The following is a 72,089-nucleotide window of genomic DNA, read 5'->3' on the forward strand; positions in this document are numbered from 1 at the left end:
GGGGGGGCATGCATTCATTTCTTTGGATTCCCTTCATGCCGACATGAGGGAGGGGTGGCTGCTAGCTACTTCGCACTTTGCTAGGGTGAACCTCGGTTGGGGGGGCATGCATTCATTGCTTAGGATTCCCTTCGTGCCAATGCGAGAGAGGGGGCTGCTAGCTACTTCACACTTTGCTAGGTGAACCTCGGTTGGGGGAGCATGCATTCATAGCTTAGGAATCCCTTCGTGCCGACACGAGGCGGGCTGCTAGCTACTTCACACTTTGCTAGGTGAACCTCGGTTAGGGGGGCATGCATTCATAGCTTAGGATTCCCTTCATGCCGACACGAGGGAGGGGGGCTGTTAGCTACTTCGCACTTTGCTAGGGTGAACCTCGGTTGGGGCTGCATGCATTCATAGCTTAGGATTCCCTTCATGCTGACACGAGGGAGGGGGGCTGCTAGCTACTTCGCACTTTGCTATTTGAATGAACCTCGGTTGGGGGATGCATTAATAGCTTAGGATTCCCTTCGTGCCGACATGAGGAAGGAGGAGGGCTGCTAGCTACTCCGCACTTTGCTAGGGTGAACCTCGGTTGGGGGGGAGGAGGGGGCATGCATTCATAGCTTAGGATTCCCTTCGTGCTGACACGAGGGGGTGGGGGCATGCAATACAGTGCGCTTTGCGACACAGGTGCCACATTGAAGTTGCATTTGGTATTTGAAAATCAAACTGCCCTTTTGATACATAAATTTGGTCCACATGAAAGTGTGTTCATGTTCTGACCCTCTCCCGCGTCATTGTTTGCCAAATTTATGAACATTAGATAAGTCAGATGACGCAACAGACAGGGTTCACTCAAACTAACCGTGTGCCATGCCGATGCACCTATCACGCACACATCCGCATAGTACATTGGGCTCCACGAGGCTCCTCCTCTCAAAAATATCTGCCTGCCTCGAGGATTTTTCTGTTTCATAACACACGGTTGTTATCTACGGACCGTGTGCGATGTTTCTTGTTCCCAATCCCGCTTGCATCCCTAGAAAATATCTGCCCACCTCGAGGGTTTTTCTGTTTCATAACACACGGTTGTTATCTCCGGACCATGTGCGATGCACTATAATCAAAATTTTCAATAGCCCGGCATTTCAATCCCGCATTTGACTCCCGCGTAGTAAAATTTTCAGTACCCACGTCATTTCCTCAAACACCCCGTGCCCCCTCCACACACACACACACACACACACCCTCCCTCGCAAGAAACCCTAGAACGTCCCCGCTGCCGCTGATGCCGCCGGTGCCACAAGGCCTCCATTGTTAACATCTGCCGGTTTGCCCGTGCAGCTTACCCACCGATCTCCATACCCAGGCCGCCTAAGTTTCTTAGATGATGCCTGCCAAATGCCCCCTTTCCCACAGATCCCCATCCCGATCCCCACTCTAGAGCGTCGCAGCCTACGCCCGGTTATGCTTCCCATGGAGCTCGAGGAGCGACTGACCCAAAAGAGGTGTATAGCGGTCCCTTCGCCCGACGTCGCCGAGGAAGCTGACGATCATTACTAGCGTCAGGAACTCAAGCAGCGGGCTAGAGTATGCGGGCATGTCTCGTCCGCCGGCTACAACATCGAGGTCATCGACAGTGACCGCCTGAGGCCGACTATGTCACAGGTTAAGTGGCCCACACCCAACCCCTTGGGTTCAACTGCCGTCGATCTCATCCATGGCCCTGCCGCTGATCTCCTCTCGCTCACTGTCAACAATTTGCCATTCTGCATTGCCATCGAGCCCCTTTTTCATTTCTGAAGGACACATTCTACGATGCTGGCTTAGGATCCACAGCTTCCAAGTCAGACCTCATCGACGGCAACCACGAGGAGGGCACCCTCTCTGGCTCTTCCAAGGGGAAAAAGCCCATCTTCTCTTCCAAGGGGAAAGCACCCGTCTGCGACATCAGGGAGGGCACCCTACAGTCGTGCTCTTCCAAGGGGAAGGAGCCCATCTGCGACAATATGGAGCGCATCCAGGGTCCGTGCTCTTCCCACGGGAACGAGCCCATCTGTGACAAGTGAGGAAACCCATGATTTGTTTTGTCGTGCCTCTTCACAGGGGGAAACCCATGATTTGTTTTGTCGAGTCCCTTTTGTAGTGTAGTGAGAATATGTCCAGTTTTAATTGCTATATTTGGTTGTTTGTAGTATGCCTTGGTTATTTCAGTTGTTCACAATGTGATGCTCTATATGTGCAATTATTTACCGGGCAGTACATTTCATCAATCCAGTTTTAAACATACCGATAGGTATGCATATATTTGCTTATTGTTAAGCCTGTTATAGCTAGAATATGCCTCTTTTAAAGTTTTTTGATTGTTCAGTTGTTTGTAGTTAGCAGATGTCCTGTTTCAAATGCTATATTTGGTTGTTCATAGTATGCCTTGTTTATTCCAGTTATTCACAACGTGATGTTCTATATGTGCAAGTACGACCTGTTGTGCTTAACATGCTTCTTGATGTACCTACACAGGATAATTTTGGGATGACTGTTGTTTTCCATCGAGGTTAGTTTCATCCCATGGCTTATATCCGCTGACTATTAGGATATCGGTAGCTGGTACCATATAGGCCGGCAGCTGATAAGGGACTAATTGGTGAATCGGACTTTATCTGAATATATCTGCAACCCATTTATCGTTAGGTTAACTTGGGCCATATGTAATATATCTGAGGCTACAGATAAACATACACTATACTTAATGTCTAAATATGCAATCCTATGCTACATAGAAACAAGAAAGAGTGTTACATTAATGTTCTAATGATGTCTAGATATACGTAGAAGAGCAGCCGCAGCAACAACAACAACACAACCCTGTTTGGATATTCAACTTAGCTAGAGGTTACAGTTAGTTTCTAGCTCATCACTAACCCTGAACTAACTCCATACAAAGATTTGTTTGGATGGCAGGGTTAGATTGACAATAAATGCACTAGGAGAACTAGCCCCAATTAGCACCTCTTAGGTTGGATAATTTTTTGGGTGGGTTATAGATGCAACTAGCTCAAACTAGCCCTCATGTTTAGATATAATTTAGGGCTATTTGAGCCCGAACTAGCTCAAACTAACTGTAACCCCTGGATATAGCAACAGTTAATCAGCCGATAATTTGTAAGAAGGCACTAAACTCCTTCTGGCCCATAATATAAGATGGTAATTCATCTAATATGTGAGTATATTGGATGTTATAAGATACTCCCTCCATTCCTAAATATTTGTATTTTTAGAGATTTCAAATGGACTACCACATACAGATGTATATAGACATATTATAAAACAGTGTTGTGCTACATCATTGTGCAATTGCTGTTTAGTTTTTAATATTAACTTGGTGCTTTTAGGTACATATGTCATTGGTAAAGATCCGCGCTTCGACCCTTTCTGCGTATGGGGCAAAGAGATATCGATGAACCAACATCAAGTGAGGACGCTGATAAAGATTGTTAGTAAAATGGGTCCAAAGATGGCAATTAAACTATTTGTTTACACTTTATCCAAGACAATGGTGAACTGCAGGATGGTAAGTAAGAACTCTGCAGCCTTGTTTTTACTACCCATAATGAGTTGTGTTAGATGACAATGTCTGAATTTTTTTCCGTTGAAGTGGTTGCCAGAGCATTTTACTCAAGATTACATCTCAAACTACATGATTTGTGGGCATGCAAAGGTTAAAGTATTTCTACCAGAACACGATGATTATCTAGATGTTTTCATGAAGATCGTGAAGGATGAGCGGTCGACCATCACAAGGGGTTGGACTATAGTCGTGCGTGCCTTCTGCATGGAGGAGGGCACAATATGGGCATTCCGCACCACCTTGTTCAGCAACCAGAATATATTTCGCCTCTTTCTTTACCGTCTTTAATAGTACAAGTATATAACTGTGGTTCATCATTCTTTATCTATACCTACTTTTAAAGGGAGGTGATATTCTTGGTTTCGTCCTGTTTTTTTGGTCCCCCTTCAATTAATTTCATGTATGCTATTTTGGTTTTGCTATTTTCCACCCATTTAGGCCCAATAGAGGAAGCTTATCTGGCGGCACACTGTGGCCTTGGTCCGGAGAAAAATAAAATAATCAATGGGAGGGTCCGATCTCATAACCTGTCAACCGGACACGCTCGGTTTGTCCAACTGACCCATCTAGAGATATGAGTAGATTTTTCTTCTCCCGTTGCAACGCACGGGCCTTTTTGCTAGTTTGGTTCTTATGTAATTCTTGAACATATGTACCTATGAATCGAATAATGCATTGGTTGTTTGAACCTGATGGATATGAATAAAGCTGTAGCATACATTCAAATTCAAATCCAAATCCGGTACAATTTGGAAAAGCAGCAATTAAATTACGGTGAAATTACGCTCTCCAGGTTGTTATGGCACACACGGTTGGTAAAACACAAACGTCTACGATATGCACCATAATCTAAGACGGTTCACAGAGAGGAAACGTGTGCAAGCATGCACACAGTTGCTGTTTGCAAACCGTGTGCGATGTCAGATAATATTACAAACGGTGTGGGCAAACTAAACGTTTGTGTTAGTTGCCTTATCGTACACGATTTGCAACCATACACTATTTCTAATGAAGTATGCATCATAAACGTTGCACCATAGCATAGCGTGTGCGATAGTTGTTGTGTACGACGATATTACGATGGTCCGACGTCTCGTAATCCTGTCTCGTACTCGTATGACGATTAGCTAATCTTCTTAACGGTGAACCATTTGTGATGGGTCGTGCATCATACATGTTCTATAATAGTGAACCGTTTGTGATGGGCCGCGCATCATAACCGTAGCACCACAGAATACCGACTGCGATGGCAATGAGAGCAGAAATGACTAGGAGTACTGTAGGGGCCCTATCCCCGACGGTTTCTCGGTCGTGTGGGAAGGACCCCCCTATCGCCCACACTCACTTGGCGACTATTCCAAATGCCCTTGTAGAAAGGGGTTAAAAACTATTTGTTTAGGACGGACGTGCACCAGTGACGTACTCACGCTTTGTGCCCAGCCACACCCGCGTGGGGAGCTCATTTCTATATGAAATGGCAGCCCACGTGCTAATTTGAGCGTGTGTAGCGGTTGTTTACCTACGGAGGTCGTGTACCACACGTGCACGAAACAAAGTTCGACTTGATGCATTGGCACGTTATTTTTAAATAAATTTATATCACTCAATGGCACGTACACAGAATATAAAACGATTTTTATGGAGAAAAAGGTTGTTCGCTCCACTATATACAATGGAGCCTGCCTGCCGGGGTTCATCTCTCTTCAGAGTATCTCACACAAGGTGGCAATGGCCCCTCTCTCACTCACCATTAGTCACTGATCTGGCTGCATCCCGTCCGCCGGCGGAAAGGGAGGACGTGCATCGTTTCTCCGTTCGATGGCACCGAGGTAGCACGTCCCGATCTACGGTACCCTCTGTTCTCTCTGACCAAGCTCTGGCACGGTAGGGCCTACGCCACTTGCTCGCTGCTGTAGTATGGTCAGATCCCGCCCGCCGCCCCTCTCCTAGTTACATCCCGACGAACCTCAGGTATCCCCTCTGGCCTTGCTCCACTTCCCGTCTTCCCACATCGCTGCATGTGGAAAATCTTGCATGTGGATCTTCCATAGTTCTTTGCCAAAACGTAGCTCATCCGGCATACTTTCCATATTGCAATCTCGTCCTCACACCGTTTTAGACAAACACAACCGTGTTGTTATCTTCCCTTAGGATAAGGAATATGCTTCTTTTTTGTCGTCCTATGTGTCATCTACTGTTATTGGCCAGTAATTGTTTCCTTTCTACCTCTTTTTTGCAAACAGGCCTATCCATTTCACCTCATTGCTATCGTCACCTTTTGGTGAACTACACAAATCACTTTTTTCTTAAGAGTGTTTTGTGCAGTTGTACTAAAATTTCACAAATGCATCGTCTCTACATTTCAGTGCGACTGCACAAAGGGAGATTGGTTTTGCTCTGTCCTCCTCATCCAACTCCGAGCCTAATCTTCTCCAACTATTTTCCTAATATTCTCCAACTAGTTAGTCTTAAGAGATACTGCAAAGGTGACCGGCTTCTATTTGTGTGTTTATTGTTTCATCAACAATCATCTATTATGGTAATCAGACTTAATATCTTTGGAACAGGGACGCTTAGCTCTATTTTACTAGAACTGCACAAAATGATCGGAATGTTACATGCTCCAGACATCTAATTTTTTTCCCAACATGCCTTGTTGATTTAGACTAAGCTGGGGGGAAGTTGCTACCGATGAAAGCATGGATCAATTTCACCATCTGACAACTTTGTCTTTAGTTGTGATGTAAATATTAGCTCTGATCTGCTAATCATTGAGTTGCATTAGCAAGGAAGTTACTTTTTAATTTTTTCCGAAAGAGCATGGATGGCAAGACACACGAAACAAAAGCTGAAAGCTCAGAGCATTGTACAATTTCATGTCGCTGGAAAATTATTTGTATAGTACGTCAATTATGTAAACAAGTGCTGGAAGCTTGATAGCATTGCCATAAGCCTCTTCAGCATCCGGGTCCATGTGCCATTCACAAAATTATACTCCCTCCATTCCTAAATATTTATATTTTTAGAAATTTCAAATGGACATATTTTAGAGTGTAGATTCACTCATTTTGCTTCATATGTAGTCACTCATTGAAATCTCTAGAAAGACAAATACTCCATAGTATTTAAGAACGGAGGGAGTAGTGCACAACCGCATGGGAGACTCAGCTCGGTCGTTGCACCGCACTAATAGTGAGTAATGAGCAGTCAAATCATAAGCCCCACCTTTCCCACTGTAAGTTACTCGGAAGTAGCAACCATCAATACACTCTTCTTTGAATCCGCTCATACTACTCCCTCCGTCACTGTTTATAGAGCACACTTCAACAATCTCTGGGACCAAGGCGACTAGCGATCGACCTGAAAATAGCATTGGTAGTTATAGCACGACGTCTATTACTAGAGGAAATAATATGTACACACATGCATACAGTGCTTCCACCCCAGGTACACACATGCATGCACTTACTCCATTCTGCATACACACCTAGTACATCGAGAGGAAATTGTGAACTTGATTGTGGTTACCCCGCCCTAATTAATTGAGCATTAAATCAAACGCGGCTAAAGTCTCTCTCGTGGTGGAAATGCATGAGAATGAGGTGCGCCCTGTAAGCTGTGAGGGAGGGAGGAGTAGTATGAAGGTGCAAAACCAAGTACGCGTATGGCCAGTCGGTCAACGCACTTCCTCTTGGCATATCACTAACATGTGGGACCGGAGTGTGAGAAAACGATCTCAATTGATAGCAAAATGGCCAACCCGATGTTCCTTCGGAGAGATGAGGAGCGAGAACACACAGACGGGCTCGCACGGAGGCCAAGATATATTCGAGCATGGTTGATCGATATCATCATAACATGTTTGTTTTTTAATAATACTATTGGGCTGCTGTTTTCCACACTTCTCCTGAATAAATGTGTACTTTATCAAAGATTAAAATAAAATAAGAGTACAGACGCTCCATCATGCGGTTCAAGTAGTAGTACTACTTGTACTACTAAACCTTGCACTTGGCTCTTTGCCTCTTCATGAAGTCAAACAATGATGGTACTACAGTGTATTCCTCTAGAAATCTAACACCGAATGAACTGATGCATGTCCACCGCCTGGGCGAGGGTAGGTTGCATTAGTCAAAAGATTCTCCTCGTCCTGCGGGCCACTAGGCTTGAGGTAGACAGAGTGGGCGTAAGGGAGCTTCACCTTGTCCTGCAAGCTTGTCCTTGTTCTGCAAGTTGACGGGACACACCAAAAGTAGTGCTAGTCCATACTCCCTCCTTTCCGGTTAATATGGCTTAATCTTTTTTGCGGGTAAATGAGAGAGCTTTATTCATATATAAGCATTCTTAGGATGATCATCCAAGAGCCAGGTCACTAGGAAGCGAGGTACCCCGCAAAAAAAGAAGAAGGAAGCGAGGTGTTTCATCCAGCCAGCTCTCGGTCACATTCAAAGTGCAGCAAGCACGATTCACACAAAGATGCGCCGCAAGGTTTGCTGACTTGTTTACATGCTGAATAACAAAAAAAGAGAAAATATTACCGAGCGCTCCTATTTGTAACAAGATATGAGCCAGAATTAATCAAGAATTGTGGCAAGTGTTCCATGCAATCAACTTCCGTTATCACATGCGAGAACCCTCGAAGAGAAGCAAATGTGTTGAAGATTGCTTTATCACATTTTAAGATAAAATAGGAGTGTTGACGCTCCTCCCTCCGGTTCCTATTAGTAGTAGTACTTGTAAACTTTGCGCTTGGTTGTTCACCTCTTTGGGAAGTCAAACAATAATGGTACTAGTATAGTGTATGCTTCTGGCAATCTGACGCCGAATTAGCTGTTGCACGTCCACCTCCTGAGCGAGGGAGAGCTTGCATTAGTGAATAGTTTCTCCTTGTCCTGCGAGCCACCGTGCGCAAGCTTCTCCCGTCCTGCAAGCTTCTCCTTGTTCGGCAAGTTGACGGGACACATCAAAGTAATGCTAGTCCATACTGCCTCCTTTCCGGTTAATATGCCTTAATTTCAAATGAGATAAATACACTGTTTGTCACTATATATTTGTAAAAAATATGGTCAGTGGACTTCATAATATGCTCATTGCGCTCAATATATACATTTCCTGGTGTTTATACGGTCACTAGCTCACCTTGGTTGAGTATGTGTGTGCATGCACATGTAGGTTGAGCACTTGAGCGTGACCGTGTGTGTTCCGTTGTGTTCTCGGGCATGCATGCATTAGGGCGTCGCGCGTGTTTTTGCGCCCATGTGTACGTGTGACTGTTGCATGCATGCATGAGGTTGTAGTCCCTCACATTCACATGTTCATAACTCAATGCTTTGTCAAAACGTTGAATGCAAGGTTTAATCATTCGTTGTTCACGCATGCATTCCCTATATTAATACGTTGGTAAAGACAATTCCTTGAGGAAAACGAGCCCATGAATTGAGTACAAAGGGGACCAATAAGCCAGGACAGAGGGAGTACTACTAGTGAATCGGAAGGAGGGAGTAGGTACTAGTAGCACTACGTAACAACGTGCAGTAACGAAAGTCCACTATGTGCATCCTGTCTACATGTCATGCAAGAAAATAGAGATAAGTACAAGTGAGACTCTGGAACGGTAATACACATAGGGGGAGTACATGTAGGGGCCACTAAGGGGCAGTCAAATCACACAGTTAGTCAGAAGAAGCAACCATCATTTCACTCTTCAGTGAGACGTACACAATATAAAATGGTTGATATGGAGAGAAAAAGAAAACCACTATATATACACGAGCAGGAGCCTAAGCTATAAGCCTGCTTGCTTGGGTTGCTCTCTTCACAAGCATAGAACGATGGTGGCCACACCGCTTGTCACAGATTCGGCCTGATCCCGCTGTTGGGGGAAGGGGACGATGTTCTATGCAGACGCGGTCGACATCGGCGAGGGAGAAAACCCACTATCAGTGCGTCCCAAACGGGGCTCCCCGTGGTATGGGCTGATACCGCCTCCCAACTGCCCTTATAGCTACAGCCCGACGTCCCAGGTACAACTTCCTTTTCGAGCCGGCTTGCTCCACTGCCGCAGCTCCCCACGTAGCTCCATCTCTATGTGGATCTTTCTCTACTTCTACCTGCTTCTATTTGTGATGAGTTTATGTCTCATGAACTAGTGCCCGTACTATTATTCTAATCACACTTGTTCAATATCTTTGCCTATAGGGATGCTCAGCTCGATTTTAGTGGAACTGCACAAAAGCATCGTATGATCCGAGGGTGCCAGCCGTCTTTCCTTCGACAGGTTCTACCTAGCCAGGAAATTAAATCATGTTTAGGGTTTAGGGTTTAAGTCGTAGTGACCCCATTAGTAATTTTTCTTTTGCACACACTCTCACAACTTTTATCTTTAGTTGTGAAGTAAATATTGGCTATGATCTGTGAATCATTGTGATGCATCAGCATTGTGCTAGTTTTCCTTTCTATTTGATGGAATGTTGTAATAGGGCAACCTTGGAGTAGGACTGAAAATGGAGTGGAAAGTTTCCATTTTTCCAGATGCAAATGGAAACAAGGAGAAACCAATGTTTTGTTTTGTTGGATCGCTCCATCGAGAAAAAACCAGCGTTTAAATCACGTCTGCCGTGTTCCTGTCTCACCCTCCTCCACGGCTCCACACCACACGGTCACTCGGCATGCCACTCACTGCAAACCGAGTATACGATAACTTTCCCGCCTGCTTATCGATGGATTGCGCCATGGAGTACTAGCACTACTGGAAGAGATAGACGAGGAGGGGGAGGACTGCTAGCTGTAGCGCGAACTCCCAAGAACTTTTTACATGCATGTTCTGGCCGGCTATTGCGACCTTTGAACGTCGAGCAGTCGAGTGCACCGGGAAGCGGCGCGTGCGACGCTCTCTCGGCCGGCGCGTCGCTTCAATGTCGGCGCCAGTGAGAGGTCATGTCCGCTCTGGCCTGGCATGAATGCGCCACTGACCGTTTTGGGAAGGAATCACACGCGAGTGACGAAGTGGGTTTGGGTTGGTCACGAGCGGGCGTGGCAGTGGTCTAGAACCCCGCAAACAAGAGATGGTGTACGTTCATATTGCTGCGTATATAATTAATTATGTAAATAATGTGCCAGTTGGACAAATTTGATTGGAGATGGAGATGTAGATGGAATTTTACATAAACACGGATATGGATGTCTATGTCTATGTGTGCATGCGCGACGACTCTCGCGACCTGGAAGCAGGGGCGTGTTTTTGTTTGAGTTTTCTTTCTTGGTACATTAAAAAAATTGTCCACCAGTTTTCGTTTCTTTTTTCCGGGAACGCACGTATTCTATCTAAAACCACTGCTATGGAGAGATTTTTTACTCAATTGTATATATATAGCCTCTTGTTTGATAGGGTTTCTCGCATCTCGCTCTCTCACCCTCTCCATATCTAAACAAGATGACAGTGTCTACTCTATCCCTCTCCTCACCGATGGTCACAGATCCGGCCGAATCTCGTCCGCTGCGGGAGGTGAGGAGGTGCGGCGTTGACGTTGTCACTGTCGGTGATGGAGGAAGCCGATGCACACCGTCCTCTAGGAGCCGGCGCTGGCACGGACGAAGGTCCTCCACGCCCTTGTTCGCTGCCGTCATGTGGGAAGATCCCACTGAGGTAGTCCTGGACTAAGGGGTCCTCGGGCGTCCGACCTGTTACACATGGACCGGGCTGATGGGCTGTGAAGATACAAAGACCGAAGACTCTACCCGTGTCCAGATGGGACTCTCCTTGACATGGAAGGCAAGCTTGGCGTCCGAATATGAAGATTCCTTTCTCTATAACCGACCTTATGTAACCCTAGATCCCTTCGGTGTCTATATAAACCGGAGGGCTAGGTCCGTAGACATATATCCTCATAATCATAGTCAGACAGGCTAGACTTTTAGGGTTTAGCCATTGCGATCTCGTGGTAGATCAACTCTTGTAATAATCATATTCATCAAGATCAATCAAGCGGGAAGTAGGGCATTACCTCCATAGAGAGGGCCCGAACCTGGGTAAACATTGTGTCCCTTGTCTCCTATTATCATCGACCTTAGACGCACAGTTCGGGACCCCCTACCAGAGATCCGCCGGTTTTGACACTGACATTGGTGCTTTCATTGAGAGTTCCACTGTGCTGTCATCAAAAGGTTTGATGGCTCCTTCAATCATCTACAACGACGCTTTCCAAGGGGAAGTCTTCCTCCGCAGACAGATCTTCGTGTTCGGCGGCTTCACACTATGGGCCAACTCGCTTGGCCATCTGGAGCAGATCAAAAGCTACGCCCCTGGCCATCCATATGAACTTGTCAAATGATCGACTACAACCCATATCGAGTCATAGCCTGAACGTGTTCTGGGCAATCCTATAATAAAATCCATGCCTAACTTATCCCACTTCCATTCGGGTATCGGCAATGGTTGTAGCAATCCGGCTGGCTTCTGATGCTCTGCCTTTACTCTCTAACATACATCACAAACTGCTACATATTCCGTAATATCCTTCTTCATTCCGGTCCACCAGAAAATATCCTTCAATTCCAAATACATCTTTGTATTTCCTGGGTGAATCGAATACGGTGAATCATGGGCCTCTTGTAAAATTAACTTCCTGATCTCCGGATCATTTGGTACATAGACACGGTCTTCAAACCATAAGGTATCGTGCTCATCCTCACGAAATCCCTTAGCTTTTCCTTTTCTAATTTTCTCTTTAATAGAAGCAATCCTCTTGTCAGTCTTTTGGGCTTCTCTGATTTTATCCATCAACGTAGACTGAATCTCCAATGCTGCTACATAGCCTCTTGGAACTATTTCCACACATAGCTCTCGAAGATTTTCGGCTAACTCACTTGGTAAATCTCCCATCATTAGGGTGTTGACATGGCTCTTACGGCTCAATGCGTCAGCTACTACGTTAGCCTTTCCGGGGTGATAATGCAATTTCATATCATAATCTTTGATGAGCTCCAACCATCTCCTTTGTCTGAGGTTCAACTCCTTCTATGTGAAAATATACTTCAAAATCTTGTGGTCCATGTACACCTCGCAATGGTTTCAAATCAGAAAATGTCTCCAAGTCTTCAATGCATGCACTACGACTGCTAACTCCAAATCATGCGTAGCATAATTCACCTCATGAGGCTTAAGCTGTCGTGAGGCATACGAAACAACTCTCCCTTCCTGCATCAGCACTGCTCCAAGTCCTCGACGTGAAGCGTCACAATACACCTCATAATCCTTGGTCTGATCCGGTAAAATCAACACTGGTGAGGTAACCAAACGTTTCTTCAACTCCTAAAAACTAGCCTCACATTCCTCCATCCATATGAACTTGGTATCCTTCTTCAACAACTCCGTCATAGGCTTCGTAATCTTTGAGAAATTCTCAATAAACCTCCGGTAGTATCCTGCGAGTCCAAGAAAACTCCGGATCTCTCCCAGGGTGGTTGGTGCTTCCCACTTGGTCACAGTATCAACTTTAGTGGGATCTACTGCTATACCTTCTCCGGATAGAACGTGTCCGATAAATCCAACTTCCTTCAACCAAAACTCACATTTGCTAAACTTGGCATATAATTGATGTTCTCTGAGCTTTCCAAGAGCCAAACGCAAATGTTCCTTATGATCCTCTTCATTCTTCGAGTAAACCAGGATATCATCAATGAACACTACGACGAACTTATCCAAGAACTCCATAAACACTTTGTTCATCATGTTCATAAAATATGCAGGTGCGTTAGTCAGACCAAATGACATAATGGTATACTCGTACAACCCATACTTGGTGGTGAAAGCCGTCTTGGGTATATCCTGTTCCCGAATCTTCAACTGGTGGTATCCTGACCGCAGATCGATCTTGGAAAATACCTTAGCTCCTTGCAATCGATCAAACAGATCATTGATCATCAGTAGTGGGTACTTGTTCTTGATGGTTACTTCATTCAATCCTCGATAATCGACAACCATCCTTAACGATCCATCCTTATTTTCTACTAGAAGTACTGGCGATCCCCAAGGTGAAGAACTTGGGCGAATATAACCTTTATCCAGTAACTCCTTAATTTGCTTCTTAATTTCCACCAAATCCTTTGTAGGCATCCTATATGGTCTCTTTGATATTGGCCCTGTGCCTGGCAAAAGCTCAATCAAAAACTCAATATCTCTATCCGGTGGCATGCCTGGCAACTCTTCTGGAAATACATCAGGGAAATCCTTCACTACTGGTACTTCCTCCTGCACAACTCCTGTTAAGCAATTTACTTGAGTCCTCTTTGGCACATGTTGGGATACATACTTGATCCTTCTCCCTTCTGGGGTGGTAAGCAAAATTGACATACTAGCACATTCAATACTCCCTTCATACTTGGACAACCAATCCATGCCTAATATCACATCCAATCCTTGGGATTCCAACACTATTAGGTCTGATGGAAAAACATAGTTACCAATTCTTAATGGTAACCGATCACACCATAGACTAGCCATATATTCTGCTCCAGGCGAGGTTACTAACATGGGTGACCTAAGGGCTTGGGTTGGCAGTTTATACTTATCCACAAATCCCCTTGATATGTATGAATGCGATGCACCAGTATCGAAAAGAACGAGTGCAGTAAATGACTTAACCAAAAACTTACCGATTACTGCATCCGGCTGCTCTTCAACCTCCTCCACGTTAACGTGGTTCACCTATCCCCTGTTGAAAGGGTTCGGCTTCTTCCCAGAGATTCCATTGCCATTTCCATTCTGGGATTAAGGACATTCATTGGCATAATGTCCTGTCTTCTGGCACTTAAAGCAAGTGACTTGGCTCAGGTCTTTCTTGGCTGGGGCTGATGGGTTGGTACGGTTCTGGCCGTTGCTTCCTCCATTCCCATTACCATTCCTGGGGCCATTGTGATTGTGCGAGCTACCTCCTCCTTGGGTATGCTGAAAATGTCCTCCCAGCCTAGGGGTAAATCGTGGCTTCTGCTGAGCTCCTGAATTGTACTTTCCTTGAGCATACTTCCTCTTGCGATTCTCAATTTGCTGCTGCTTCCCTTCAATCATGAGAGCATGATCTACCAACTCCTGGTAGTTGTTGAAGGTTGCTACCATCAACTGCGTGCTCAACTCAGCATTCAGTCCTTCTAGAAATTTCTCCTGCTTTGCTGCATCCGCAGCAACGTCATCTGGGGCATAACTTGCTAATTTACTAAAGTCTTCCACATACTGGCCAACTATCCGTCCTCCCTGGCGCAAGTTGCGAAACTCTCGCTTCTTCATGGCCATAGCTCCTGCTGAAACATGGGCAGTACGAAAAGCCTGCTAAAACTGGTCCCATGTGATAGTATCGACAGGGAAAGTGGCTGTGAAATTCTCCCACCATGATGCTACAGGTCCTTCAAGCTGATGTGTGGCAAACTTCACCTTCTCTGCATCCGTGCATCCTGCTGTGGTCAACTCTCTAGCTGTCTTGCGGAGCCAATCATCTGCTACTATCGGCTCGGTGCTACTAGAAAACACCGGCGGATTCAGCCTAAGAAAACGGGCTAAGTGATCAACAGGTGGTGGTGGTAGTGGGTTGTTGTTGTTGTTTTTCCCCTGGTTCTGATTCTGGACTAGCAACTGCATCAATGTGTTCTGCTGCTGGATCAACTGAGTGAGCTCCGGTGGAAAGGTAAATCTGGGGTCACGTCTCGGAGGCATCTAAGGGTTTAGAAAAGATGAGATTTAAGAATAGAGAGGCTCTAAAGAGAAAACACTACCCATATGCACATGAGGCAAAAGCAAACAATTCACTCAATCAAACAAGGGCATACAATCGATCTAACTATCGCAAAAGTGCTCGGTCTATAATATTTACATGGTGGACTACTACTACTGATGAGGTGGTCTACTAGAAATATTCTTCGGTTGCAGACTCCATGATATCTGCTCCGGCTTCATCAACATAGTCATCATCGCCATCGTCGGGATCCGAGTCGGTGACGTCGATGATGATGTAGTCTTCTGGGCGAATCTCCTTGGGTTCTTCGTCTTCTTCTACCGGTGTAGGGCCTCCCATAAATATTCTGATCTTCATTGTTAGGTCGGCATTCTTATCCACTAATACTTCAATTTCTTCTTCATAATCTTCACGAGTAGCCTTGAGTTCTTCCTCCAGTTCCTTGATTCTTCTCTTTGCCTTCTTCAGGTCTATCATATCGGCGCACATCTGATTCTCCTGATGTCTAATGTGCTGGTTTAACTCCTGGATGAAAGATGCAATTGATTTATCCTTTCTGGTGTTGATCATCCCCCAGTTCTCATCTCGGCGCCCACAAATCTGGTAGATAGCATCCTTGAAATCATTGCGGTAAACTTCTCCAATGCGTCCCATGGTGATGTGAGCTGCTATGCTCTTTCCTAGATTCCACGTTGGTGCATCAAAAGAAAACTCTATGGGCTCAGTGACTGGCATGAACGTCCTTCCTGGAACTTGAACTTGAATCATCCAGCGCTCTTCTTCAGCTAAAGTGGCGTTGTAGGTTCCGGTGAAGCTTGGTACTCCTATGTTTAGGTATCTAGTGACTTCCTTCAAGTGACGTCCAAAGGGTGTGTCTTCATCCGATTGAGTGAACTTGTTCCTTGCATCCGCCATCCTAAAAGAGTAGAAAAGATGAGGAATCAGAAAGGGAAGAGAGTGAGTAGTGATCTAGGTCTTAAGCTTAGTGGTCGTGTCCTACAGTCAACCTGGCTCTAATACCATCTTGTAGCGACCAGTCCTCAAATGATCCAATCTCTGTGCTCCGGTGTCATCCCTGGATCAGTAATGCTGACACCACACAGTATTTGAAGGATTTATAATAGAGTATCAATCACACACTTATTACATTGAGGGTCTCAAAAGAGAACTTATTACAATAAATATGGCTTAAGGCCATCTAATAACGATAACAGCGGAAGGCTTGGAAGATAAGTGAGTCCATCAACTCCAACGGCATCACTGAGTATAGAACCACGACCTAAAACTCCTTTATCGTCGTCTGAAAAGTCTGCAACATTAATGTTGCATCCCGAAAACGGGTCAGCACATGGAATATGCTGGCAATGTAATACATAGAGAATAATGGAATGAAACAGCTATTCTATATGCATATTTGGCTGGTGGAAAGCTCTATGGTTACAGTTTTGCGTAAAGTCAATTTTGCCCTACAGCAAAGGAATAAATTTATTTAACTACCATGGTGGTTGTTAAACATTAAGAATGGTTGACAGCATTCTCAATCCCAATTAAGCATCATCATTAAACAAAACCCAACAAAATTAATTTTTGAGTAACATGTTGAGATTCACATCATAATCCAGGTACTAGATACTCAAGATGTCCATAACCGGGGACTCGGCTAACCATGATTAGTTTATACACTCTACAGAGGTTTGCGCACTTTTCCCCACAAGACTCGATCGCCTCCGTTTGGTTTCTCGCACTAAACAGTGTTTGAGAAACGGATGATCGAGACATAGTCTTTCAGAAGCGCTAGCACCTTACGATGGGTAGACCGTACCACCTACATCCCCTACATGTGCTAGTCTACCACTGTAAAAGTTCGCACGTCTTAGTCAACTATGCTAGAGCCCATAATAGCTTGTGGCTGCACACGGAAGTTTCTAGCAAGAATAATCTCATGATCCCTTTGAGCCTGGGTGGCGGTCCATAAAGAAAAACAGGCAATCCTGGAATACCCAGGTACCTCAATCCTCCCAGATGTGTGTTTAAGTTGCCACCTTAAATAAACCATGAATTAACAATCTCACATCTGTCATGGATTCACTCACCCAATCCACGTCTACTAGCATAGCATGGCAATAAGCGACGTAGAAGTAACTCCCAAAGGTTTGATAATTAAACATGTAATAGGTACTACCTCAAATACTTCCCAAACCCACAATTTAATTAGATCCTAATCATGAAATGTGTAAGGATTGATCTAATGCAATAAAACTGGGTAGTAGGAGGTATGATCAAAGTGTTACTTGCCTTGCTGATGATCCGGGAAACCTAGCGATTCGAAGTAACAAGCGGCACACTTCGGGTACTCTATCGCAAACAAACAAGCACACAAATAAGTACTCATCTAATGCACATGTAAAACTCGAATAAGAGATCTAAACAGAAGGTTCAACTTAAGAACTCCAGTTGGCAAAAAGAATCAAAACGAACGAAGCAACGAAAGACAAACGGCAAAAGAAACATGCTTCGTTTACTATTATGGACCTAAGGCAATTTTTACAGTGGGAAAAACTTGTTTGAGTTGGTTAATCGGAAAGTGGGTTTCGAGACGAAACTCCAGGCGCTTGAATCGCCTGATTCCGATAAACGAGCGAAAAGTTATACTAAAACGAAAATCGGATCAGAAATCGCGATCAGAAAAATCGCGGATTTAATCCAAGAAAAAGGAAAAATGACGAACGTTCATTGAAATGAACGAATGGACGAACGCTCACTATTTAAATAAACCGGAGAACCGATCTATTTAAAAAACCGAAACTAAAAAAACAAGCAAAACCGTCAGAAAACCGAACAGTTTTTTTTTCGAGAAAAACCGGCGGCGGCGAGATCTACCTCCGGCGAGAAATCCGGCAGGCGGCGACGGGCGGCGGCGGCGCTCCGGCGGCGGCGGCGAGGCGGCCGTGGCGCGGCCGGGTGGCGGCACAGCACAGCGGCGACAGCGGCAGCGGCGACGGGGCTAGGCGGCGCGGGGCGGCGGCTAGGGTTTGGGGGGGCTTCCGGCTGAGCCTCCCCGGCTTTTAAAGCCGGACGGGCCTTAGTGTCCGGGTCGGACACGGCCCGTAGGTCGGTTGCGTTTTTTTAAATAGTTACGCTCAGAAAAAAAAGGACTACTAAACGGACTCCAAAAATCCCGAAATAAATTTTCGCCGGCTTCTAAAATCAAGCCGCACATGATGAACATTTATTTGGGGCCCAAATGCAATTTTGAAAAATGCGCATTTTTCCTAAATTCAAATAAAATAGCAAATAAAACCAAATAAAATCTTGTTTGATTTTTTTATTAAATCCTCAATATTTCTTTATTTTGGGAAAGTCATTTTATTCCCTCTCTCATAATTTTTCTAATAGAAATAATTTAAGATAAAATAAATAAAATCAAAAGATCCTATTTTCAAAATTTGAGACAACTCAAATATGAAACTGACGAAATTCCCAACTCTCTTCGAGGGTCCTTGAGTTGCGAAAAAATTCTAGGATCAACCAAAATGCAATAAATATGATGTGCAATGATGATCTAGTGTATAACATTCCAAATTAAAAATTTGGGATGTTACAGTATCCTGGTTTAGTTTCCATCAAGATAACCATGATGCTTCTGTTTGTTGGTGTACTTTTCATTAATTATTATTGACAATTGAGATGTCGTTGTAAATCTTGTACCACTGCCAAAACAAAGTAACAACACTATATCCCTTTTTTATATTTTTGCAAACAACGATGCGTATCTCCATACCCTGGCATGTCTTCCTCAATTTTAGTGGAACCACACAAAATTGGATGGCCATTGTTGTTCCGCCTCACTATCCTCTGCCACGTGGTTCTTCCTTCCTCGAGATTGATTACCGAGAAGAAACAGACCACAGTGAGGATTTGTCAAACTTCATTGGTGCCTCACCCAAACTTGATGCCAAATGGATGATGCATCACCACGATGACCTATCGATGCTCGTGGTTGTGCCTGATGGTTGCATCGGCTGGTGAAGCTGATCGATTTTCAACGAAAAACAAGTTTTCTTCCATCAGTGTTCTTTGCTTGTTACCCACAAAGATGATATTCTTCATCAATTCACCCTCGTTGCATTGGAGACGCAGTCGTCTTTCACGTTGGTGCAATTTTATCACACAATTGGCTATGAACCAAATGTTTCCTCGAAGAAGGATCGACGTTGGTACTAAGAGCATAGGTTTTATATTGATTTCTAAGCCTTCTCACAGCTTTGTCTTCAGCTCCCCTATAATTTTATTTGTCCAACTATTAACTAAATATGTGGTTAGACTTTGATTAAAAAATGGAGTGGACTAAAAACCAGGATGGACGTGGTAGCCCTGCATTTTTATTTACTCTACATATTAGATTTGACTGAAGTCAAACTTTGTAAAGTTTGACCAAGTTTAGGCCAAACACAACAAACCATAATTATTGAGAGAGGGCAAACTGTACATACTCTCAAACCTTGCTGATAATTGAAATTAAAATTCTTTATTTGCACACACTCTCACACATTTTCGATAATTTGGCGCATGTGTGGTTGTTGACTTAACGAAGGGTAGTGTACTGCATGTGAAGGACAAGAAGTGCGACCAGGACACGTGGATCGTTAGTTCATCGTAAGTAGCTTTCTTCATTGGTACGTTAAATAAAGAGTTTCATTTCGTACTTACACAATTTAAAACGATTGTTATGGAGAGAAAAAGAAAACCACTCCACTATATATTAGTAGTATACACGAGTACTATATAAGTACTATATAAGCTAGAGCGTCAACGCTTGTTCGCTAGGGTTTGCACTCTCCACACTCTCACTATATATATATATATACACGCTGGAGGCTCAGCGCTCCTTTGCTAGGGTTTGCTATATTCACAGTCTGTCACCCTCTTCACCAGATGTAAACAAGACTATGTTGGCTTGTGTCTCTCTCTCCCCCCTCACAGCTGGTGAAGGAGTCGTCCGGATCCAATCGCACTGGGAAGGGGAGGAAGTGCAGCATTCACTCTATCGCCTTCGACGAGGGAGGAAATCCACTGCCGAATGCGCTATTCTCTTTCACCCAGCACCTGTGCGAGAGGGCCACCGTCCCCTTCTTCCTCGTTGCCGTACGTAGTGTGGGCAGATTCGGCCTCCCGCTGGACGCCTAGCCACATCCCGATGACCCTAAGGTATAACTTTCTTTGAATCCATCATTGCTTTAGCAGCATGTGGATCTTTTTCAATTATGTAATCGAATCTAGTTCTTGGTTCAAAGTGGAAAGAAGGGTGCGGTGGGGTAGAGCATAAATCTAGGGCATGGTTTAATAAGGAAATGAGTGAGGGAAAGTAGTATAGATTGGCTATCCATTCGCTTTGTTGGTCGAAAAGGGAAATGGGGGTAACCCAATACACACATCTGTAAGGAACCGATCTCTTTGTTGAAAAAGGAAAGAAAATTGGGGGTCGGGTAGTTTGTGTAGGACTAGATTTGCTGCCCTCACATTGGAAAAAGGTTCAAAGAGAACAAATATGGGACCAACGCAAATATGTTGCTTGGCAACATATTCTGCATCACCCATTTATACGTGTGGACGCACATGCCGCTGGCATGTCCCATGTCCCATACAACTATTTTGCTGTTGTTAATCTAAGAATGCCACTGGAAAATTGAAGCAATGCCACTGTAAAAAGTAAATTACATTTTTAACGAATGTTGTTTAAGAGAATGTCTCTATTAATATGAATTAATGCAACCATTTTAGAAATGCTACTGTCCTACATTGTTTTCCATCAAGATAAGTTAGATGCTTCTTTTTGTCGCCGTATGTTTCATCCTCCTTTATTGCCCAGTAATTGTTTCCTTTTTTCCTCTGTTAAAACAAGGATATCTATTCAACCTGTTGCTATAGCGAACTTAAATGTCACACTGACGACTTTGCTTGATTTCAGTGCAACTGCACAAAACGAGATTGGATTTCCTATTCATGTTGGCAGATTCGTACATGATCGTGTGTGTGTCATGAAAGGTTGGTACCTGCCTTCATCCACATGATCATGAAGTGTGCTTTGAGATGCTGTGCAACTTGTATTGGTACCGTTTTAAATAAATGTTGAATTGAAGCTATTGAATTGATGTCTTTTCCCATTAAGTAGTGAACAAAAATGGGACCAACCTACACATGATGCTTGTTGCTTTGTTACAACAAACTTTGCATCACCCCCTTTATAAGTAGATGGAAGCACATCGTGTTGTTGCACCCACTCTCCCCTAGAATTGTTTATACTTTTTGTTAGTCTAATGCCGCTAGTAAAATTAAGCAATGCTACTCTCAGAATTAACTACAGAATCTTAGTTCAAAACTGCAACACTTGTTAGGGATCGGCGAGAGTACGATTTCTGTTAGGGATCGGCTGGAGTACATGTTTAAGAAATGTATTGTTGAGATAATGTCTCTGTTATTATTATCAGTTATAGTGTTTTACAAATGGTACTATCCTGCTTTGTAGTTATTTCTACATGTTTAACCAATGTATTGTTAAGATAATGTCACTGTTAATAAGAATCACTCGCATTGTTTTAGGAATGGTACTTTTCTGCTTTGTCGTTCTTTATACATGTTGAAACAAGGCATTGTTAAGCTAATGTCTCAGTTAACATGAATGAGTCACACTGATTGATAATTGCTACTCTTCTACTTTGTTTCACATTAAGATAAGGTAGATGAGTAGATGTTTTTTCTTCTATGAGTATAAGTCATCAACTGTTATTTCTCAGTAATTGTTTCCCTTATACCTATTGTCGCATAGGAAAAAGGTTCAAAGAGAACAAATATGGGACCAAAACAGATATGTTGCTTGGCAACATACTCTGCATCACCCATTTATATGTGTGGAGGCACATGTTGCTGGCATGTCACATCTTCCATACAACTATTTTGCTGTTGTAAATCTAAGAATGTCATTGGAAAATTGAAGCAATGCCACTATTGAAAGTAAATTACATTTTTAACGAATGTTATTTACAGAGAATTTCTCTATTAATATGAATCAATGTAACCATTTTAGAAATGATATTGTCCTATACTTTGTTTTCCATCAAGATAAGGTAGATGCTTCTTTTTGTGACTGCATGTTTCATCCTCCTTTATTGGCCAGTAATTGATTCCTTTTTGCCTCTGTTAAAACAGGGATATCTATTCAAGTTGTTGCTATTGCGAAATTTTGCTTCGTTATGCAAAACACTTTTGTTTTAGGAGTGTTTTGTGTAGTTGAACTTGAATGTCACACCGGCGACTTTGCTTAATTTTGGTGGAACTGCACAAAAGGAGAACGGATTTCCATATATGTGTTGAGATTTCTTTGAAGACCTCCTCACGAGTTTTTTCAAATCTTTGTCAAGAAAGGTCAGTACCGACTTTCATCCACATGATGCTGCAGTGTGCTTTGAGATATTGTGCCACTTGTATTGGTACTGTTTTTGATAAATGTTGAATTGAAGCTATTGAACTACTGTATTTTACCATTAAGTGAGCAAAAAATGTTCCAACCCAGACATGATGCTTGTTTCTTTGTTACAACAAAACTCTATATCACCCCCTTTATAAGTAGATGGAAGTACATGGTGTTGTTGCGCCCACTCTCCCCTGGAACCGTTTATGCTTCTTGTTAATCTAATGCCGCTGGTAAAATTAAGCAATGCCACTCTCAGAATTAATTACTGAATCTTAGTTCAAAACTTCAACACTTGTTAGGGATCGGCAGGAGTACCATTTTTGTTAGGGATCGCCCTGAGTACATGTTTAAGAAATGTATTGTGGAGATACTGTCTCTGTTATTATATATCAGTTACAGTGTTTTACAAATGGTACTATCCTGCTTTGTAGTTACTTTTACATGTTTAACCAAGGTATTGTTAAGATAATGTCGCTGTTAATATGAATCCGTCGCATTGTTTTAGGAATGGTACTTTTCTTCTTTGTCATTCTTTATACATGTTGAAACAAGGCATTGTTACGATAATGTCTCAGTTAATATGAATGAATCACACTGATTGAGAATTGCTACTCTCCTGCTTTATTTGCCATTAAGATAAGGTAGATTAGTAGATGTTTTTCTTCTGGGAGTATAAGTCATCAACCGTTATTTCTCAGTAATTGTTTCCCTTATACCTATTGTTGCATACAGGGATATCAAAATTTCAGCTCGATTTTATTTCGACTTTGATTTTATTTGAACTTCACAAAAGGAGCCAATGTGTCTAAGGCAAACTGCTGCATTAGTGGTTCCAGCTATTCTTACCACTTTGCAGAAAGATGTAGTCAATGTCTGCGCTACATTACACAAATAATGATCGAGAAGATTTACAAAGTATTAGTACACGCTAGTGACATGACTAGACTATAGAGAGCATGGGCAACTCAACAACACGTGGAGTGCAAAATTCACTCCACAAGGAAAGGTATGACCAAGTCAGTTGTTGATGCATCTGTAATAAACGAGGTCAGTATCAGCCTTCATCCACATGATTGTCCTTTGTTATGTTGTGCTACTTATATTGTTTTATTGTTTTGAATAAATGTTTAATTCAAGCTATTGTATTGCTATCTTTTCCTGTTAAGATAATGAAGATGATTATAGTTGTAAGCATATGTTTAATCAACTAGTACCACTATTATATTCATCACACTCTTTCTGTATTTATGCAGATAGGGATGCTCAGCTTGATTTTAGTGGAACTGCACAAAACGTTCAGATGGTTCGTGTCCTCCATAATACTTCATCATGCACAATACATTGAATGGTTCTCTAATCATTCATCGTCACATTGAGCCACTGGACTATCTGTTTGAATGGAGCTGCCAACATGTTCAATGCCTTGCAACATATAAATACAAAATCCACCATGCTACTCAAGACATTGTTTGATTTCAGTGGAATCTACACAAAAAGATATGCTGGTTAATCCGACTCCATGTGCCATTTCAATGTGCAAACTGATGACAAACCATGCCCGTCTGAATGAAGCTACCAACATCTTCAAGGCAGAATACTACCTTTAAGAAGGGTAAGTAGAAAGACATAGAGAGATATGCTTTACTTGTGGTTCGGAGGAACACTAGGAAAACAAGTGCCCAAACAAGTACAAGAAGCCAGGACGAGACTCCAACTCTGTCAATGTCACTCTAAGCAACAATGATGGGGCATCTGGGTATGGTAATCTGTTTACCATACTTTTAGTTTGTCAGTCCACTGATTGGTGGGTTGACACTAGGGCCAATATTCATGTGTGTGCTGATGTGTCTTTGTTTTCTTGTAGAATATAAATACGAAATCCACCGGGATGCTCAACTTTTTAGTGGAACTACACAAAATGTTCAGATGGTTCGTGTCCTCGATAATACTTCATCATGCACAATACATTGAATGGTTCTCCAATCATTCGTCTTCACCTTGAGCCACCGGACTATCAGATGACAAACCCTGCCCGTTCCACAATCATAGGCATTACATATTTTGAACTGGAAAAGCTTGTCAAATTTTAATCATTGATGTTAGCAAGAAGACATTAGTTTAATATATTGGAATTGGAAAACCTTGTCAAATTTTGCTCATTGATGTTAGCCAGAAGACATGCATTTGATATTTTTGAGTGGGACGCCCTTCGCTGTGAGCAATGTCGATCGTTTTTTCCTATTCATGTCTTCAGTTCAGAAGTAAATATTTACTCTGCTGAGATGCATAGTCACATGAATGTTGACTTATGTAAGGTATTTTAAGAGTTTGTTCAAAATGTTGTCTATGTAATGCCAGGCCTTGTGAGTTTGATTGCAAAGTTGAGCTTGGAATGTTGTGGCATGCGGCATCATGAGCTGTTCACCGTGCCTCCTAAGAATAATGTTTCATATTGTTTTGCATGTTGATCTAATGCCTGTGATTTGCATGTTAAGAAGATCATCCTCTTCTGTTGTTTCTGTGCTTAAGAAGTTCATTGTCTTATGTTTCGTTCATAGCCTATACGACACCTCGGGTAGGTTAGAGGTGAAACCATATGATCTTTTGAGAAACTCATCATCTTAGCCGTTAATGGATCGTCGTTTTCCAACCAAAACCGCTTGTAAAACTAATGCTTGTAAATAAAAGCAGATGGTATTGGGTGAAACTCTTGGTTGGTCGATTTCGACTAGTAAAATATACACTAGTCTCTCAATTTACATGCGTAACTCGCCGGTTTTCGTTACAGACCTCGGGCCCTCGGTTCCATTACGCGTGTATTTTACGCGTTGTTTCTGATGACGAGTAAATTACACTTGTATCTTAATAAAGGTGTGAAACAATCCAGAGCTCCCAAGCACGGCCTTACTGTTTCATGCCGTCTCAGTCTCTCGAAGGTGCTCATAGGTGGCCTATGATGTTGGCTTCCTGAGTGAGCAGCGAGCGCTGTATCAGACCATCTATAGGGCCTGCGATGCCCTATCTATCGTCCTTCGAGTTGGTGTGCTCGACGTGGCGCCGAGCATTGTCAACATGGTCAACGAACATGAGGAATTAGGAGATGAATTTATTTGGATAGGATGACAGTAGGGACCCACTAGGGCCATAGCCATACGTACACAAGTTCCTCCTTATTATATACAACTATATTTTTTTTCTTCCTCCTGGTTTCCTGACATCATGGTCCCACACCATCGTCAACCTATATAGTCAATATATGAGATAATTGCACAAGGAGCGACCGACAGTTGGGACCCAGCAGCTCGAGCAGTATTTGTTTTTTAGGTGTAAGCGGAGTTTTTCTTGAGCGATGTTTTTGTTGTTGTTCAGAGGAGCAGGGTATCAACTGGGCGGGTTGTGGCCCGTCTAGCCCAAGCGATTATTTTATGTCGACCAAATATCCAGCCCAGATATTATTTTTCAAGGTGAAAATGGCTAGCCCAGCTATACTTTTTTTGTGAAATACCCATCCCAGGTCAACTTGTTATTCTCCACCCCGCTGGGCTGTAAATCTTCTATGAGGGATGCATTAGGCCTAACAAGAAAATGGGATTTAAGAAATAATAAATGGGATGTAATTATAAAAACTGGGCTGTAAATATAAAAAATGCACCAAACAGGTAATTAGTTTCAAAAATATTATTGTTTGAATTTGGAAATTTTAATTTCATTACTTATTGCACGCACAGTATTTCTTTAGATTTTTACCCAATACAATTTCATTTTGAAATCATATTTAATCTGACTCGAAATTTTGGGATAATTTTTTTTCGGAACCCATCAAAATGTGGGATTTTTGGTTGAATTCTGTTTTGAGAGGTTGGTTGAAATTATTAATCATTGTCCTGGCTAGAAAATGGGCTGTAATTCTAACAAACTATAAATGGGTTGTAGTAAATTCCATTAGAATTCAAAAATGGGTTGTACACTATTACAAATCGTGAATGGGCAATATGTTCTCTACCGCAGATGTGATGCTCACTTGTGGGCCTACTATTTTTTGAGAATTATAGTCAGTGACACGTACCGAAGGCTTGTGGGCCTACTAAGGCGTACGAAGGCTTTGTAAACATATAGTCAAGACACGATTCTAAAAGCAGTGGTCGTTGGATGTCCATCCAATGGCTGTAGTGCTTCTTCAATCTCGGATATTCTTGCTTCAGCCGCCCCAACCATTGCCGGCGGTACCGCCTCCCGTGGCCGGTTGTGCTGCCGCGCAGGCTTCACCGGCCCACTATACTCCCAAACGCCGTACAGGCCATTCCTCTACTCACCAACACCTCCTATTATTCACCGGTGATGGCAGCCTCACACCACAGCCGAACCAGTGAACCCTTGTACTCCCCTCCGCGTGGGCATCCACTACTGTGTCTTCACCGGCTCCGGGTCGTTCCCTTCGTAATAATCGCCATCATTTACTGCGTTGGTTCTCTCAGCGCGGCGTGGTCAACTTTGTCAACAAACGACAGCCATCGGATGAGGCATGTACGTGGATTGGCTGATAGTAGGGACCCACATGGCCCATGGCCGCATGCAGCAAGTGCCCTGTATTATGCGAAAACAAATAATGTCTCCCCTAACAGGTTTGACCCACTAGCTACATCTTCATACGCAAGGAAGTGTTTCCTTTATTATGCGGAAATACAAAGTTTCCTCTCCCTGACATCTGGGACCCACCAGCTTTATTATGATTCTTTTCGTGAAAATATAGATTGTCCCGAAGATGCAAAATTGTTTTCCTTTTATTCTAACTCAAAAAGGTAGAAATAAAAAACCCAGAAAAAATCTTCGCACGCACGTAAAAGTGCCACCTTATTACGCAAATTTTTTTGATTCCCCCTGCTCGCTGGAACCCACTAGATTTGGAGGCTGACTTATGGGCCTACTAAGTTAACGCGTATGTAGGGCTTTGTCAAGTTAGTCAATAAACGATTCTAGCTGCTCTGACCGTTCGATCTTAATCCAATGGCTAAGCTGTGTCTTCAACCTCTGGTCTTGTTTCTCTAGCCGCTCAAACCTGCGCCCACCGCACCGCCTGCTCCAGCTTTCCGTGGCCCGCTGTGCTACCACGTAGGCCTCATGGATCGACCATACTACTACTGGCCAAGCCTTCCTTCTACTCACCCACACCCCCTGTTATTCTCCGGAGATGGCAGCCTCAAACCGCAGCCAAAGCAGTCAACCCTCGTACCCCCTCCGCGTGGGCATCCACTGCTGCGTATTCCCCAGCTTCGGGTGATTCCCTTCCTAGGTTGCGCCGTCGCCCACCACCTTGGTGCTCTCGGGCGGTACGATGTTGTCAACGTGGTCAACGAATGACAGCAATCAGATGAGGACTGTAAGTGGAGAGGATGACAGCTGGGTCTATGGCCGCACGCAAAGAAGTGCCTCCTTATTACGCACAAAATAATGATTCCTCCACCTGACACCTCGGACCTACTTGAAGAGCCTCTGTATTTCACGAAAAAACATTCCCCTGACAGCTGGGACCCGCCGGCTTTATCGTCGCACAGAAGGAACTGCCTTCTTACCCCATGAGAGCTGGGACCTGCCAGGTTGAAGCGAAGGTAGCCTAATCTGTCCGGCCGCGAACGTGTACGTACATAGCGGTCGATTGGTGTCTCTTCAGCGACATATAGTGGCCGAGTAAGGAGTGGCACGTGTTGAAGTAGAGGCGCCGATGTAGCGTGTCACGCAGTCCCGTCTATATCATATACACGTACATACGGCCACGCTGCAAGATAGTAAATACGGCTACGTACGTACATACGGGCGGGGTCTCTAACGCGTACAGCGACTAATCCTGTTCATTGGAAGCCAACCGGATGGGTCAGAATGGAGAAGTTGCCTCGTATTCATGGGGAGGCAACGTAAAATGTCGTGTTCATCGCAAGCCAAAACAGGGTCTGGCATACCAAAGAATGGAGGAAACGGGCCATCTATTCGATCGCGTACGGTTGAAGCAGGGACATGTTCATCGGGAGGGGTATGGCATACTGCAAAACGGAGGAAACAGACTAGTGTTGGAGCGCCTACGGTCGAAACGAGGTCCTGTTGATCGGGAGGGGTGTGGCGTACTTCAAAAGGGGACTCCACGGGCTACTGTTCATCCACCGTCGACTTCCTACAACCTCCACCTGCTACTATTCATCCGCTGTCGACTTCCTCTAGCCTCCACCAGATACTGTTCATCCACGGGGTCCTGCTCATACAGCCTCACTGGCTACTATTCATCTAGCCCTCCATGGGGTCCTGTTCATCCAGCCTCCACCGGCTACTATTCAACCACCCTCCACAGTGTCCTGTTCAACCAGCCCCTCCATGGGGTCTTGGTCAACCAGCCCTCCACGTACGGGTCCCTCCACCGGCTACTGTTCATCCACCCCCACGCCTCCTCGATTGGGGTCCTGTTCATACAGCGGAAACAGCCTCTACTACCACGGGATCCTGTTCATCCAAACCCCACCGGGAACTGTCCATCCAACCCCCGCCGGGAACTGTTCATCAATAGGCAGCTTCAATCGGCTTCAGTTAGCAGCAATAGCTAAGGAATCACTCGGGTTTAGTTAACAGCAAGGGACCGATCGGGGTTCAGTAATGTAGCTAGTGCAATCGCTCGGGTTCAGTTAGAGCCCAACGCCTCGCTCGTGATCAGTCAGAGCGCAACGCCTCGAACACACGCGCGTACGTGTATGAGAGAAACGCGCAAACCTCCATGCATTGCTCAGCCCCGACCACCCACCGTAGCTGGGAACTCCCCGATATTTTCCTTGCCCTCGCTTCTACCATGATTTTTTCCGTCATGGACGGCCCAAAGAATGTCATGCATGTGTGTCTCCGGCCCGCCCAGGACGAAAAGCCCATTTTCTGTCATGATTTTTGTCATAGAATTAGGAGCCCACCACATCTATGATGATACCACATTTTGTCACAATTATCGTCATATAAGTGTCATAAGCATGACAGAAAAAAATTCATTCAGCCCAAAATGTCACAGATGTGTCTTTTTTGTAGTGAAAGGAATGTCTGCATGCAAGTCGCATCACTTTTGTCATTTGGGTAAATCAACCCTTTCAGGTGGTTGGATGAAGATCCTAGTCTCCTAACCCTTCTTCTTCCTCGTCTCTAATTCTTCCCATACAGAACACCGCACGGGCCACCGGGCAAACCACCGGCCCCGACCCCCCTGCCCTCCCCTGAACCGCTCCCATCACCTGTGTTCCTCCGCCACCCCCACCCCCTCCCCCACCCACGTCTAGTTTTCTTCATTTGGTGAGGCCCCACCACCACCAGGCCACTGATGACCCACAAGTATAGGGGATCTATCGTAGTCCTTTCAATAAGTAAGAGTGTCGAACCCAACGACGAGCAGAAGGAAATGATAAGCGGTTTCCAGCTAGGTATTCTCTGTAAGTACTGAAATAAGTGGTAACAGATAGTTTTGTGATAGGATAATTTGTAACAAGCAACAAGTAACAAAAGTAAATAAAGTGCAGCAAGGTGGTCCAATCCTTTTTGTAGCAAAGGACAAGCCTGGACAAACTCTTATATAGAGAAAAGCGCTCCCGAGGACACATGGGAATATCGTCAAGCTAGTTTTTATCACGTTCATATGATTCACGTTCGGTACTTTGATAATTTGGTATGTGGGAGGACCGGTGCTTGGGTACTATCCTTACTTGGACAAGCATCCGCAACTACAACAAAAGTATTAAGGTAAACCTAACCATAGCATGAAACATATGGATCCAAGTCAGCCCCTTACGAAGCAAGGCATAAACTAGGGTTTAAGCTTCTGTCACTCTAGCAACCCATCACCTATTTATTACTTCCCAATGCCTTCCTCTAGGCCCAAATAATGGTGAAGTGTCATGTAGTCGACGTTCACATAACACCACTAGAGGAGAGACAACATACATCTCGTCAAAATATCGAACGAATACCAAATTCACATGACTACTAATAGCAAGACTTCTCCCATGTCCTCAGGAACAAACGTAACTACTCACAAAGCATATTTATGTTCATAATCAGATGGGTATTAATATGCATATAGGATCTGAACATATGATCTTCCACCAAATAAACCAACTAGCATCAACTACAAGGAGTAATTAACACTACTAGCAACCCACAGGTACCAATCCCAGACTTGGAGACAAGAATTGGATACAAGAGATGAAGTAGGGTTTTGAGAAGAGATGGTGCTGGTGAAGATGTTGATGGAGATTTCCCTCTCCTGATGAGAGGAGCGTTGGTGATGACGATGGCGATGATTTCCCCCTCCCAGAGGGAAGTTTCCCCGGCAGAACAGCTCCGCCAGAGCCCTAGATTGGTTCCGCCAAGGTTCTGCCTCATGGTGGCGGTGTTTCGTCCGAGAAGATGGCTTATCATTTTTTCCTCATCGAAAGACTCCATATAGCAGAAGATGGCCATTGGAGGGCCACCAGGGGGCCCACGAGGTAGGGGGCGCGCCTAGGGGGGTAGGGCGCGCCCCCCACCCTCATGGGCAGGGTGTGGCCCCCCTGTTGAACTTCTTGCGCTCAGTATTTTTTATATATTCTGAAAACGTCTTCCGTGAAGTTTCGGGACTTTTGGAGCTGTGCAGAATAGGTCTCTAATATTTGCTCCTTTTCCATCCCAGAATCCTAGCTGCCGACATTCTCACTCTTTATGTAAACCTTGTAAAATAAGAGAGAATAGGCATAAGTATTGTGACATAATGTGTAATAACAGCCCATAATGCAATACATATCGATATAAAAGCATGATGCAAAATGTACGTATCAACTCCCCCAAGCTTAGACCTCGCTTGTCCTCAAGCGAAAGACGAAATCAAAAAATATGTCCACATGTTCAGAGATAGAGGTGTCGATAAAAGTAATATACGAACATGATGGCATCGTGATCATTCTTAGAACATCAACTTATATAATTCTTGTCATATGATCTCTTATGCTAGGGTAATAATTCAATCACAATTTCAAGTATGTATCATAAACTTCATTGAAAACTAACAAACTGTAATCTCGGTCATTGGAGTAATTGCAATTTATCACAGCATAGGAAAGAGTCAATATAAGAGCTTTTCAGCAAGTCCACATACTCAACTATCATATAGTATTTCACAATTGCTAACACTCACGCAATACTTACGGGTATGGAGTTTTAATCGGACACAGAGAAAGATAGGGGCTTATAGTTTTTCCTCCCAACGTTTTACCTCAAGGGTAATGTCAACAATAATAGTCCATGAAAACTCACATCCAATTAGCCATATATACGAGGAACTTTCCAACATACTGTGCTTGCCAAAGGATAAAATGTAAAAAGGAAGTGTGAAGGTCACCATGACTCTTATGCAAGGTAGGAGATAAAAGTAAAAGATAGGCCCTTCGTAGAGGGAAGGAGAGGTTGTCATGTGCTTTTATGGTTGGATGCACAAAATCTTAATGCGAAAGAATGTCACTTTATATTTCCACTTGTGATATGGACCTTTATTATGCAGTTTGTCGCTTTTATTTCTTCCATATCACACGATCGTATAAAGTGTACTTTCTCCCACACTAATAAGTCATACATATTTGGAGAGCAATTTTTATTGCTTGCACCGATGACAACTTACTTGGAGGATCTTACTCAATCCATAGGTAGGTATGGTGGACTCTCATGGCAAAACTGGTTTAAGGATATTTGGAAGCACAAGTAGTATCTCTACTTGGTGCGATGAATTTGGCTAGCATGAGGGGGAAAGTCAAGCTCAACCATGTTGGATGATCCATGAGAATATAATTTATTTCAGATGTAAGAAAACATAACCCATTACGTTGTCTTCCTTGTCCAACATCAACTTTTTATCATGTCATATTTTAATGAGTGCTCACAATCATGAAAGATGTCCAAGATAGTATATTTATATGTGAAGACCTCTCTTTCTTTAATACTTCCTATTAGTTGCAACGATGACCAAAACTATGTTTGTCAACTCTCAACAACTTCTATTCATCATACTTTTTCTATGTGAGCTCATTACTCTCCATAAGATCCATATGATCTCTTTGTTTCCTTTTTTATTTGTTTCCCTTTTCTTTTATTCACTTATGATCATGGCAAAATAATCAAGCCCTTGACTCAACACTAATCTTTATTATATATAGCTCACGGACTCAATTACATATAGGGATCATAAAGCAAAACTCAAAACTAGATCATACTAAGAACTCTTATTCTACTAGATCAAGATATTACCAAAAAGGATCGAACTAAGAAAAACGGTAAAGATAAAAGTGATGGTGATACGATACCGGGGCACTCCCCCAAGCTTGGCAGCTGCCAAGGGAGTGCCCGTACCCATCTGATTATGTATCCTTTGTTGGTGAAGAAGGTGGAGTTGTTGATGATGGATAGTCACACATCGAGCGTAGGAGGTCTTCTAACTTGCGGATAATGCCTTTGAGTGCGATGATATGCTCCTTCAACAAAATATTTTCACGTGTGAGATACTTATTTTGTATACGAGCTAACTCAATCATCTTGAAAGCTTCGATCTCCATTGGGGTAAGAAGATTGTGATCAAGTTGAAGGGTGTCTTCTATTGCCGGAACTTGGTCCTCCATGGCCTTCGTGATCCCTTCATCCTTGTTGATCTCCATGGGTTCTTCTCTCTTCAGCTCTATCTTCATTAGCCAAGCATCGTTTCCCTCATGGTTGGAGGAGGAGGGAGACGACATAGTGCCTGGCCTTGACAACCCTGGCAGAAAACAGCTCGAAACAAAGACAGGAGATTTTTGCGTGATACGGGAGTCAAAACCTCCGGGAGATTATATAATGAATTTTTACCGACCAAAATATGTGTCGTGTAAGAAAACGGAGTCCGGAGAGCGCACGAGGTGCCCACGATGTAGGGGGCGCGCCTAGGTGGGTAGGGCGTGCCCTCCACCCTTGTGGAGCCCTCGTGTCCTTCCCGAACTGCTTCTTATTTTTCTATTTTTCTAAATATTCCAAAACGGAGAAATATTTCCTTAAAAATTGTTTTGGAGTTGGTTTACTTACCGTACCACATACCTATTCCTTTTCGGAGTCTGAAACGTTCCAGAAAGTGTCCCTTATGTATTCCTCTGGGGTTACGATTTCAGTAACATTGGTTTCAACATTTATGGGATTACCTGAGATATAATGTTTGATTCTTTGACCGTTCACCACCTTCGGATTTGTGCCTTCGAAGTTGTTCATTTTTATGGCACCAAAACGATAGACCTCCTCGATAACGTAAGGACCTTCCCATTTAGAGAGAAGTTTTCCTGCAAAAAATCTTAAACGGGAGTTGTATAGCAATACATAATCACCTATATTAAACTCACGCTTTTGTATCCTTTTATCATGCCATCTTTTAACCTTTTCTTTAAACAACTTGGCATTTTCGTAGGCTTGGGTTCTCCATTCATCGAGTGAGCTAATATCAGATAACCTCTTCTCACCGGCAAGTTTAAAATCATAATTCAGCTCTTTAATAGCCCAATATGCCTTGTGTTCTAGTTCGAGAGGTAAGTGACATGCTTTTCCATAAACCATTTTATACGCAGACATACCCATAGGATTTTTATATGCAGTTCTATAGGACCATAATGCATCATCAAGTTTCTTGGACCAATTCTTTCTAGATCTATTAACAGTCTTTTGCAAAATTAATTTGAGCTCTCTATTACTCAATTCTACTTGACCACTGGACTGAGGGTGATAAGGAGATGCAATTCTATGATTAACATCATACTTAGCAAGCATTTTACGGAAAGCACCATGAATAAAATGTGAACCACCATTAGTCATTAAATATCTAGGGACTCCAAATCTTGGAAAAATAACTTCTTTAAGCATTTTAATAGAAGTGTTATGATCAGCACTACTAGTTGGAATAGCTTCTACCCACTTAGTAATGTAATTAACAACAACTAAAATATGTGTATATCCATTAGAGGCGGGAAAATGTCCCATATAGTCAAAGCCCTAAACATCAAATGGTTCAATAATGAGTGAATAGTTCATAGGCATTTCTTGACGTCTACTAATATTACCAATTCTTTGACATTCATCACAAGATAAGACAAACTTACGGGCATCCTTGAAGAGAGTAGGCCAATAAAAACCAAATTGCAATACCCTATGTGCAGTTCTATCTCCAGCATGGTGTCCTCCATATGCTTTGGAGTGACACCTGCGTAGGATCTTTTCCTGTTCATGCTCAGGTACACAACATCTAATAACACCATCTACTCCTTTATAAAGATGTGGGTCATCCCAAAAGTAATGTCTCAAATCATAGAAGAAAATTTTCTTTTGCTGGTATGTGAAACTAGGTGGTATGAATTTGGCAACAATGTAACTAGCATAATCAGCATACCATGGAGCAGTATGAGAAGCATTTATGACATTTAATTGCTCATCAGGAAAGCTATCATCAATAGGTAGTGGGTCATCAAGCACATTTTCTAACTTAGACAAGTTGTCTGCAACGGGGTTCTCAGCTCCCTTTCTATCAACAATATGTATGTCAAATTCTTGTAGCAAGAGAACCCATATAATAAGTCTAGGTTTAGCATCTTTCTTTTCCATAAGATATTTAATAGCAGCATGATCAGTGTGAATAGTTACTTTAGAATCAACAATATAAGGTCTGAACTTATCACAAGCAAATACAACTGCTAAGAATTCTTTTTCAGTAGTAGCATAATTTCTTTGAGCATTGTCTAGGGTTTTACTAGCATATTGAATAACATTTAATTTCTTATCAACTCTTTGCCCTAGAACAACACCTATAGCATAATCACTAGCATCACACATAATTTCAAAGCGTAAATTCCAATCGGGTGGCTGAACAATAGGTGCAGAGATCAATGCTTTCTTAAGTATTTCAGATGCTTCAACTCAATCATCATCAAAGACAAATGGTATATCTTTTTGTAATAAATTAGTCAGAGGTCGAGTGATTTTTGAGAAGTCCTTAATGAACCTCCTATAAAATCCGGCGTGACCAAGGAAACTTCTGATACCTTTGATGTCCTTAGCGCATATCATCATTTCGATAGCATCAACCTTGGCTTTATCAACTTCAATACCTCTTTCAGAAACTTTATGCCCCAAGACAATACCTTCATTAACCATAAAGTGGCACTTTTCCCAATTCAAGACAAGATTAGTTTCTTCACATCTCCGCAAAACTCGATCAATGTTGCTCAAGCAATCATCAAAAGAAGATCCATAGACGGAGAAATCGTCCATGAAAACTTCACAAATCTTTTCACAAAAGTCAGAGAATATAGCCATCATGCATCTTTGAAAGGTAGCAGGTGCATTACATAAACCAAAAGGCATACGTCTATAAGCAAAAGTACCAAAAGGGCAAGTAAAAGTAGTCTTTGATTGACCCTTGCCTGACACAGGTATTTGAGAGAAACCAGAATAACCATCTAGAAAGCAAAAATGTGTATATTTCGATAATCTTTCTAGCATTTGATCGGTAAAAGGTAAGGGGTAATGATCCTTTTTAGTGGCCTTATTTAATTGCGGAAATCAATTACCATCCTATAACTTGTAATAATTCTTTGAGGAATCAATTCATCTTTATCATTAGGAACGACAGTAATACATCCCTTCTTCGGGACACAATGGACATGACTTACCCACTGACTATCAGCAACGGGATAGATTATACCTGCCTCAAGGAGCTTTAGTATTTTATTTCTTACCACTTCTTTCATTTTAGGATTCAGCCGTCGTTGATGATCACGAACTGGTTTAGCATCCTCTTCCAAATTTATTTTATGTTGACATAGAGTGGGACTAATGCCCTTAAGATCATCAAGAGTATACCAAATAGCAGCATGGTGCTTCTTCAGAGTTTTCAATAATCTCTCTTCCTCATGCTCTGAAAGGTTAGCACTAATAATAACAGGATATATCTTTTTCTCATCAAGATAAGCATATTTAAGAGTATTAGGCAACGGTTTAAGCTCAAACATGGGATCACCCGTGGGTGGAGGAGGATCCCCTAGGATTTCAACAGGTAAATTGTGTTTCAGAATAGGTTCCTGTTTAAAGAATACTTCATCTATTTCCCTTATTTCATTCATAAACATATCATTTTCATGGTCTAGCAAATATTGTTCTAAAGGATCACTAGGAGGTACGACAATAGAAGCAAGACCAATATTCTTCTTCACGGTGTTGTCTACTAAATTTAGAGAAATTAAATTCATGAGACATATCATCTAAACCGATAGTAACAACATCCTTTTTGCAATCTATCTTAGCATTAACAGTGTTTAAGAAGGGTCTACCAAATATAATGGGACAAAAGCTATCTTGTGGGGAACCAAGAACAAAAAATCAGCAGGATATTTAGTTTTCCCACACAAGACTTCAACATCTCTAACAATTCCCATTGGTGAAATAATATCTCTATTGGCAAGCTTAATTGTGACATCAATATCTTCTATCTCAGAAGCTGCAATATCATGCATAATTTCTTTGTATAAGTCATAAGGTATTGCACTAGCACTAGCACCCATATCACATAAGCCAGGATAACAATGATCTCCTATTTTAACGGAAATAACAGGCATGCCTACCATAGGTATGTTTTTATCTTTAGCATAAGGTTTTGTAATTCTAGCAGTCTCATCAAGGAAATGAATAACATGCCCATCAATATTATCAGACAAGAAATCTTTAACAATAGCAATATCAGGTTCAACTTTAATTTGCTCAGGAGGTGTATAAGTTTTAATATTGCTTTTCCGAACCACAGTTGAAGCTTTAGCATGATCCTTTATCCTAACAGGGAAAGGTGGTTTCTCAACATAAGAAGTAGGAACAATAGGATCATTATAAGTGATAATCTTTTCTTCAACTTTAATAGGTGCAGCTACTTTTACTTCTATGGGAGGATGATATTTAAACCACTTCTCCTTGGGGAGATCAACATAAGTAGCAAAAGATTCACAGAAAGAAGCTACTATCTCAGAGTCAAGTCCATATTTAGTGCTAAATTTACATAAAACATCGGTATCAATAAAAGATTTAACACAATCAAACTTAGATGTCATACCTGACTCCTTACCTTTGTCGAGGTCCCAATCTTCAGAGTTGCGTTTAATTCTTTCCAATAAATCCCATTTGAATTCAATAGTCTTCATCATAAAAGAGCCAGCACAAGAAGTATCGAGCATGGTGCAATTGTTATCAGAAAGCCGAGCATATAAATTTTGAATAATCATTTCTCTTGAGAGCTCATGATTGGGGAATGAATATAACATTGATTTAAGCCTCCCCCAAGCTTGAGCGATGCTTTCTCCTTCGCGAGGCCAAAAATTATATATATATATATATATATGTATATATATATATAATTGCGATCACCATGAACAAGATGCATAGGATAAAACTTCTGATGAAATTCCAATTTCAATCGTTTGTAGTTCCATGACCCCGTATCATCACATAGCCTATACCATGTCAATGCATCTTCCTTCAAAGATAAAGGGAAGACCTTCTTCTTAACAACATCTCCGGGTACACCTCCATGCTTAAATAATCCACAAACTTCATCCACATATATTAGGTGCTCATTAGGATGAGTTGTTCCCTCTCCTGCAAAAGGATTAGCTAGCAGTTTTTCTATCATACCCGAAGGAATTTCAAAGAAGACATTTTCATTTTCAGTTGGTTCAGTAGGCTGAGGAGAAACTCTTTGCTCTACTGGTCGGGGTGAAGATACCCCGAACAAGCCCCTCAGAGGATTACTTTCCATAGTAACAAGTGACAGTAAATTTCAGCACACTATATAAATTTTTCCTTACCAAATTCCACCTACCAAAGGCCCTTCACTCCTCGGCAACGGTGCTAGAAAAGAGTCTTGATGACCCACAAGTATAGGGGATCTATCGTAGTCCTTTTGATAAGTAAGAGTGTCGAACCCAACGAGGAGCGGAAGGAAATGATAAGCGGTTTCCAGCAAGGTATTCTCTGTAAGTACTGAAATAAGTGGTAACAGATAGTTTTGTGATAGGATAATTTGTAACGAGCAACAAGTAACAAAAGTAAATAAAGTGAATCAAGGTGGTCCAATCCTTTCTGTAGCAAAGGACAAGCCTGGACAAACTCTTATATAGAGAAAAGCGCTCCTGAGGACACATGGGAATATCGCCAAGCTAGTTTTCATCACGTTCATATGATTCGCGTTTGGTACTTTGATAATTTGGTATGTGGGTGGACCAGTGCTTGGGTACTATCCTTACTTGGACAAGCATCCCACTTATGATTAACCTCTATTGCAAGCATCCGCAACTACAACAAAAGTATTAAGGTAAACCTAACCATAGCATGAAACATATGGATCCAAATCAGCCCCTTACGAAGCAACGCGTAAACTAGGGTTTAAGCTTCTGTCACTCTAGAAACCCATCGTCTACTTATTACTTCCCAATGCCTTCCTCTAGGCCCAAATAATGGTGAAGTTTCATGTAGTCGACGTTCACATAACACCACTAGAGGAGAGACAACATACATATCGTCAAAATATCGAACAAATACCAAATTCACATGACTACTAATAGCAAGACTTCTCCCATGTCCACAGGAACAAACGTAACTACTCACAAAGCATATTCATGTTCATAATCACATGGGTATTAATATGCATATAGGATCTGAACATATGATCTTCCACCAAATAAACCAACTAGCATCAACTACAAGGAGTAATTAACACTACTAGCAACCCACAGGTACCAATCCCAGACTTGGAGACAAGAATTGGATACAAGAGATGAATTAGGGTTTTGAGAAGAGATGCTGCTGGTGAAGATGTTGATGGAGATTGCCCTCTCCCAATGAGAGGAGCGTTGGTGATGGTGATGGTGATGATTTCCCCCTCCTAGAGGGAAGTTTCCCCGGCAGAACAGCTCCGCCAGAGCCCTAGATTGGTTCCGCCAAGGTTCCGCCTCGTGCCGGCGGAGTTTCGTCCGAGAAGATGGCTTATCATTTTTTCCTCATAGAAAGACTCCATATAGCAGAAGATGGCCATCAGAGGGCCACCGGGGGGCCCACGAGGTAGCGGGGCGCGCCCCCACCCTCGTGGGCAGGGTGTGGCCACCCTGGTGAACTTCTAGCGCTCAGTATTTTTTATATATTCTGAAAACGTCTTCCGTGAAGTTTCAGGTCTTTTGGAGCTGTGCAGAATAGGTCTCTAATATTTGCTCCTTTTCCAGCCCAGAATCCCAGCTGCCGGCATGCTCCCTCTTTATGTAAACCTTGCAAAATAAGAGAGAATAGGCATAAGTATTGTGACATAACGTGTAATAACAGCCCATAATGAAATAAATATCGATATAAAAGCATGATGCAAAATGGACGTATCAGCCACCGCCCCCCACAACCACCGTCCCCACCCGAGCCCCTTCCTTCGCACCAGCGAACTCCGGCAAGCTCTAAAAAATCGACTGAACCAATTTTGAAATTTAGTCTACTGTCATTTAACTAGTGTGGAATATAAAAAGGGAAAACCATAAGCATTGTGAGTATAGTGTTGAGCGTGCCTTTTGGATCTGAAGGTGCAAACCGGAGAAAGGCAACTTCGCAACCAATGTTTGCATTCAACTAACAAGTAAGTGATGGACAAGAAATCAGAGTAAAGCAGTAGCAATCTATTTTCTTACTGCGATAAATAAGTTGAGCAGATACAAAAGAGTACCGCCTCTGGTGCGGCGCCATGTATGCATCTGCTGAGAATTTGACGGTGTTGCAGTAGCGATGGTTGTCGGTGGTGTGGAAGCAGATCTAGGAGGGTAGATGGTGGCGGCGGGGGAAATATCCTGGCGCGGTGGACGCGACGGTCGTAGGAGCGGTACTGGCAAGGTGGACGACGACGGGGATGAAGCGAGATGACGGGACGCAAGGATCCCGGCCCGTAGCCGTTGATGAGAGAGGTCGATGTCTTTTAATGGACGACGATGTCAGGGTATCAGCTCCGGCATGGTGGGGGAGGACGGCAGTGGATGGGGTGGCGGACGGAAGAGGCTAGGGTGGAGAGGGTGTTTTGGCGCCCACGGAGTATGAATGGGGAAATGGAGGGAGAGAGGAAGGGGGGAACCATGTCTTCAGGGCGCACTTGTCTCAAATGTGAGGAAATTTACAAACTTAGCCCCGTTTAAAAATTTCCTACATCACAGCAATATTAGTCGGTTGGGGATAGGACGGTAATCTCGCATACACCAAATATTTGCCGACCGAGATTTCGGCCGACACGAGTTTGTTTTGGCGCCCATCATGTATGAATCCGGGTGAGAGGCGGTTATGTCACATTTGAGTGAAATTACAAACCTACCCCTATCGAAACCTATAGAAATCGAGCCAACTCAAGCGATTAATGCGACTTTCCCCGCTTCATTCAAATTTTTGCAGAGCAAGAGTGCACGTTTACTGCGCCAACTCAATTCGAATCCAGTTTGTATTCTATTTTTGTTCGAACAAGATCTATTTTTGATTGGAATAAAATTCTATATACATCATTTTTTATATATACTTTCAAAAGCACAACAAAGAATTTTTCTCCTTTATATATAATATTATTTACAAATATAATGATCTCAAAATCATAAGGTTGAATTCAAAAAACTTAAACCAAATTATGTTCTACTGAAATGTATGGATCAGTAATATCTACATATTAAATAACATAGATGCGCATGAATTCATATGAGTATGCATGTTTGATAGATCAATTTTGGTTCGAGTATGAATTACATGTATCACCATCTCGAATTCAAATATTTGAATCCCTTTTATTTTGACATTTTCTATACACACAACTAAATAGTTGAATCTCCTTTCACGCCCATCTCTCTCGCATGCTCCTTCACGTAGTTATCACTCTCTTTTCTCCAGCTCACCCGCACGCTCACTTCATGTTTCTCATATTTTCGCAAACATGGTCTCTCGACATCTCCCTTAAGAAGTGTCACACTCCCCCTATCATTATAGATTACACGGTTTTCATTATCTCTCACATCTCTACCGTTCTCTGGTATCAGTAGGTACCTAAGCTTTCTTTTTCACCGCCACACACACTCTCACTCGTATTTCACTTTGTCTTTCTCTCTATAGGGTTCTCTACACACCCTATATCTCTCTAGATATGACTCATACCACTAAAATTACTCTCTGCCGCAGACACAACGTTTGTTGCGGTCTCCTTTCCATCTCCATCCCAGTTATAAAACTGACATTATTCCCCTCTTTCTCACACACACACAACTCCTGCTTCAACTCCCCTTCTCGACTACCGTCTCTCTCTCACACACACAAAACTCTCACTTTCGCACCCTCGACTCGTATTTCTCTCACAAACATTGACCGACTAGCCTCCAGATAGGTTTATACACATGCACACTCATGCTTCCACTATCTCGTACATGTCTCTCTCGTGCTCCTTGTATCTATGTAGATTTTTCGTCACTTCTTGAGACACGCACTCTCGATCGTGCACACACACACTATCACCTCATTTTAAGATGATACCTCTTGCACACACACTCTTTGTGTCTTTGTCACACACGCACTCCATCCTCCTCCTCTCTCCCTCTCTCTCACACACACAACACACACACACACATGGGCTTTTTTCAACAACTAGCAAGATGCCCATGCGTTGCACGGAACATCAAGATGCATTTGTATGAGTAGTTTATCTTGTGGGAGAAAAGGATGAACAGGGGAAGGCCTTATTTGCAAATGTGGAGAGGGGTGTGGGTATCTTTTTGCAAAATTGCCATAGTTTCCTTCCAATCCGTCATATATAAATCGAATGGCCTATATTGCAGGATGGCAGGCACACCATCATCACCAACTCTGTTTTTCATACCTCTACTCTTATAAAAAACCAAGTTGGTGATGATGGTGTGCCTGCCATCTTGCAATATGGACCGCCCGATCTATATCTGACGGATAGAAAGCAAACTATGGCAATTTCGCAAAAAGATAACCGCACCTCTCTCCACATTTGTAGATAAGGCCTTCCTTCGTTCATCCTTATCTCCCACAACTTCATAAGCCTCTAGAAAAATCTGGCATGGTGGCCGCTACCGGTGCCGTCCATCCCCATGCCTCCGCTCAGTCCGACCACCAATCACCACCACACCTCACTCCTCCTCACCTTATCTCTCCTCTTTCTCGATATATCATTAGTTTTTATACATGGGATTATTCCCGCATGGGTTAATCACAACAGGTGTTTTGTAAAAAATGCAAATGGTGTACATATACGAAGAGAAGAGGCGCACACACGCAGTCGGCCTCTCGCTGTCTCGTACACATGAGAGTTACATAAAGGCACTGCAAACAAATAAACCCTAAAACTGTATGTGCATGATTGCTGCATGCGCGGGTATCGGGTATGTGGTGGAGCACACCTTTGTAGGAATAGTCAGCTCGCGTAATAATTTGATCCATAGGACTTGAGGCGGTGGCTCGCCAGTCGCCACTGATCAAGTAGCCACATTTAAAATGTCATTTTTTATCGGGGTAAGAGTTCCAATTTTCAATGGCGCATTATAAGTACTAAGTAGGAGTAGTTTTTAGAACGATTGGTGTATGGAGCGAAAATGGAATTCATAACTACTACCTCCCTCCTGGTTTACTAGTCCCCATCGTATTTTGGTTCAAAGTTTGTCCATGAATTTTACATGTAAAATATGAATGGAAAATGAGATTTTGTTATACCCAATCAAAAAGGACTGGAGGGGGTGATTGCTTTCACATGGACACGACCTCTCATAGCTGAGGCATTGAGCCGGCGTGCCGGCTAAGCGGGCCCTACTTGCTGCAGGCCAGGCTAACACGCCTCCTCGCCGCATGAAACCGGCTTCAGGCTGCCCCGCCTGCCTCCATTGAATCCACGTGTGTGCCGATAACACGTCCTTCCGCGAGCCGGCCAGCATTTTAGAACACAATGTCGGCTGGCTCCTCTCATCCGCTCGCTATTTAAACGAGGCCAGACGCCTGGCAAGAACCGCACCACGCTGATGCTCCCCATATCCTCCTTGCACCATTTTCTCCACACTCTCCATAGCATCCGGTGAGCAGGAAGACGACTTCTCCGGCATAAAAGCTAACCAGGCAACTCGCTGCCCCACCTCCCTCCCGCCCCAGGCCGTCAGTACCATGGGCGAGGCTCTAGGTGGGCAAGCGAAGGAGCAAGCCGCCGCTCCAAGCTAGCCCCTGGTGCATCAACTCGATTATCCAAGCCTGCCCGCAGAGGAGTGGCCAGTTGTTGCACGCCAACACACAAGGGACCACGGCATCCAGTGCATCATGGTTGACCGCACCATTCGACGCAAACTTTGGCGGATCCGCGGCATGCTGGCAAAGGTGGCCAACACGTTTGCGGACACCGCCAACACCGAGGAATAGTAGACCATGGGAGCCGCCGCCGCTCTGAACCCACGAACAATACGACCACCGCGTCGCCGACATAGACACCTAGTGTATTGCCTGGTTTGGCTCAAAACATCATGGACCCCAGCTGCGACCGGCATTAGAAATTATACCTGCTTCTAGAAGTTATTCACGATTAGTCAAGAAATGACCAAAATATAATTAATTACTCATGGTCTTGACTAGTTGTGCTTGTGCTGGTAGTAGGAACTAGAGGTTTTTCTTTATTTATAACTCTCCTCACATTTTTTTGGCTTTGAAGTGAATCATGGTTGTGGACATAATCTATGAACATGCAGATATCTGTGAACATGAGTTTGATGTGGAAGTTGAACTTGGAATGTTGGGCTTGCGCATGAACAATACCATGTCCAATGCTTCGTCTGTTATTGTTTGGAAAGTAATTGCTATTATTACATGACCTGAATTTTTTGGTGCCAAATTAGTAGATGCACGGACATCACAACAGACATGCTGACCGGATAAACATTTGAACCTAGCTATTATGAAGGAAAATTTGTATTAACAACAGTTTTAGATAGCAGGAGACGCCTAGCCTGCTCTGCCTCTGCTAGCTTCTTTCTGGCTTCTTCCATCTCTTCTTTGGCTTGGGTGAAGAGAGCATTTGATTGCTCTTTTCACTTCTTCAGGAACTCGGCTACATTCTCAACGGCTGCTGCATGCTTTCTTTCAGCCTTTACCAGAGCCACGAGGACACAAACAGTTGACGACTCCACCTGGCTTGTGTGTAATCCAGCATCATCTAGGAATTTGCACCTTGTGTCTAATCCAGCACCATTAGGGAATGGGCACCTTGTGTGTAATCCAGCCTCATTTGGGAGACATGATCTCGAGGTTGACCATACTTCCCTCCTCGCATGAACTGCATCCTGACATGAAGTTACTTCTTTTTTAGATCAATACTCACAGCAACCCAGATCCATTTAGTAGCAGCCACATAAACAGGACTCGGAGAAGTGAATTAAAAAGGAAAAACATAAAAACAAACTCCAAGGTGAGAACACCCACTTCCTACATCAAGCTAAAAATGAAAGCATTAGGGCGATTAAGACTCTTATTATTACACATCGAAGAACATGAGGCTAAGAGAAACAGAAACTACAACATATACACATCGAAGAACACGAGGCTAAACGGAAGTAATTGCAAGGGTGTTACTTACCAAAGCACGTTTTACAGGTTGGGTGTAGCTCCTCTTTAACATGCCACGCTCCTTGAAGATGTCCCCAATATCCCATGTTTGGTCTTCATTCCTCCTCTGCATGTTCGCACTCGTGGTTTTAAAATCTCAACATGGCAAGAAAAATATAGTAATACTCACGCATCTTATGGGCAACATTAAAGCACTCATCTCCCATGTTAGAGCATCTCCAACAGAAGCGCAACACGCGACGTGTTAAAAAGCGTTTACAGCACCGGAATAGCCAGTTTTTGCGGGCCCAGAGTGCTGGTTCCAGCGGCCGCTACAAAAAATTGCGAGCGCGCGCCGCTCCAGCAAACGCGCTATATTTTTTCTCCTTTATACTCTGACTCGATACACATTCGACTCCGAGTTGATACTGGCATAGATAGATACAAGCAAGATACCCATGCATTGAACGTAACATCAAGATGCATTTGTATGAGTAGTTTATCTTGTGAGAGAAAAGGATGAACGAGAGAAGGCCTTATTTGCAAATGTGGAGAGGGGTGTGGGTATCTTTTTGTAAAATTGCTATAGTTTCCTTCCTATCCGTCAGATATAAATCGGACGGCCTATATCGCAGGATGGCAGGCACACCATCTCACCAACTCTGTTTTTTATAAGGGTAGAGATAGATAAGTAGAGATTGAGAGTAGAGAGTAGAGAGTAGAGACATAGATAGTTCTCAGTATAGATATAGCACAGATAGATAAAAATAGTAGTTCAACTACTCCACATTGTCCGACTCCTCCTCGGTGATGTCCTCCTCCGATGTCTCAATGTAGGCATCAAGATACCGATCGTCGTCGGAGTCCCAGGGCGCCGCTGCTCCTACCTTCATGTTGAATTGAGCAGTTGCTTTCTGCATACACTTGTCCTCATGATAGGCAGCTCGCTCAGCCCTCCTCTTCCCCCTCTCCGCCCACCTTTGTGCGTAGAATTCGTGCTCGTTGATGATCTCCTGCGGGAAGCGTTGGCGGCACAAAGCCATGGCTTCATCGTCCATCTCGGCGATGCCGAGACGGTGCTCCCGCCTCCAGTTGTCGCGACGCTCCTCGTTTGTGATAAGCCGCAGCGGAGGCGCGAGCTCCTGCGCCCTTGTAGGATCTAGAAGTAGATGTGTCTAGAGGGGGGTGATTAGACACTTAATGCTAAAGTTGCAATTTTTAAGCTTTTTCGGTTTAAGTGGAGTTTAGGCACAATTTGAACACACACAGTACATATCAAGCAAGCATGCAAAGAGTATATGAGCAGCGGAATGTAAAGCATGCATATTGCAAGAATGTAAAGGGAAGGGTTTGGAGAAATCAAACGCAATTGGAGACACGGATGTTTTTCCCGTGGTTCGGATAGGTGGTGCTATCCTACATCCACGTTGATGGAGACTTCAACCCACAAAGGGTAACGGTTGCGAGAGTCCACACAGGGCTCCACCCACAAAGGGTAATGGTTGCGCGAGTCCACACAGGGCTCCACCCACGAAGGGTCCACGAAGAAGCAACCACCCACAAAGGGTCCACGAAGAAGCAACCTTGTCTATCCCACCATGGCCATCGCCCACACAGGACTTGCCTCACTAGCGGTAGATCTTCACGAAGTAGGCGATCTCCTTGCCCTTACAAACTCCTTTGTTCAACTCCACAATCTTATTGGAGGCTTCCAAGTGACACCTAGCCAATCTAGGAGACACCACTCTCCAAGAAGTAACAAATGGTGTGTAGGTAATGAACTCCTTGCTCTTGTGCTTCAAATGATAGTCTCCCCAACAGTCAACTCTCTCTCAAAGGATTTGGATTTGGTGGAAAGAAGATTTGAGTGGAAAGCAACTTGGGAAGGCTAGAGATCAAGATTCATATGGTAGGAATGGAATATCTTGGTCTCAACACATGAGTAGGTGGTTCTCTCTCAGAACATATGATTTGGAATGGTGTATGCGTTCTGATGGCTCTCTCTTCGAATGAAGAGGAGGTGGAGGGGTATATATAGCCTCCACACAAAATCCAACCGTTACATACAGTTTTCCAATCTCGGTGGGACCGAATCAACAAACTCGGTCGGACCGAAGAGGTAAACCTAGTGACCGTTAGAGATTTTCGGTGGGACCGACATGCAACTCGGTAGGACCGATATGGTTAGGGTTTGGGCATAATGTAATCTCGGTGAGACCGATTACACAAACTCGGTGAGACCGAATTTGGTAATTAGCTAACCAGAGAGTTGGTCAGGCAAACTCGGTGGGACCGATTTGCTCTTTCGGTGAGACCGAAGAGTTACAAAAAGGAAACACTGAATTTACATTGCAATCTCGGTGGGACCGATTGCATATCTCGGTGGGACCAAAAATATTGCAATAGGTAACAGAGAGTTTGCAATCCCATCTCGGTGAGACCGACATCCCTATCGGTAGAACCGAATTGCTAGGGTTTGGCAGTGGCTTATGACAAGTGAAACTCGGTGGCGCCGGATAGAAAGAATCGGTAGGACCGAGTTTGGCTTAGGGTTTAGGTCATATGTGGATATGAGAAAGTGGCTGAGGGTTTTGGAGCATATCACTAAGCACATGAAGCAAGAGGCTCATTAAGCAACACCTCATCCCTCCTTGATAGTGTTGGCTTTTCCTATGGACTCAATGTGATCTTGGATCACTAAAATGTAAAATGAAGAGTCTTGAGCTTGAAGCTTTAGCCAATCCTTTGTCCTTAGCATCTTGAAGGAGTTCCCACAACCTTTAGTCCATGCCACTCCATTGTTGAACTTATCTGAAACATGCTAGATCGAAATGTTAGTCCAACAAGAGATATGTTGTCATCAATTATCAAAACCACCTAGGGAGCACTTGTGCTTTCAGCCCTCTCTTGCGTCGGCACGTTGGGGAAGTTCAATGTTCTATGAGGCCACCGGAGACACCACGCCACTGTGTCGTATGCGTGGGCGGCCTCGTTGGCGGTGTCGAAAGTGCCGAGGACGAGGCGCATCCCGCGGAACGGTATCTCGGCGTAGAAGCCGCCGGAGGGGCGCGCGCTGAATCGCAGTATCCCCAAGTTTCCCAGCTACGCGGCGGCATGGTGGCGCGCGGCGGCAAGGCGAGAATGAGCGGGGAGAGAGTGGTGGCAAGGCACAGAGAGGTGGGGGCGTTGGATTTTATAAAGCGCGCCGGACGCCGCGCGCCAAAACTAGCACACGCCCGACCGCTTTTTCCCACGCGCACGATCCATTCCCGACATCCCTACTATCTCTACTCTCTTCTTTACTCTGATATTTATTTTATATTTAGATTTATCTATACTCTTATAAAAAAGACAATTGGTGATGATGGTGTGCCTTCCATCCTGGAATATAGGCCGTCCGATTTATATCCGACGGATAGGAAGGAAACTATGGTAATTTTGCAAAAATATACCCACACCCCTCTCCACATTTGCAAATAAGGCCTTCTATCATTCATCGTTTTCTCCCACAAGATAAACTACTCATACAAATGCATATTGATGTTCCGTGCAACTCATGGGCATCTTGCTAGTTCTAAAAAAGTTTCCATCATTTGCCACACTACTGGTTGCAGATGAAAAACCTACCCAAGCACAGCACGATACAAGGGCGGCGCACAATTATAAGGTGATATTCTATTGGACAATGGAGGCTATAACCAATTACTTTGAGAGGAACAATAGCAACCAAGAAATTTGAAGGGTAGGTATGAACAAAATTGGAACTGCCACATGTACTGTTAAGAGATTCAATACACACATTACCAATCGAGGAGGAGTACGATGGTCGCGGCGGCCTTTGTGCATCATGGTTAGCAACAGGAGTCAGTTCATTGTTCATGAGGGTGGTGCTTCTGTGCTTGCGTCGGCTTCCGGGAAGCAGATCCGAGACCATGGAAAACAGTGCCAGGGAAGAGGCTCTGTGTACGGTGATGGCAGTTGACCGACTCTAGTGCGGCGTACGACCTCATCGATGAGGCAGAAGTGCTACGGTGGATGAGTGCGTCGATGTCGAAGGGGAGGAGCACGAAGGTTGCGGTGCCTTAGAGAAGTCTATTTTGCGGTGGGGATAGAAAATGGGGAGTATTCTGGTGTACTACTCTATGTGCCGGGGTGGGGTTGGCTGGGTAGGGTGAACCTAAAGTTACCAAAATAACCCCCTACGAAGCATCATCCGTAGGACTATTAGGAAGGGTATGATGGTAACTTCGCACTGCTCGAATCAGGGTCGCGGGAGAATTTCCCGCTGACCTCAAAATTTTGTGACACTCAACTCCACATGTGGCGTGTTGGGTGATTGGGATAAGCGAGTAGTACTAGTAGTTAGTAGTACTATTAACTACTAGTACTCCCTCCGTTTTTATTAACTCTGTATATTAGGTTTGACCAAAGTCAAAGTTCCTAAAGTTTGACCAAGTTTATATAAAAATATAAACATTTACCATAACAAATATGTATGAGGTGAAAATACATTTAATAATGAATCTAATGGTATTTATTTGTTATTGTGTATGTTAATATTTTTTTGTTTTCTTAGTTTGTAGTGAATTGATCATTTGTTGTAATCGTGAAATAAATATATTAGGCTACTGACTTCGAATGTAATGGTCTATACAATTCAATAGCTAGAACATTGTTGAATTCCAAGATGTATACGGGGTCTATAGTACTTCACAATATGCTCAAACTCACATAATCCTAGTCAAATGAAAATCTAAATGCATTTCATAGTTATTACTTTCACTGGTGCACGTCGGTCCTAAACAAACTGTTTTTAACCCCTTTCCGCGACGACATATGGAACCGTTGCCAAGTGAGTGTGGGCGATAGGGGGGTCCTTCCCACATGACGCAGAAACCGTCGGGAATATGCCCTCCTGGCTCGCACGCTCGGCAAAATGAGATCATGTGCGACCGGCAAGCGCTCAAATACGGAAATACGTATAGTAGAGCTAAAAATACAACTATACGGCAAAATTGTTTCTGATCGCAAGTATATCCCACACAGTTAGTCCCCGCCAAACATTTCCATTTGTATGTACATCCCACATAGTCGCTCCAAGGAAAATGTTTCCATTCACAGGTACATCACACACAATTTTTCAAGTTAAATCGTTTGTGATAGCGTTGCCATGGCATGCAATATTAATAATTTTATCGTTTTCCTTATTGAATGCATCACACACGGTGTGTAGAAGAAACTATGTGGCAAAGGCTATCCATCACCCACACTTTTTATGTGGTAAACTTTTGCGCAAGGTGGCCTAACGCAAACAGTTTTCAAGAGAAAGTCATGTGTGCAGTGGAGATTGATCGCACACGTCGTGGATCCTAGAAACGTTTTTGATCTCCACGTATATCCCAGACGTTTCGCTTTCGCAAACCGTGTGTAGTGTAATCCCTAATTAATCCCTAATTTAAAAATCACATGTTTTGAATTTGAAAGTAGGAAATCACTTATTTCGTATCCAATCATGTTTATTACAAATATAGGTTCAACCATGAATCCATAATTCGATGCACAAGTACATATACTGAAGAACTACAGATGCACCAAGTAAAGAATGATGAACCACAGTTGTACTAAAGACTGTAAAGAGAGAGGCGAAAGACATTCTAGTTGCTGGAGAAGGTGAAGCGGAATGCCCATATTGTGCCCTCCTCCATGCGTAAGGCACACATGACTCTAGGCCAACCCATTGTGATGGTTGCCCATCCATCCTTCACTGTCTTCATTAGGACTTCTTGATACTCATTGTAGTCTGGATGAAATACTTTAACCTTCATTGCGTGTCCACCAATCATGTACTTTGTGAGATAATCTTGAGTGAACTGCTTTGGGAACCACTGGGAACAAAAAAGATTCAGGCATTATTGTCTAACAACTCATTATGGGTAGTAAAAAGAGAGGGCTGCAGAGTTTGTAGTTACCATCCTACATCTCACTGTTGTGTTGGATAGAGCATAAATGAATAATTTGCTTGCCACCATTCCTATCTTTTTTCTAATAATCCTTATCAGTTTCCTCACTTGATGCTTGTTCATCAATATCTCATTGCCCCATACGCAAAAAGGGTTGATGCGTGGATCCTTGCCAAGGGCATATGTACCTACAAGCAACAAGTCAATATTAGAAGCTAACTAGTGTCCAGGCCTGGATCTATATGCACTACATTATGGAACGACGGGGGGAGTACAAGCCGAGGGATGAAGCTAACCTCGGCGGAAAATGGTGGCCACTCCTATTGTTGTCCCGCATAAGTAGTGGAAAGGCATGATAAGTGCAACAATCTTAACATCAAACAAATATAGGAAAGGTAAATAACAACATCTCCAAATGATAGCTTGAATATGTTGGTTTCAGCATGTTGTTAAAGCAGATATAAAATGGAAGGCAATGTTACCGACAGCAGGCTTAACAACCATCAAATATTGCAATTCGAACTGGTATTGTTGAAAATGAATAGAACGTAGGTAATGCTTAAACATCAGACTAGATAAATGTGTAAAACTGAAATAAAGGGCATGTGTTAACTACACCAGGAATAACTGGAACCAAATATAGCCATTCAAACTGGTATTGATGTAGTCGAGCAGCATAGTTCCCACTTGCACATAATGAACAACACATTGTGAATGACTGAAATAAACAAGGCATAAATGACCAGTATAACAAACAAATATAGCCATTGAAAACTGGACAGAGTCTCAATGCAACCAACCTAACAAGCAAATACAGATAAACAAGGTATATGCTTGAAAATCGGATAAATGCTCACTGCAACCAACCTAACAAGTAGATAAAGGTAAGCTAGGAATCTGCTCGATAACTGGACAAATGCTAAAAAATCAACCTAACAACCAAATACAGATAAACAAGGCATTTGCTTGACAACTGGACAAATGCTAAAAAAAGCAACCTAACAACCAAATACAAATAAACAAGGCATCTGCTTGATAACTGGACAAATGCTAAAAAAAGCAACCTAACAACCAAATACAGATAAACAAGGCATCTGCTTGATAACTGGACAAATACTCACGGCAACCAAACTAAGAAGCAAATACAAATATACAAGACATTTGCTCGATAATTGAAAAAATGCTCACTCCAACCAACCTAACAACCAAATACAGATAAACAAGGCATCTACTCACTATAAATAACCAAATATAGCCATTCGTGAAACTAAAGTGGACAATTCATACTTAAACATCACATAAACCTATTGAACAATACAATTTTGCATAACTAAAATAATTAAACACGTGACAGTTAAAGCACCGCACGGCAAATGCTACTTCAACAAAGGGTATGGGTTGGCAAGCTAGAAAAGGTAAGATTTGCTGATAGAATGTTGCCTCACATTTCATGGACGGGATCCTTCCAGTTGGAAGATCAGAGACCCATGGTGCACTCTCTGATGTCACAGATGGGTTGTTTCACCTTGGAAGAACCTTCGTGGGTGCCCTCCTCGATGTCATGGTCGTGGTCAATGAGATCTGACTTGGCAATTGAGGATCCCAAGCCTCCGCTATAGAACGTGTCCTTCAGAAGTAACAAAATGGGCTCGATGGTGTATAAAGCTCGCAAATCCTTGACTGCTTGGCTGAGGAGATCAGCGGCAGGGCCGTCGAAGAGATCGACCGCGGTTGAACCAGAGGGGTTGGGGATGGACCACTTTACCTGTGACATGGCCCGCATGACGCCATCGGTGTGGACGAGCTTGATGTCGTAGCCAGCTTTCCCGAGATACATTAATACTCTATCCCGCTGAGATGAAGCCTTCGGCATGGCAACATAGTCAACGTCTTCGTCGACTTCCACGGTGATGTGTTGCTTCGAGATCGACAGGTCGGGGCGAACGGCAGCCGGCTCGCCAACGTCCACTAGAGAGGCCATGATAAACCTCTTCTTGGCCGAACGCTTATCGGGCTTCCCAGGATACGAAGTCGAGCTTGGGCTGCGACATTTTGGAGCAGGGGATGTGGATCTGCCGGGGAGGGACACTGCAAGCCTCATCTAAAAACTCATGGGAGTGGGGCCACGGTATGGGAATCACTGGGTAACCTGAACTTTATTATCTAAGCTAGGAGGAACGGGCATACCGGCAGGGGTTGGTGGTGGCGGCCGCGAGCTACGGTTCGAGGGGGGAGGGGGCGGTTGGGGGACTGTGGAGGGGGGTGGTGTTTGAGGATATGCCGCGGCTACTGAAAATTTTACTAATGATGGGTGGAGATGGTGGTGGACGAGGGAAGATGACAGTTCAAATGCCTCGGCTATAGCAATTTTACTATAAGGTCGGTGCTGGAGGAGTGTGGACGACGGTTGAAGTACGACACCTACTAAAATTTGGGTAAAGTAATTGATACGTGGCTGGAGTGCCCAAGATCACGCACAGTCCAATAACAATATGTGTGTATGATAATTAGGAAAAGTGGCGCAGATCCGCCGATTTTTGCAACGCTCAAGGCGGGTAGTTTGTTTTTTATATTTCTAGCACTACAAAAAAATACACTTCCGTGATGATACGTGCTTGTCATAGTAGGTCATGTTTTTTGTCATGCATATACATCCATGACAAATTTATGATAGAATCAAGATAGTCATACCTGTGCTGTCGTAGAAGTGTTCCATGACATTACCAAAATTATCATCACGGAAGTGTCCACTTCCATGACGATAAATCGCGCATCACAGAAGTGCTTTCGTCAAGGGTGAACGACACGTGGCATCCACCGTAATGGAACACCGTTAAGCTATCTGGTCTGGTTTTGGATCCGATAACCCATTAACAGCCCCGACCAATGGGGATTTTCCATGTGTAAAATCATCATTGGCTGGAGGAAACACATGACATGTCGGCTCACCGTTGGGACAGATGTGATCCACTCATTGGACCCAAAGCTCCTATGATACGTCGACACGTGGCACGGCCCAACAGAGGCCCATATAGGTTAAAAAGGCCGGCCCAGTCAAAGGCCCGTAGTACTTACTCGGGTACTAGTGGGCCAACCCAATAACGGACTGCTTAATAAAGGCCCATTTATGGCCCGAAGCCAGATCTGGCCCGTTAATTATTCGCCGAATATTTGGGCCCATTTACGGCCCGAAGCTAGATCTGGCCCGTTAATTGTTCGTCGAATATTTGTGCCCAATTACTGCCCAGTGACTTTCGGCCTGTTAGAGGCCCGATGTAGACATGGGCCCATTTTAGCCCGGTGTGACTTTCGGCCTAGGAATGGCCCGTGCTGTGCATGGGCCATATATGGTCCGACAGGACATCGGGCCCACTAACGGCCCGTGATAAAGGTGGCAATAGTTAAGCACAATGTGACTTTGGGCTGTTAAAGGCATGTTGCATAATTCGGCCCGTTAATGTCTGTACTAAGCTTTCGGCCTCTTAAAGGCCCATGATATCAGTGGGCCAACTAAGGCCCGAGATATGTTTTGGACTGGTAACTGCCCATGATATGACTGGGCCCAAAAAGGCCCGGTCTACATTTCATCCTCCTAAAGGCCATCGATGACTAGTGAAAATTGAGGCCCAATATGCATTTCGGCCTGCTAAAGGCCCATGGTTTCATCTGGGCCATAACAGGCCAGTACAATATTCAGCCTGTTAATGGCCCAACGCTACCTGGGCCAAACTAAGCGTTGGGTCCACAAAAGGCCCAACTAAAATATAGGCTGGTGTAAGTTGTGGGCCTTGCGCAAAGTGTGAAGGCCCCAATGATTCGGGCCCATGAAAGATGCAGGCCGGCCCAATTGTGGCTCGCTAAACACCAGGCCCATTAGAGGTGAATGTTTCGGCCCGGTCGACTACATCTGTTTTTTTTAGATAGCGAATGATGGCAGTAACTAGTAGAAATTAAGAAAAAACCTACTCTGTACAATAAAGAAATTACGACATAGTAACTAAGAATAAACCTACACTATACAATAAAGGATTTATGGTATATTACATCCACTGGGCATCGAAGTTCGCCACCAGTGATCATAACACGCAACGAAGAAGCAGATTACAAAAACTAGGCACCATTATAGCGTAACAAAATAATACTGAACCGAGACCACTTCCAAGACAGTTCAAGAAAGGTTAGCCTTACGCGGGAACTGCTGCACAAGTGCTGAGCAAGGCTGTGAGACCGGCCTAGCATGTCGGTCATAGCTTCCAGGTGTAGCTGTTTAGCGATGAGGTTCTCATTGGTGTTCTCTGCAATCTTTCTTAGAGATAGGACTTCAAGTCGAAGTTGAGTTGCAGAATGCCTTTCTGCTAGAACTTGGGACTGAAGAAGTGGAACTGATTCAGACAACAAATTATGTGAGCTTGTCTGACTGCTAGTGTCATGTAACTTGAACACTACATCAAGACAGGACTTTTGGGTTATCTCGCTATCTTCAAGATGTTTTTCCTTCTTTGCTGCAATATATGTTGGGTTTGTCTCACAGCCTTCAGCACACTTGTGTATGGCATCAGGCATATCACCCTGAAACAAAGCAGAGATATGACAGGTTTTGCATGTGTATAAACAAAGATGATAAATGTGCTGTCAATTCCATCCAATTTCAAATTAGAATATAAAGAGTAAGTTCAAAATATCAATAGCATAGTTGTTCATAATGCGGGGCGCTTCACCACACTACTGGATTACCATGTCAACATAACAAGCATAGATGAAGGGCAAAGAAAATCATTGTAGTTATTTTGGTTAATGTGCATGGCATGTTGTTCATATCATTAGCCACATCAGTAAGATAAAACAGGAGATGACAAGGTGCAAACGTGGGTTGCTTCACCACACATTGGATTATAGATCCATAAAAACAAGCATACATATAGGGAGTATTGAGTAATGTGCATGGTATGAATAATGAATTTGGTTTTACAAGTCAAACTTAGAACTTACGGTTCTTGCGAACATGCATTTTGGTAGAAACAACAAACTAAACAGCAGTAAATGATAGGGAGTATGAGAAAATTAAACAGCAGTTGTGGATAAAGGCTTTAGATGGACCGATTTACATTAACAGTTAACACCGGCTTTATAATGCCCTTCTCCATGTCAAGGGAAGGATAACTCAAGAATTTCAGCATAGAATCTTTGTCACATCCCTAGCTTCACCTTGGCCTTGGACTATCTTGGTTGTTGCATCATGTTTAAATTCAAGGAAAATTGAATTGAGGGAATTCCCAAAGCCTCAAAAATCTTTGAAAATGAGCAAGTTAAAAATTTCTTCAAATGAGCCCAAGGAAAGTTCACTTTAATCCCTGAAAATATTGGCAAGAGGTAAAAATCCAAACCAATATTTTAGGGCATTAAGGGTAATTAATTTGGGCATTTTGAATTAACCCATAATGTATTTGAATTGGCTTTATTTCTGTTATAAAAGAAATACATGTCCAATAATTTTGGAAATTATTGTGGGGCTCCAGAGTAATATCTCTAGTCCATACAACAATTTACAGAAGCAACAAAATTGGTTTAGTTTTAAACCTAAATCAAAATAGAGGAAATAAATAGAAAATAGAAAAGAGAGAGGAGAAAGGAACCTACGTGGCCCACTTACCTGTAGCCGGCCCAGCTTGACCAGCCCAGCCCACCTACCTCGTCGCTCGTCGTCTTCCTCTGCCAGTAGGCAGATGCAAAGACGCACGCGCGCGCCGGGAGGCCTCCACCTCCTGCTTCGCGCTGGCAGCGTCCCTGCGAGTCCAGCTGCTTAGCTGGAGACGCCACGCTGCCCCCCGACTCTCTCGCTCTCTCTCGTCCCCATCCCCTCCCCTGTCTCTCTCCCTCGCACGCACCGAACGCAGCCGCCGCTGCCGCTCGCCGTTGCTGCGCCCACTGCCTCCCCCTCGCCCCTTCGACATAGCCAAGAGCTTCGTATGGATGCCCTCGTCGTCTACACCAAGTCATGTGACGCGGGACGCACTGCATCACCACCTTCTTCATCGTCTTCAACCTCCGGCCCCGAGATCGCCGGCGATCCCGCACTCGCCTCGCAGCCTCCCCGAGCCCACTGACCACCCCTGCAGACTCACCGTGAGCTCCTCTTCGTTTCCCCTCCGTCCTTTCGCTCGATTTCGTGCCGTAGCCATCGTCCCCGCCAACCCGAGCGCCGCCGCCCGCCATGGACGTCGGGAATGGCATTGCCGTGTCGTTGCGCTCGAACCCATGCACCTCGAGTCCTCCTGGAGCACCCGGGATCCCACCGCGCTCCTCAACTCACTTGCTAACGCGCAGCAGCACTCGCGCCGAGCAGCTGTAGCTCCGGCCGCCGCGCTTGCCATTGCCGCCGTCGCTGTACTGCACCCCAGTTGCTCCCGCTGGCCGCAATGGATGCGTGCAAGCCTGGGCGTCTCGTAGAGCCCCTCCACCGCTCCTTTGGTCACCGGGAGAGCGAACCCGATGCCCTCCGCCGTCTCTGGCTCCGCCGGCGACGAGCCACGGGTCAACTCCGACGAGTTGACCCATGTTTGACCCTCCAGGGTCACTGACGCGTGGGCCCGCCCTATTAATTTTTAGTTAGGTTTAGTTTAGTGCTAATTAACTTAGATTAGTGCTTAATCTAACACTAACTAACTCTGACATGCGGGACCCATAGGTCAGGTTTGACCCGGACCACCCCCCTTGACCTACTGACGTCAGCATGATGCAAGGCTGACGCAGTAAATTCTTTTCTGTATTTTTAAATAAATCTAAATGATTTATTTATTTTCAGAAAATGCCCAAAACTTCTAAAAATCATAGAAATTAAACCGTAACTCCAAATGAAATAATTTATATACGAAAAATTATCAGCAAATATGAAGAATCTATTTATGCCATGTTCATGCATGTTTGAGAAAGTTAACATCACCAACTAGGACAATTCATGTTTATGGAATATATGGTATGTAGTTTTGGAGTTGGAATTTACTATATGTTTGAATTCCACTTCAATTAATATGACTAACCGTTGCATTAGGTGAATTCAGTACCTTAACATGCCATGATCATGCGTCATATTGTGCATTGCACTGATTGTGTTCTTTCCGTGTTTGCCGGTGGTTGTCCCCTCTCGCTAGACGTGTTTTCGACGATGAGTTCAATGACACCGATGAAGAGCTATATTATCTTCAGAAGTGCCAGGCAAGCAAAACCCACTTGTTCATTCCGATACAATCCCACTCTCTCGCTCCTGCTCTCTTTTACTACATTAGGACAACAACGATTCAGCTGTTACATGCTGTGGTAGTTGAACCCCTTTCCTCTGCATGGCATGTCATTGCCATAGTAAATAGATGAAACCCACTAGCATGAGTAGGAGTTGTTTGAGCCCTGATGTGCCTACTCATTCATGCTTGTTTGTCATGCCTGCTATTGCATAGAGTCGTGTCGGGTCTGATTCATCGAGAATGAATTGGAATGGTGATGAACATGTCCTACTGTGTGTGAGCTAAGTGTGTGAACACGATTTGGTAAAGGTAGCGATGAGAGGACATGTAGGAGTACATGGTGGGTTGTCTCATTGAAACCGTTCTTAGGAACTGAGTTCTGTGTCTGTGATCCATGAACATCTACTACCACTCATTGGGATCCTTAATTAACCCTCTCGGCTTCTTAATCACCCTAATCCTCTGTCCAGGAGTTGCAACTAGTTTTTGGTGTTTGTAGGATATGTGTTGGCGGCCGTGCGTAGCGCTGACCCCAAGGGTGGGCTATGTTGCGGTAGATACACCATGGTCGGGCATGCCGGGCGCCCGTTTGGTGTCTCGGAACCCTGTACACATCGTTCGGGGCCGTATGTGGAAACCTTGGCCGGACTCCCTGTGGATGGAACCTGGATAGGCGATAAACCTGGACTAGAGACTTGAGTGTTTAGGTAGGCCGTGGCCGACACCCTCGTTGGGCTTCCGCTTGAAGGTTGTCGTGTACATGTCGTGTAAACGACAGTAAGTGGTGGGAGCGTGTGTGAAGAAGTACACCCCTGCAGGGTTATCATTATCTATTCGAATAGCCGAATTCCTCGGATATGGAAACTTGGACCCCTTGCATAGTTCATAGACAAGTGAAAGTGGATACTCTAACACTTGCAAGATAAGCGTGAGTGCTAGGGATGGCCTTCTCGTAGGGAGACGGGAGCGGATCCATAGTGGTGTATTGATATGGTGAATATGTGGACTCGTGTGCGCCACCTCAAAAGAGTTGCTTGCAGTCGTAGTTCAGGTTAGCCACTGAGTCAAAGCTGGCTTGCTGCAGTTAAACTCCACCAGCCCCTTTGTTGATACTGATGCATATGTAGATAGTTCTGATGTATGTCTTGCTGAGTACATTTGTACTCACATTTGCTTAATTTATGTTTTGTAGAGAGATGTCGGTCTCACTAGTAGTTCCGTGTGGCCTTCGACGTTTAGCTTGCTACCTCAGCTATGATCTTGTGCCCTCGGCAGGATCTGGTAGATAGTTAGGCTTCTTAGCCTTTTTCATTTGTAGATGTTTGTACTCAGACATGTTAAGCTTCCGCATGTGTTTTGATTTGTATGCTATGATTGTTGGGTCATGAGACCCATGTTTGTAATATCTCGCTCCTCGGAGCCTAATGAATAAATACTTGAGTCATAGAGTTATGTTGTGATGCCATGTTGTATTTACACATATCGAACATATTGTGTGTATGATTGAAATGCTTGGTATGTGTGGGATCCGACAATCTAGTTGTTTATCCTTGGTAGCCTCTCTTATGGGGGAATGTAGTCTATTGCTCCTTGAGCCATAGTAGTCCGCTACAGCCCGGTTCACCGGAGTCCTGCTAGCCCAGCACTACTGCTCAGGACACTTGACTGGCTGACATTTGTTTCATTTCGTTCCTATGTCTGTCCCTTCGGGGAAATGTCACGCGGTGACTTCCGGAGTCCTCCCTAGCCTGCTACAGCCCGGGTTCCCCGGAGTCCTGTTAGCCCAGTGCTACAGCCCGGATTCACTCGTTGATGACCGACATGCTCGATGTGATTCATGTATGCCTGTCCCCATAGGTCCGTGCCGCTTTGGGTTCACGACTAGCCATGTCGGCCCGGGTTCTCTATCATATGGATGCTAGCGACACTATCATATACGTGAGCCAAAAGGCGCAAACGGTCCCAGGCCATGGGGATACCGTGCGTGAGGCCGCAATGTGATATGAGGTGTTACCGGCTAGATCGATCTGACTTGGAATCGGGGTCCTGACAATCTTCTTCATAAGCATTGCCTGTACTCTAAATTTTGTAGAGAGTAATTATAGATATGATAATACTAGAAGGGATAGAGGATAATGAAGATAACATGCAGATTGATGCTACATAATCAACTACCAATCCCTAGAAGTACAAGCATTATAGGACAAAATGTACTAACAAGAGCAATGGGCTACACTTCTGCACTGGCATTGTCTATGTATTCTACTTTTTGGTAAGATTAAATATAGATCTGATCTTTTTAGTAAATGGTGGGCGAGGGAGATAAGATGCAGAATGCTACACAATGAACCAATCCCTCTTCCCATAATACAAGAGTGTTTTGAACACCGGTGTACTGTACAAAACGTTCTTATATTATGGGACGGAGGGAGTAGTTGTTAATGTAAGCACAGTGATAGACGAGGTTTAGTCCTTACAAGAGGACTGCGGAGCTAAACCTCTTCAAAAGCATTGGGTTGATTCTAAATTTATGTAAGAGTCCATACGGATCTTATATTGTCCACCAAATGGACGATAACGAGGCTAACATGTGCAGCGATGCTACATAATCAAACAACTATGAAAGTAAGTATGGTCATACAGGGCAAGAGGTACTCACAAGAGCAATGCACTGTGCAGTATAGTTGCGAGATTCTATGGTCCCTTGAGAATGAATGTTCTTCTGCTAACAATTTTCATACAAGTGAGACGGTAAGGCAAATGCAGAAATGTAGTTCAAATTGTGATGTGATATCATAGATAGTACCTTACGCTGCAGCCGAGACCAATGTGTAACAAGATTATTCCAGTAACCATCGGATAAATGTAGCACCGGAGACTTTACAGAAATTTTGTTTTGAGGCTTGCGATCGAAGTGCGCTTGCCCCAGGTAGGAACGATACTTCATCTATGAGTGCTTGAAAAGCGCAACCAACCCTTGCTCGTCTTCACAATCCATTTTGGTCCTCGCCTATTTAAGAGAATGAAATCTTGTGTCTTCTGTCAACAGAAACATATGCAGCAATGACCATGAATAACAGTCATACATTACTTACGTGTAAGTTGCGGAGGAAGACTGGAAATTGTTCTGTGTCTACGGTATAATCTTTCCATGAAGGAAAGATGCGCACAAAGTTCCTGACAATAATATAAGATTTTTCTTCTAAACTAGGAAGAAATGGAGCATGGGTCCTATTTGCTGCAATTGGGGCTCTCTCTGGTTCGAAAAGGGATTTGGCAACTGGATTTGGTGTACTCTTTGATGGAATGTGGGTTTTGCATCGTAGAGCTGGTGCTATGTCAACTGGCATAATCATAATGATTGCTGTAGTTGGGGTCTGCTGAGTTGGGGCATCAGAGATGACCAGTGTAGTAGGGCTAGAGTCTGCTAGAGTTGGGGTGTTTTGTGGGTCATGTGATATTGCAACTACACCTAATGGGATATTTGATTTATCAGGCGCCACTACCTTTTCCAAATACTTTGCTTGTGCTCCTCCATGATCAGCAATCGCCCTCTTCCTTTTGAACGTATGATACACAAGAACAACATTTGAATGGATAAATATGGTATGATGGCAGATGGAATATGTACTGAAAATGAATAGGCAGGGCGTATTCACATACACAATGTGTAAACTAAGCTAATGGAAGTTCAACAAAGTAGAAGCAATGCAACGCATCAGTTGTAAGATATGTGCGACAAATATAACATTGGAAAGTTAGAGCAAGCACCTTGATGGGTGCATATGATAGGGCATCTTCCTCTGACTCTTCCACTAGGGATCTACATTGACTTAGGTCTCACTCTAGCTCATAATCATTGTTAGGATCATATTCTGAGCATGAATCTGTAGGTGGAGAGCGTTTGCATTGCATTGCACCCAGACTTGATTCTAGTCCCTTAATGCCAAGTTTGACAGCCAGCATTGTTCTGCTTTATTCATTTCATGCGCGCAAGATCACAATCATTATGATGTTGTTCAGAATCTGAGATTCATGAAAACATAAAAAGTAGTCAGATTATCTATGGAATGCATTGCAGATTCAACTCGAAGAGTCCCTATAAACCCCTGCATATGCAAAGTTGACCCCCCAACCATGCTGACCAGACCACACACAGAAATACAATCCCCTTATGTCTCTATAACAGGCAGACACACATTTCAAAACTGAAGTAGGAACATTAGAATCATATGAAATTCGTATTTGAACAAATAAACTAAGGAATTATGAGTGGCATAATGTTTAGCTTCAAGGGTGGAGTGTTGGTAGTGTGACACAAAGCAAGTAGGCAGATTGTATTCCATGTAAAAGATCGAAGCCAATGTCAAAGCTGGAAATGACACTTTCTTTCCATACAGTGCAGTGTTCGTTGCCCACACATGATGGAAGAGATCACATAGAGAAATACTATTCACTCATGTCTACGGTTGCAGTATTTACAAACAGGGTGGTCCACCCTAAAAGAATATTGACAACAAATATGACAAGGCAAGCATAGAGGTAGTGAATCGATCATTTACTTGTGAGCTTACTAGGACAAGTATGCATAATTGTACCTGCAGTAAGAGACCGTCCAAAATCTGAATCAAGAAGTTTGTATAGCACTTATTGTTTGCAACTAATCGACATGAATAATTGGATATTATATCGAATGAGTAAGAAAGACAAGTAAAATTGTCAACAAACATGGCTTGCAGTAGTAATCTGGGTCAATGTCACTACGACCAACAATCCAAAATGACTAGTGTTTGTTCCTAGGGCCGGAATTTTGAAAACCCTCTGAACTTTAGAGGTACTAAAGATTACCGAAATACATCTGAACCATTAAATGTAGGTAGCACTGAGCACACAACAAACCCTAATGACAGTCCTGCCTAATGAGTAATAAATCAATTAGAAAATGGGTGATGAGGAGTGGTTGCTGAGTGTTGAGGACTTATCTCAAGATAAATCAGGTTGGCTTAGTGGGAGCTTCACACCTGAGCCCTGAACGGACTGGGAAGGTAGGTGTCGACGTCCTGGGAACGCGGGTCCCCAGACTTGCCCGCCTACGGCCCACTGCGTGGCTGAGCCAGCAGGCCATACAGCCCATCTTCACCAACAAGGCACCCAAGACCCTTGCGAGGGGCCGAGCCTCGCGAGGAGGATGACATGAGACCTCCTATGGAGCAGCCTAGCCAGGCAGGCTCACGAGGAACGGAGATATCAAGGCGAGGCAAACCTCACGAGGCTCTCGTGACGTGAGCCATGATGATCGACACTAGGCGGGCGCCAGCGCGCAGCGTCCTTGTTTCCTCTTTGATGCAAAGGAAACTAGCGTAGGCGAGGAGTACCGAGGCATCAGGCAAAGGTTGCCATTTTGGTGCAACAAGACCAAGACCAGAAGGACGGCAAGATGGAGGTCATCGTGGAGCCCAAGACAGCGTCACCGCCTGAGCCTTTCGCAGGCGCAGACCACCTTTTGTCAGGATGGCTTGTACTAGTTGTCCCCCTTCAAATTAGCCCTCCATTGTTGGCTCCCTTCCTGCTAAATATTTGGGAAGAGGACCAGGGCCTCTATAAGTAGGGCTAACCACCACCATAGAAAAGAGGCGAGGACGAGAGGAGGACATCTTAGATCACTCTCTCACCCGCACAAGTTAGCCACACACAAGAACACCTCAACCTCAGGAGGCTGTTCTTCCCCTTGTATCGTTCATCATCATCCCAAGCGGCAATCCACCACCACCACACTGGAGTAGGGTGTTACACCACAATGGTGGCCCGAACCAGTATAAATCCTGTGTCTCTCTGTGTTGTGAGTTCGTCGAGTTCGTCTGCAAGATCTTAACGACCTAGGGCGTAGATGGGTAAGAGGAAAAGACTTCACGCGCACCCCAGTGTTCAAACCTTAAGGGTTTGCCGGAACCCCACATCCGACATTTGGCGCTCCAGGTAGGGGTGTGCCACGGCTTCCCCTCCGCCGATCTGCACTCCGCCGCCACCGTGCTCCGCCCACATGGCAGGCGCCCTACCGCCGACTCCGACGGTCAGCTTCGACGACGGGCCAGGGGATCCGAGCCCTGGCCCCCGCCCTGCGGCGTGTGTAGTGGCCGCCCAAGTTCAGGTCGGAGATGCCGCCGCGCTACGACGGCGCGGCAGACCCGTCAGCTTTCCTGTTGGCGTATGAAGAGGCCGTCCACGAAGCCGGGGGTGATGACAAGGTCATGGCCAACTGGCTTCCCATGGCCCTCGCTGGCGAGCCGCGCGCCTGGCTGCTCCACCTTCCCAGATCCACAGTGGCATCTTGGGAGGAGCTCTGCGACCTCTTCACTGCTCGCTACGCGGTGCTGGCGCACCACGCAGTTGCGGCCCTGCTGGGCGGCTCTCAAGCACTGTCGTCGGACCGCCACGCCAAGCTGTTCCTCCGCCAGATCGGGGCCACCTCAAGGTGCCCGGGGGCTCCGCCGGGTTGGGCTATGCCAGAGGCCGACCTTACCTCTGGCTCAGAAGACCACCCCGACTCCACCGCCGGCTCCGGAGTGCTTCCGATGCTTTGCATGCCCACCATCTGCAATGTGGTCGTCACCAAGACCCTCATCGACGGTGGTGCCGGCCTCAACTTGCTTTCTGTGGAAGCCTTCAGCCTTCTCCACGTGCCACTCGAGCGGCTCGGCCTTAGTAAGCCCTTCTCATGAGTGGGTGGAGGAGCTGCCTACTCCCTGGGACAGATCCGCCTCCCTGTCACCTCCGGTACACGCGACAACTACCGCACCAAGCTGGTGGACTTCGAGATCGCTCGCATCGGCCTCCCGTATAATGCCATCCTCGGGTACCCGGCTCTCGCTTAGTTCATGGCGGCAACTCACCCGGCTTACAACCTCATGAAGATGCCAGGGAAGCAAGGGCATCCTCACCATCAAGGGGGACACTAAGGAGGCCATGACGGTGCTCAGGCTCGCCTTCAAGACCGCGGCAGCACCACAACACGCCGACGCCGGTGCCCCCACGGCCAGGGAGGCCGCGCCCACCAAGAAGAAGCAGCTATTCACCCAAGACAAGGCGGACACCAAGCTGGTACCGGTCAGCGAGAACGGGCCTTCAGGAGCCACCTTTACCATAGGAGCCGGTCTCGACCAGGAACAAGAAGAAGCTCTGGTGACGTTCTTGCGCACGAACAAGGAAATATTTGCGTGGGAGCCAAATCAGCTGGTAGGGGTCCCAAGGGAGGTGATCCAGCATCATCTAAGGGTATGCCCCAACGTCCGTCCTGTGAAGCAACGAGCAAGACGGCAGTCCACTGAGAAGCAGGCCTTCATCGTCCAAGAGACACGCAAGCTGGAAGCGGCAGGTGCCATCCGAGAGGTCCGGTACCCCGAATGGCTGGCGAACCCTATCGTGGTGCCGAAAAAGGCGGTAAGGAACGGATGTGCGTCGACTTCACCAATCTTAACAAAGCGTGCGCTCAAGACCCGTTCCCACTCCCGCGCATCGACCAGATTGTTGACTCCACCGCTGAGTCTGACCTGCTGTGCTTCCTGGACGCGTTCTCAGGGTATCATCAAATCAAGATGGTGGTGGAAGTTGTGGAGAAGACAGCCTTCCTGACACCATGTGGGGTGTATTGCTACACCTGCATGCCCTTCGTGCTGTGCAACGCGGGAGAGACCTTTCAGCGGTCGATGCACATCACTCTGGAGCGGCAGCTCGAGAGGAACGTTGAGGCTTACGTCGATGACATAGTGGTCAAGTCTCGCGAGGCAAGGACATGGATTCAAGACTTGTAGGAGACCTTCCAGAGCCTGCGCCAAGTGAACTTAAGGCTCAACCCAGAGAAGTGCGTGTTCGGTGTCCCCTCCGGCAAGCTGCTGGGATTCCTTGTATCCCATAGGGGGATCGAGGCAAACCCGGAGAAGGTCAAGGCTATCGGGGACATGAGCCCGCCGCGGACCCTCATAGAGATGCAGAAGCTAGCTGGGCGGGTGACCACGTTAGGGCGTTTCACCTCTAAACTGGGAGAGTGTGCCTTACCATTCTTCAAGCTCATGAAGAGGAAGGGCCCATTCGAGTGGAACCCGGAGGCCGACCGGGCCTTCCAAACCTCAAGAAATACCTTACTAGCCCCCAGTGATGGTGGCACCGCGGCCCCTTGAGCCTCTTGTACTCAACCTTGCTGCCACCCCGTACTCCGCCAGCGCGGCGTTGGTGGCGGGTTCGGGAGGAGCGCCAAGTCAAGGGTGCGCCCCGCCAGGCCAAGGCTGAAGTAGCACAGGGTTAGGAAGGTGCAGCAAAGGCATCAGCGGTGGAAGGCAAAGCTCAGCAGGGCGGGGTCGCAGAAGCTCCTGAGGACACCAGGGTCCTAGGGACCCTTCCACCTCAGGATATGTCCCAATCTTCGAAGGACCCGAGCCTCGACTGCACGCCAGCCTCATCGAACACCCGATGTACTTTGTCAGCACCGTGCCACGAGACGCGAGAGCACGCTACCCCATGCCCCAGAAGCTCCTGCTCGCACTCCTGGTGGCCTCACGCAAGCTGCGACACTACTTCCAGGGCCACCCCATCAAGGTCGTCTCAGCCTACCCACTAGAAAGGATACTTAGGAGCCCTAACTCAGCTGGAAGGGTCGCAGAGTGGAACATCGAGTTGCAAGCATTCCAGTTCAAGTTCAGCACCACCAGGGTCATCAAGGGGGCCGCACTCGCTGATTTTGTGGCAGAATGGACGGATGCCCCGATACTTGAAGAAAGAGAAGACCGGTCCACCTCCCCAGGAAGTGAGGCTCTGGACGGTTGGGTCATGCATTTTGATGGCACCTTCGCACACCAGGGCGCGGGGGCTGGAGCAGTGCTAATCTCGTCCACCTAAGACAAGATCTACTATGCCGTGCAACTCTGCTTTCAGCATGACGAGAAGGTCTCCAACAACATCGCGGAGTACGAAGGCCTCATAGCTGGCCTGAAGGCTGCAGCGGCCCTAGGGGTGAAGCACCTCACTGTCAGAGGCGACTCACAACTCCTCGTCAACTTCTCCAACAAGGTGTACGAGCCGAAGGACGAGCATATGGAGGCCTACCTCGTGGAGGTGCGCAAGATGGAGAAGCAGTTCTCGGGCCTGGAGCTGCAGCACGTACCCCGGGCACCAACAAGGAAGCCAACGACATTGCCCGGAGAGCATCCAAGCGGCAACCGCAGGAGCCGGGCGCCTTTGAGGAGCGGCTCTTCAAGCCATCAGCTGCGCCACCTCTTTCAAGCAGGACCCAGCCTCGGGAGGAGCTCCCCCGGCCTCGGGAGGAGCTCCCCCAGCCTCTAGCCACGGGAGCCCCGACCTGTGGACCAACCTCCGGAGCTCGGCTGCTCTTGGCGCTCGAACCTCAGGAGGAATGATGGACCATGGAATTCAAGGAGTACTTAACGCATGGAATGTTGCCGGAAAAGGAAGAGGCGGCGGAGCGCGTGGCCTGGCAAGCCACGGCACACTGTATCCAAGACGACGAGTTATATAGGAAACGACCGAACGATGTCACACTGTGCTGCGTATCCAGCAACCAAGGAAGGGAGTTGCTGATTGACATACACGCTGGGGACTGCGGACACCACTCGTCATCACGGACCCTCATCGGCAAGGTGTTCCGCAGTGGATTCTACTGGCCTACAACACTCAACGACACAGTCGAGCTGGTGAAGTCTTGCGAAGCCTGTCAATTCCACGCCAAGCAAATCCATCAACCAGCTCAGGGCCTTCAAACTATCCCGCTCACATGGCCTTTCGCGGTCTGGGGGATGGATATCCTAGGCCCGTTCCCTCGGGCGCGAGGGGGCTACCGTTACCTCTACGTCGCCATCGACAAGTTCACCAAGTGGGCGGAAGTGGAAGCCGTCTGTACCATCCCAGCCGGCTCTGCTATCAAGTTCATCAAGGGCCTCGTGAGCCGCTCCAGGGTCCCCAACCGCATCATCACAGATAACGGTTCGTAGTTTACTAGCAACCTCTTCAAAACCTATTTTCTAACCTTGGAACGTAGATCTGCTACGCTTCGGTGGCCCACCCTAGGAGCAATGGCCAGGCCGAATGTGCTAACACGGAGGTCCTGAGGGGCCTCAAGACCAAGACCTTCAGGAAGAAGCTGGAGGCCTGCGGTAGGGGCTAGCACAACGAGCTCCAGTCCGTACTATGGTACATCCGGACCACCACCACCAAGCCAACAGGAGAGACTCCATTCTTCCTCGTCTACGGAGCCGAAGCGGTCCTCCCTCATGAGGTCAAGCATCGCTCTGCACGGGTCCTGGCATTCGATGAAGCGCAGCAGGAAGCTAGGTGGGGGATGGACCTCGTGTTGGTGGAGGAACATCGCCATGGAGCTGTGCTGCGGGCGGAAAAGTACCAGCAAGCACGGCGGCGATACCACTGCCGCAACATCCGCTCTAGGACACTCAAGACGGGAGACCTAGTCCTAAGGCGGGTCCTCTCCAGGGAAGGGCTGCATAAGCTCTCACCAATGTGGGGGGGGGCGTTCGAGGTCGTCCACATCTCCAGGTCTGGCCGTGCGCCTGGAGACACAAGACGGAGTACCAGTCCAAAACGCCTGGAACATCCAGCACCTCCGGAGGTTTTACCCATAAAGCAAGGCCCAGAGCCTGAGAAGCAAGGCCCAGAGCCTGAGAAGCAAGGCCCAGAGCTTGAGAAGAAAGGCCCAGAGCCTATGAAGAAGGCCCGGTGCCTGTGAAGAATCGCCACCTGTGACACTCTCACGTAATAATGAGTTGGGGCTGTACACGCCCCGGAGTCTCAGGGGTGCCGGCCTCAGGCACTGGGGCTCCCGCCCATGCCTAGTGAACAACACTTAGCTCCGCGCTGGTGAGAAGACTTGAAGAGTAGATTAGGTGTCGGACATGGATTTTCATTTGCTTTCCGTATTTGGCTCCCTTTTCCTTAATCGAAATTTTCTTTTGGCATTCCTTGCTGAGTTGACCCTCTCGCTTCTCACTGCGTTTTTGTGGCTCGGGTTAGCTCGTCTTCTCTCTCTCTCGCAAGCCTCATGAGGGGGCTGGGCAGGAGCCCTCGTGATCATTTTCTCCTTTCTCTGCCTTCTCGCGAGCCACCCTCGTTTGAGCCCAAAAGCTGGCGTGCCTCTCCTAGTCTGTGCCCCTCGGGTACCGCGATACAAGGCCCCAGGCTAGGACCAGGGCGAACGGCAAATCTTTTAAACACACTTCCTAACAAGCTTTCGCAGTTCCCCAGCAGGTGCAGGCCACCAAGGCAAGATGGCCACGAGGAAATGAGCACCTCATGAGGAAGAGGGCGTCCCGGATATGCCAGGTTAAGTCATTTTTGCACGAAATAACGGCACAGCACGCACAGTGCCACAATCGAGGAACCATAGTTCAATACACGCCCCCTAGGCCCAAACTGGTTACATTCTTGATGCAGGAAAAAGAGTAAACAAAAGTAGCGTCACAGCAATCTGCGGAGGAAGGCCCCTAGCGGCACCCCGATCCTAGCCGGGTCTTTCTTTGCGCTTCACAGGAGCGCGGGGACGAGATGACTCACTACCGCCTCCAAAGTGGGCGCGGCGGCTGGTCGTGGCCACTGCTGCTGGAGCTGTCACTTGAGGAAGAGCCGCCATAGAGGGACAAGACGCAGCCACTCCCGAGGGCAGGCTCGCCCCCATCCTCATCGCGACCGTCCACGAGACCGAGCACCTCCTCACCATCGTTCGCCTCTGGGCAGCACCCGGCGCGGTGACCATCTTCCCCAAACACCCTCACGTAGAGGGTCGATTCACCGTCATACTTGAAGTGGAGGGCGCACCGTCGACCCAAGCCACGCACGTGGGCGAACGTCTGCCAACCGCGGGCCAGGGCTATGTTGCCCGTGGCGGAAGTCGCGACTACAACCCAAGAGAGCCTTCCGCAGCAACCATCCGCCTGTAGCCAGAGTCCGCCTGGACCGGAGGCCGACAACTCATTGGCGAAGAAGCATGGAAATTGGAGCTAGTTGCCAGCCGGGTTCTCCCACCAAATGACAAACTCCGGCGACACTTCCACCGTGTGTAAGCGCGGACGAGGGGGGGCGCCACCAAAGTACGCCTCCCCTCGTCAGCTGGATCGCCATGGCTGGGACGACCCGCTTCGCATGCCGTGGCGCCACTCCAACAGTGGGCCGCGACAGGGGACGCGGTATGCTTGCGCGGACGGCTACGTTCGTGCTTGGGCGCCGGCGAGCCGGGTCCCTTGTGAGGGGCCTTTCCCTTCTCGGCGGCACAGAACTTCCTTCGTTGCGCCATTTGTGGCACATCGAGCAATGAAGCAAGGAAGAAGAAGCTAGGAGTGGAGCGAGGAAGAAGAAGCAGCTAGCAAGGAAGAGATGGGTGACGGGGGCTCCGCCCCCCTACCCATTTATAGCAAACGAAGGCCAACCGGCACCTCCCACGACCACAAGTAATGATGGTTTCCCTTGCATGTTGCAGGGACTCGTCAAGTCGTGTAGTCGCCGAGGCAGCATGGGGAAGCGGAGACGCCCACGACCAATCAACCGACACGCGTCAACCAAGGCCGCAGGCTTTGGGGGCCCGCGGTGCTCCGTGCTTGGCCCTTGGCTTCACCGCGAAGCCAAGCCTGAGCATAGCTTGGGCTCCGAGGCTACTGCCGGCGTCCTGGGAATGGGGGTCCCCAGACTTGCCTCCCTGCGGCCCACAGCATGGCTGAGCCAGCAGGTCATCCGGCCTATCTTCACCAACAAGTCACCCAAGACCCTCGCGAGGGGCCGAGCCTCACGAGGTGGATGACATGAGACGTCCTCTGCAGCAGCCTAGCCAGGCAGGCTCACGAGGAGCGAAGATATCATGGCTAGGCGAACCTCATGAGGCTCTTATGATGTGAGCCATAACGATCGACACCAAGCGGGCGCCAGGCGGGCGCCAGCGCACGCAGCATCCTTGTTTCCTCTTTGAAGCAAAGGAAACTAGCACAGGTGAGGAGTACCGAGGCATCAGGCAAAGGTTGCCATTTTGGTGCAACAAGACCAAGACCAGAAGGATGGCAAGACGGAGGTCATCGTGGAGCCCAAGACAGCGTCACCACCAGAGCCTTTCGCAGGCGCAGACCACCTTTTGTCAGGATGGCTTGTACTAGCTATCACACGTCAAATTAGCCCGTCGTTGTTGGCTCCCTTCCCGCTCAATATTTGGGAAGAGGACCAGGGCCTCTATAAGTAGGACTAGCCACCACCATAGAAAAGAGGTGAGGATGAGAGGACGACATCTTAGATCACTCTCTCACCCGCACAAGTTAGCCACTCACAAGAACACCTCAACCTCAGGAGGATGTTCTTCCCCTTGTATTGTTCATCATCAGCCCAAGAGGCAATCCACCACCACCACACTGG

The sequence above is a fragment of the Triticum urartu genome, chromosome 2A (genome assembly GCF_056163025.1).
Source record: "Triticum urartu cultivar PI428250 chromosome 2A, HENAU_Tu73, whole genome shotgun sequence".
In the NCBI taxonomy this organism is placed as follows: domain Eukaryota; kingdom Viridiplantae; phylum Streptophyta; class Magnoliopsida; order Poales; family Poaceae; genus Triticum; species Triticum urartu.